This window comes from Zosterops lateralis, assembly GCF_965231275.1.
Source record: "Zosterops lateralis genome assembly, chromosome: 1".
NCBI classification, from domain to species: domain Eukaryota; kingdom Metazoa; phylum Chordata; class Aves; order Passeriformes; family Zosteropidae; genus Zosterops; species Zosterops lateralis.
The window spans coordinates 66348773-66420861 of NC_139762.1; the positions used below are offsets into that span (position 1 = coordinate 66348773).

General features: G+C 37.6%; 1 protein-coding gene across 2 annotated transcripts; it reads left to right on the forward strand.

Moving 5' to 3' along the window:
- The first annotated feature begins 26165 nt into the window (after window positions 1-26165).
- On the forward strand, window positions 26166-50827 carry SLC35B3 (solute carrier family 35 member B3). Of its 2 annotated transcripts, none has more exons than XM_083862968.1 (10): window positions 26166-26242; window positions 30435-30713; window positions 31980-32101; window positions 33930-34084; window positions 35532-35639; window positions 37627-37724; window positions 40418-40510; window positions 40918-41029; window positions 43957-44026; window positions 45095-50827. In XM_083862968.1, the coding sequence occupies exons 2-10, from the start codon at window positions 30513-30515 to the stop codon at window positions 45243-45245; spliced, it is 1110 nt and encodes a 369-aa protein (XP_083719094.1). In that variant the 5' UTR covers window positions 26166-26242; window positions 30435-30512; the 3' UTR covers window positions 45246-50827. The 2 variants fall into 2 exon arrangements, with proteins under 2 accessions (XP_083719094.1, XP_083719093.1); XM_083862967.1 differs by lacking the exon at window positions 26166-26242 and adding an exon at window positions 26306-26354.
- Window positions 50828-72089: the final 21262 nt, after the last annotated feature.

A 72089-nucleotide genomic window follows, 5' to 3' on the forward strand; every position in this document is an offset into this window, starting at 1 on the left:
TCAGGCAGCTGAAGGACGCCTGAGAATTACACCTGATGTTGTTCTGCCTGCCAATCTCATAACAACTGCAGGAACTGGACAGAGGTCCCCAGTGCCAAAACTCAAGCAAAGTAAATGAGATTCCGGTATATTTTTAAAATAATGTTTGTGTGCTGAGGAAAAACACAATTCTTGCCTCTTTCCAATCAATGAAGCCTGCAATTATCTATAGGGAGGTTTCTATGCAGTGAAGAGGAATTGTTTCCATCAGCAACATTCCCAGGCTTACAGCCCCTAATTGTATCAGTCACTCCTGAGTACTTTACATTCTCTGCAGTCTAGAAATCCTCTGGATGTGGAATAGTTGTGTAAAAAAACCCTGCACTAATACATTTCCAGGATTACTCAAATTCTTATATTTAACTTTTTTTTCTTTTCATTTTGCTATACTTCTCAAAGACACTACTATTGAAAATGATATTATTTTAATGGTGCATAAACAACATAGATGTATGCTCTTAACATGCAAAGCAATCAAGCTAACAAGTCTGCATTAAACAATTTTTTCCTCTTTTCCCCCCTAGTTCTAAATGCAGAACACAATATTCTTGCTGTGATTCTAAAGTGTTAATAAATCCTAAGGTAAAGAATTATCTTTATGATTCTAAATGAGTCCTGAGATGGTTCAGCAGTCTCAGATTTGTATTTAGTTGCAATGCAGGAATGAAAACAAAAGCAAAAAAAGTTTTTAAGTGCCATCACAGAAGTGGCTGATACAGTGAGATGGTTCCCTCTTCTGGCCAAAGCTGGATGAAAAACTCTGATTTTAGTTTTTTAATTGAAATCATATAAATTGTAGAATTTAAAATTTAAATATCAGTCTAATTTTAGTTTATAACAAATTAATCTAAATATTTTATAATATATTTTCAGAAATTAGTCCTGAGGTAAGACAAATTTTCAGAAAATACTGAAAATATTATATCTGCTGTCTGGGGCTTTATGTATAGATTACCTTACTGGTAACCCAATATTAGCACGGATCTCAGAATCATGCATCAAACTCATTAATCACATAAAAAATATGCATTCTTAAAAAGAAAACTGTAAAAAAAATCCAGCAAAATATTTAAGCTAAACTGAAAGCTAAACTAATAGTATACTAAAAAAAAAAAAAAAAAAAAAAATTAAAAAAAAAAAAAATCATTCCTCATTTGGCCCTGAATAACCTTTTAATAGATTCTTCTACTGAAATGCATAGGGAGCTGAAGATTGGCAGAGAACAGTACATTTTCTGCTCCATGTTACTTTGTAAACACCAGACTAAGCTCAACCATTTACCTACTTTGATCACCATCCACTTGTATCTGGGCACCATTTCTCCCATGTCCATCCCTCTTTTTTAACTGCACCCCAGAGAAATTCCATGAAATCCATTGTTTTTTTTCACAATCCTAATTACTATAATACACTCCTGACAAAAGCCAACACTAAGTTTTGGACCTGAAATGATGTGCTTTCCAAACTGATGCTTTTCTGGGACATTACATTGCCTCTCCTAGGAGACTTTCAGCTTCTCGTTCACTGTAAATCTTATCAGCCCTATCTGCTAAAATATAAACAACAGAGAAGTTTCACAGTGCAGCACTTGTCACGCAAGCCAAAGGAGTTACCAGGTTAATGATAATAAACAGGAGAGGATATGAAAAAATATTTATTTTCTTGCTTCTTTTATTATTCAGACACAGTTTATTACCTCTGGTTTGTATCTTACCTTTTTTTGTTCAGGGAAAACCTAGAAAGTTAATCATAGCTTAGTGTTAAAACAGCAAAAAAAACAACACAGGTAAAAGCAAACAATACACCAAATTTTGGCTCTACAGCATCATACAGAGAACCAGGAAGAAAGGACTTGGACAGAGAAAAGGAAGATTTTGAACAAGGTGCAATCTTGCATGCATATAACATGAAAAATTAAGTTGCCACTGAAAGAGTTCTGTAAAAAACTGGTTAAAAAAACCCAACCCGAGCCTCATTTAAAATGTAGAGTTGCATCTCCAGCAGCAAATAGAGCACAGCCAAGCCATAGGATTGAATACTAACCTATAGCCACCTATTAATACATAGCTGCTGTGTGTTCATGCCATGCCAAGAATCAATCTCCAAGACCATTCCCAGACTCCATCTGTGGTGCAACACTGCACAGGGCTTGTTCTCAAAGCACAACATGGATAAAGGCAGCCTGTTCCAGGAGAAGGCAGGGGAGGAACAGAGTAAGAATGAGATTAGCTCTAAGGACAGAAACTACTAATTTGCCTTTGTATTTCTCCCTTCTCTGCATCACTTTCCTCAGGTATATTTTATATACAACTCAGGAGTGTAACTTACATTTAATGGCTAACACATACAAAAAGACAACAAGGATAAATGAGTTACTACTACTTACTGCACTAAGCATTATTATTGTCACCATTCTTAATAATACATTCCCAGTAATAATGAGTATTTTCCAGCTAGACAGGCATCAGCCTGGTGAGGAAAGGTTGGTTACTCTATTACTCTTCGATGTTGTTGATCTTCCCTCTGCCAAGTACATTTTTTTCTATTTTTCCATGTTACCAGTTTTCCTCTTGAATCCCTGACAACATGTATCTAAACCCAGTTCATTTATCTTACCTCCATCTGCCATTTTACCTTCCCTGTCTGATCCAGTTTTGTTTAGGTACTTTCTCACAACTCGTATTTTCTCTGGGGTCTAAGTTGTTACATTTCCTTATCAATACTGAACCTTGGAGGAAGTTAATGCCTAAGAGGATGGTCTCACATTCAAGGTCAAGAGAAAGGGATTTATTACAATTTATTGTCAAATAAAAACAGTTTTATATCAGTAAATTATATAAAAGTCAGTTTAGTTAGAATGGTTCTGGAATATTAAAGTATTCTATATGTGTCCCTCCATATGAACAATAACTTATACATCACTTTTTTTTTTCTTTTCCTTGGAAGAAAATAAAGCCAGAAGGAAAATATATAAAAGCCGCTTTAAAAATATTGTCTAAAAATATTGTCTGTGAAGTTCAGGTCAATCACTAATTTTATAAAATCAAAATTAATTTTCATTGAAAAAGCCATGAAAGATTCAGAAATATTAGAAAGAAAAAATATTTTGCTGGTGAAATTTATGTTATGGGCCAAAATGATATTTTAAAGATCCTTATTTCTATGTTTCCTTTGCATTGAATTACAGTGAATTTTAATGGTAGAATAACCTGATATTAAAAGGTTTTCCTTCAATATATGCTTTGATTCTGCACCAAAAATTTCTTGTAATGGCAACCTCTTCAAAATACAACTTTTTAGAAAAACTCCATAAATAAAATGCTAGTTTACTTTGTCTTCAAGCTTGACTTCCTCACGTGTTATTGTTGTATAAGAGAATGACAGAAAGTTTTTATATAGCACAGAGAAACAGAATATTTTGAATATTTAAACAAGCTTTTGTAAATTTCTTTTGTCTCAGATGATTTGCTTACAGAATCTTAAATCCCCCAACAACACTCATATTAGCAATGCTAACATTAGTAGATGACACATAATCTTTGCCCACACACGAAGGCCAATTGAACAAAGAGGAATTAAAGAAATTTTTTGCCAGCTTCAGTGATGACAAGCATTAAATAAAGCATTTATTTAACAAAAAAAAAAAAAAGTCAAGAAAGTGATAAATAGCAAGACTAAGTATGAGCAAACTAAATATTTCTAAATCTCTAAATCTATAAGGAACATTATATAAAGTATCAGGTGTTTTATACCCATCTGTACCTGGTTTCTAGGATTTTCTCAGTAGAGGAAAAATAGTCAACCAGAATGTATTAAATTTGATATTGCTGTTTGCCCAAATAACCATAGCCTTTTATAACTATAACTGAAGGACAACAAATCCAAAAAATAAAGGTTCATATATGTGCCATCTGAAATTTTCATGTGCCCCCCTCAAGCAGTATTTCTATTTTTTTGTTTTTCAACAAAGTAACTGCCTCTTTTCAGTATGTGACAATTTTAGCATTGTTTGAAACCGACCTCAATAGGAGAAAGCTCAAAATGCATGTTAGTAGTTTCTCATCATTTTAAAGAAAAAAAAAATTATATATTGAAAGAGAAAATAAACACCCTAAAATCCAGAACTCCTAAAAATCAGACCTCCAGATAATATTATTAGCTTTTGCTCTGACTTTTAAATGACAGTTCTTCCTTCTGTCAAGTTCACGGATGTAAGAGTTTGGTATAATTTATTTTTTAAATCTTGATGGTATAAACATAGACCGTAACTTGATTCCATTATTTTATTTGTTTTCAAATCAGATTTAAATGAAATATTACATATGTTATCTTATTGCCTTTCAGTTTGGCTTTCTAAACATAATGCTATGTAAAGTACTCTTAATTTATTGAAACTATGGAGAAACATAACAAAAAAAGAAACTCAGAGTTGGGTAAGATAGAGATCACCTACCACACAGCTTAGTTTTTTTTCCAAAAGAGATCTAATATAACTCTACTTAACACAAACTTACAAGGCTTTTGTCCCAAATAAAGCCCAGGAAAAGCAGCTCAGATGCATACATCAAAGCTTTTTAAAATTTTAAAGAGGCAACCCTAAGGAAGGTGAAGATCTGTGGAGTAATTTAAGAGTTGGATTCAACAATCCTTGAGGGACCCTTCCAAATCAGAATTTTCAATGATTCTGGGATTCGTTGTCCAGTTTTAATTTTACTCCTTTAGAAGGTGGCTTAATCAAAGCCAACAGCCAATGACAGAGTTACCTTGAGTGTCATTCAGTTTTGTGGTCAGCTGGCCTTGATGCCAGATGCATCACTCCATGGGAGGAAAGTGCCGTGCTCAAGCTACAACAGCGTTGTGTCATGTTCCCACACACACAAGACTCCACAGAGACTGACAGATCTGTCTCTACAGACAGCTTCTCAGACAGGCCTGCATTTACAAGGGATGATGCCAAGCACTTTTATTTTGTATTTCTGAGGGTCTTTATGCTGGGAGGTGACTGTTGACATTTTGGCAGTTTGATGTGAAAAACATGGATATATTTTCCTGCAGTCCTGCATACGACATATGGGAACCAGAACTCACCTGTCACAAGTTGCCAACCATAATACATAGTTTATAAGAAAAAATAACCTCTGGGAATATCCAAATGATATTAATACAGTATGGCTAAGGAGACAGAGGCCATAGGCAGGCCTGGCATATAAGGGCAAAACTGCCTTTGACTTTGGATGGTGTAACACTTCCTTACACCACAGCTGTACATGGTCACAACTGACTCCCAATTTAAAGAATTATCATTCTCAATTAAAGAAATATCACAATCAGTGTTAATCACAGGCATAACAGTAAAGACAGACATATATGTAAACTTCATTTCTTTCAGGTTTATTATGAAATCATTAGAAGTAGAGTGAAGCAGAAATCACCTTTAAGCCATTGCATGGCTTTTTTCTGAGTATTCTCACTTGAAAACATATATGCTGTTTCAGTGCCTAAATGATGGGTTCACCCACCCACAACAATTCTTACTACACTGTAATTTCTCCAAGAGTAAATAAAAATAAAAATGTCCCATATAGAGACACATCTGGAAATAGAAATAATAAATTTTCTGCAAAAAATAGTTGGTAGAAAATTGTTCTTCACACCCAAGTCAAATAATACACAGCAACAGCTGAAAATAATAGAAGCTGTATAAACTTCTGAACTTATAAAGGATATTGTTATCTGACAACAAACAGCAATAAAAAAATTTCTGCATAAAACTAGAGAAGTATTTCCAGAAATACGTGCACCCATGAAATTGAAATAATTGGTTTCCTCCTACAAACCATCATGAAATAGTAGTGTATCAATCAACACTTCCAGTAGAAGACAATAAATTTGTACATGATTTTCACATCTAGCCCTCTAAGAGCAGTTCTCATTCCAACTCTTCTCTTCAGTCAAATCCTAGCACATTCATAACAGCCAACACACGTAACTTGTCCCACAAGCAATTCTTTGCTCTAGCTTGTTTTCATTCATTTTGTTCATCATTTGCATTGAAACAGCAGTCACTGTGTTATAATTCACACACAAACTCACCATAAAACCCAAATTTGTACACCTTTGAAAAGCTTGCAAAGCCCAGTCCCACAATATTTAGTATAATTACATATATGTGATACCAGACCTGATCTTGCATTCCAGAAATGGTTTCAACGAACCAAAATTCCCACTACACTGAGCAGAAGCAGCAACATCTCTCATGACACCCAAAGTCTTTCATATCCAATCAGTGCAGTCAATCTCAATACAACTTAATTTGTGACTGAAGAAGCAGAGTTACTGAGTGATGTGCATCTTGCAATGCTGTGTGCTGCAATCATTTTTATATCAAGCCTGTGTAATCACCAGACCACCTAGGGAATGCTATTGACTAAAGAAACAACTGACAGTTTAGAATTCAAAATGCACAATCTCACCAGATACCCTAAGACCATTGCTGCTATTTTTGATATCACTAGAAGTTGCTGTTCCTGAGGACACGCATCAAATAGGGAAAAAAAATAATTGTATATTTATTACATTATTATTATCATTATTATTATTGCTAACCAAATTTTGGGTTAACAGCCAAATTGTGGTGCAAAGCACAATTAATCCTGTGACCTTCCTACACAGCTGACTTCAGATCACTTAAAGCAACATGGCATAAAAAGCTCCATACTAAGTAGTTTATTTTTAACCCCTTGTTTTTACTATTAAGATACTTAATGTCATGAATTATGAAGGAGAATAAACATTCCTGAAAATTGAATGAAATTCACAATAGGTGAAATTTCACTAAAGAAAAAAATGCAACCAACAGGTTTAGACTTCCTTAGAATGTTGTATTATAGACAGAAATATAGAAACAAATAGCATTGATTTTCTTTAGTTTCAAAAGGTTGGCTTTCTGTAGGTTTTGAGTCTTTTTTGATTCATGTACGAATAAAACTAACAGAAAATTTATCATCCTCCATTTTTGTCTATTTGTGTGTATGTGTGATGATCTATGGTACTGCCCAGATGATTATACTTCACCATCTGGTTAACCTTATCAGGAAGACACTAGAAAACAAATCCTGTGCAGTACAATTTTATCTATACTTCAGTTATTCTGATCAGAAGCAGTTACCCAAAACTATGAAAAATTGTTATGGTGACTTGAAATGTGCTGCATAAACCACTTGTGATTGAATTGAACTAAGGGCTCCTGAACTATTCAAGGAAAAATATTATCCCCCAAAACTCCACTCATGATCATGGTTTTCATGAGTGAGAATATGCTATGTTCAATATCAGACAAATAGATAATACTGGTTGGTACCAAAGTACTGAGAAAGCAGAGCATCCAGAAGCAGGTGAAAGTTCTTCATAAGCAAAAAAACCCACAAACGTTCCTGTCTCAGTAACTTATTTCGAATTTAGGAAAGATAAGCAGCAATTAAATTTTGCATTTGATTCTTCAGGGCAAAATAATAGAAGCTGTATAAACATGTTTATCCTATAGATCAGCAGTTACATTAAAAGTCTTACACAGTGATAACATAGATAACATGTTATCCATATACACAAGAGAGAAAACCCTTGAATTTATACATAACAGCTAAGCAGAACTAAATATCTCATGTACCACATGACAGTCATGCTGATGATCATAAATAATCTCTTAATAAGAAAGTTACTTTCTAGAGGAATGTATTTCTGTATTAATTCTTGAAAATTGTGTTTGAGACAGTAGAGTCTTCTAAACAGGCCACTGAAAATTTAGAACAAATTTAGTCTGTGCTAGAAAGTGAAGTGCAAGTCGTCAGGCATACTGACTGGGTCTCCTAATTCCTTAGGGAAAAAGATTTGCCAGAGCAGACGTTTTTACTTGTAGACATCCTCAAAGAAAGCACAATGATCTGCTTTTTTCTAAATGGCAGCGAGGAAAATGTTACCTAATAATTTCTCCATTGTTGGCAAAGGCAGAAGCTTTTATGAAGTAAAGGCAAACATTCCAATTGAAGTTGATAAAAGAATACATCTCCAAGAGATCCAAAAACCTTGCTCAGCTTTTCTCTTACAGCTTTCTCTGGCAAAAAATACCAGTCTCACTGTCTACTGTAAGGTGTAAGGCAGCTTCCAGCTGTCATAGTCAAAGAAATGAGGAAGAGAAGACAGAGCATAAAGAGGTACATTATTTCTAGCTCACAAGAGTCATTCAATATTCCTCTGGTGATATTCCAAGTAGTTGTCCAGCCATAACTTTTTTATGCAGTAGGTTTTTTTGAAAAGAGCATTAAAATTTATCATTGTTTGAATCCTATTTAGTGCTACATACCATGCAAGGTCATAAATAAAGAGATTTGCTCTGCAAATGAATGCAAACTGTTCTACTTGGACATAACATTTCAGTAGTTAAGCAGAGCTGCTTTGATTAACCATTACAATGTGATAAACAAGAAAAATGAGTAAACCAGAAGGAGGTAGGGAGAAATTACCACAGGAAAGCAGCACAGAGTAAACAAAACTGCCTTATAGTTCATGCAGAGCCCTAGTACAGAGAGGATTAGATGTGTGAAAACCTTGGATCCCAGCGCTACAGCAGATACACAGTATATTGCATCTTACTGCTCAAGAAAGGCTGCAATGAATTACAGCACTCCACATAAATTCTCTAATTTATGCCAGAAGCTGTCATAATCCTTCCCTTGACAGAACCTTCTTTATTTCAACTCTCAGGAGAGATGCATCAAATAATCTGCCACACTGAGTCATGCATATTACAGGCATACACATCCTTTACAGCAGGACTTCAATATAGTGGGCAGCCCAGACTGATATTTTTAGAAAGAAAAAAGCCAGAATCCTCTGATAAACACCTCACTTGAAGGAATTGAAAAATTTTTGTTTGCAAAACAAAACGAACACTCTTGTGTTTCTTGTCAGCCAAATGAAAGGCCAGTAATACAAGTTAGGCTTTCCCTCAACATAAAATCTCAAAAATTACCTTAGAGGACCACTAAATCCTGCTAACACAGAATTTAGTGTTCTACATTCCAGAAGAATTCCATCCTAACCCCTGTTACAATCTCTCTCTTCCTCATACCTACAGAACGCCAAGAGCTTTGAAATGCATTAGAATGCAAATATCTTGGGTGGCTTTACTACACATTTATATTGTAGAGTAATCAATAAATTATTATTTCAATATTTATTGGAATCTCAGAATAAGAAAGAAGACAGATTACACAAATCCATCTTGGTTGATTAATGGGTACTCCAGCAAAAGGCATACACTGATGGAGTGGGTCAGTATGCAGACTATATTACTGAATATTTCAGCTCGGTTGTAAATATAGTATCTGTTTCTCTTAGGGACTGTCACACTGAGTGCAGTATAAAAGGCAATAAATTTCAACAGATTAATTAACTCTTTGGTTACTGGGGATGTGTGTCACCTATCCTGGCACCTAATAAAAAATCCTTTAATGCCAAGACATAAAGAAGGGCCTCTTTGAAAATGAGTTATTAACAGCATTTCGTGAATAGATGGAGAAATTGTAGCCCAGCCATTTAAGTGTCATAAAGTGCAGCAAAGGCTGCTGGAGGCCTCTGAGGGACGCCAGGCAATACCACAACAATCAAATCTGAGATGGAAGAGGGATTGAGCTGTCCACTCAGAATTTTTATATTGTCAAAGAGCAGTGAGGAAATAATGTGATCAAGAAGTGAATTAACCTTGTGTGTGAAAGAAAGGGGATGATCTGATGGAAAAGGCAGTAAAGTAAAAATCACTCCATAATGCCTACATTGCAGGCTGGTCATGAGGGGCCCCTAATGTCTGCAGGCTGTCAGGGAACAGATACAGCCCTCTAAGTACCATAAACCCATTACCTGCATTAGTCAGTAATTGGAATACATTTATTCATACTTTCAAAGTTCTTAGGGTCCTGGTGCTGGCTAACCACACGGCATTAATTTCTAAAATGTCTTCTGTTTCTACCCTTGTGATAGAACAGCGACAGTCTTCTGGGGCAATTAATACTCAAAAAGGCATGAAAGACTTATATACCATATTGCATTTATACATACATCTGTATCACACCATACAGTTTAATCTGGTTTCCTTGGTGTCAATTCCCTATGAAGCTATGCTGGCATTTCCAATAAATAACAAGCTACAGAAATTTGCACTGTTGGAATTGAGGCAACCATATGAGAGGACTCCACCAAGGAAGAAATAATCCATACCAAGTTTAATAACTTGCTTTGACCTAAATGCCTTTAGTAACATGACAGTCAAGCAAGAGGCTCTGAAAGTTGTACAGTATACTTCTGCTCTGTAGGAGCATGGAGAGTTTTTCTTTTTCTTATACAAGACAAAAATTTTCCTTGAGCCACTCATTATGGAAATGATGGACAGAGTCTGGAAGCAGATGAGGTCACTCAGCCCAAACTTCTTGCATATACAAAACTCACAATGAGATGTGACACCAATGAAGTCTAGTATAAGAAAAATCTTGGATGGACACACATATCTATAGTGACCCAAAACTCTGGATAAAGGACATGAAGACTCACCTGATATTTTGCATGTTTAAAAGCATCTTTCTATTCTTAAGACTGCCTTTCTCATAAAAGAATTGTTAACCATTAGCTCAAAGCAGAGTTAGGTCAAACAAGACCTAAGACCTCCTAGTTGCAGCATCTTTATATAAAGCAAGCACTAGAAAAACATCCTCTGGGGAAGGTCTCCCAAATTTTTATTCTGACTATTAGAAGTAGGTAGAATTACAAAATAAATATGCAATTGATGGAGGAGGTACAACAGACACGGAAAAAGGCTTCAAGCATCAGCACCCTGCTGTCTGGAAGTCTTTTGTACCTTTTCTATGTAGCCTCCTATTGGCAGCTCCATACAGCTCTGGCTCTTTCTCTCCTTCTCCCTTCCTTCTGCAGTTCCAGCTAGCTCCTTCCTGTTAGCATGGCCACCTAACCCTATCTATCCCTCACACAACCTCTTGTTCTTTCCTCCTCACAGCATGGCCAGGAGACTCCAACTGTCTCCCTACCAGCTAACCCACTCTTTTATCACACCCATAGCTGTGAGGCCAATGCTGTTCCAACTCTTTGGTAATGAACACAGCTGCAAATACTGGGGACAAGACTGCCTTCAGCACTATCTCCATCTGTCCTCCCACATGCAAGTTTAACAAATATTTTTAAATGTACTATGGTTTTCCAAGAATTCTTACTTTGTGAGGAAATTTTAGTAATCCTCCATTCCTGCATACTGTAGTTCATCTAGCAATCAAAATCAGCAAAGGCAAGAATGCAAAGTCTACTTGTTGCCACAGACAGAATTTGGCAAAAAGAGTATGTTTCCTATTCAGTCATTGCCATGAGAGGAAAGGCACAGGACTCGTGGAATTAGCCATCTCCCTGAATAGCTCATGTTCAGTCACTATCCTGGGGTGGTAATGCTGGTGGTTGTTCCCCACTGGAAAACCTCCCCAGCCCCTAGCACTTCTGACTCTCAGCATCTGAACACAGTTTTAGTTTATCAAGATAGTTTGTTAAGAACTAGTGTTGTGTTGTACTTATATTTCAGAGGGCCTAGAGTAAATACTAGTGCATGCTATCCTTTCCTTTATCAAACTGACATGAAGAAAACAATGATTGCAACTGAAATTTCTGCAACTATCACTTCTTAGACAAGCTTTTGTGAAACAGTGTGTTTTTATTTATGCAAAGGATTTTTTAACATTAGAAAGGGATATAAAATTTAAAAAAATAAACAAAGTCTTTTCCACTCATTGTAAATGCATTATCTTCCTCAAATTCTATTCAGCAGGTCAACAATAGCAGAACTTAAATGAGTTGGGGAAGCTTTGGTCATGCTTATAGAATAATTACATTATGAATATAACTATTGAGTTATTCTTCTCTGCTCCATCAAGATTGTCCGCACTCTTATGACAAACATACAGCAAAATACCTTGTTGTCTGTCAGTATTATATTCACCTATCACCAGAAACTATACAAAAACTGCCTCTAGGCACATTTCTCCAGGGCATGGAAAAGTACATCCTTAATCTTCCTTTCCCTTCTGCTCAAGCAGCCAAATATCCAAAGCAACTAAGTGAGCAAAAAATACTGGAGAATACTTTCATAGCTGCAATTAGGTTAGTCACTTCTGACTCTGAAGAACAATAAATAATGTACCCAAATCCATTACTCAAGAAAATATGGAATCAAGCTGTGCCTTACTGAGCAGATTAAAAAGCACGTTCACTTCAAAAACCAAACCAAACAAATCAAAACCCAAACATTTTTGCAAGAAAATAGATGAATGAAAAAGTCTTTCTCCAGGTCTGCAGAGCAGCAGGAAGCACCAAGCAAGGCTCAAGCACAGCAAAATCAAATCTAGCAGAAGTCCAGGCACAGACTGCCAAGTCTTGTGTGCAGCAGGGAAAACTATGTGTCCTTCTACCAGACTTTCAGTTCCGTAGTAGGTGAAAACACCTCATCACTTTTAGTAACCTCACACTGATAATCCAATTGCTTGAAATGAAAAATAGTTTTGCCAAAGAATATTAAATTCAGAAAACATTTGCTGAGCCTAATAGCATTGGAGCACATGGCCACAAATGTAGCAAGACCTAAGGTCAATGTTTCAGACTCCTCCAGATTGGTGGGAAACAGACACTTTACTCCTCAACATTACAGAAATTGAAATCTCCATTGAAAGCCTGTTTAGTAGTTCAGTTGCATTTTAATACCTTAGAATTCATTACTTAATCCACAGGCTTCATTTTCTGGTAATGAAATGAGCACAAATTATTAAGAGGAAAATTTACTTATACAATAGTACCATTCACATTCATGAATAGTATTCAGAGAAGCCTTACTGATCCTAACTCCAACTAAAATCAAGTTGAATTAAACTTTTCCCATGACCATGTTACATGCACAAGTATTTCTAAAAAAAAAAAAAAAAAAAAAAAAAAATACATCACAGAACAGAAGCATATGTACATGAGTAAATTAAAAAAAAAAAGTGACAAATGCACTGAGCCAGCAAAATTTTGAGAACACAGACAAATATGCCTGTCTTCAACAACAGATTAAAAAAATAATATTATAAGGATCAGCCTACATTTTAAATGGCAAAGTAAAGTCAAGCTGTCCTTAAAGCTGGAGCATTCTGGGACAATGATCACTGGGCTGTGAAAGGAATTAATGAGCTCTAACAGTGCAAGTACTACTGCCCACTGTGTTATAAATGCTTCACTCACTTCTTCAGCTTTCTCACCTATAAACAGGAGCTGGAATGAAAACAGCATGGTGTTGAAAGACTACTTGTGAGACCCTACATCAGCTTCAGAAATTATCAGACACTGTAATAGATTAAAGTATTACAGATAAGTAGTTGGACTAAAATGCCATCGATGCAGATGACTTTTCGCTTCAGAAAATGCACAAACAGTTTTCATTGTTTCATAAGAGAAAATGTTAAAAATGGATGGTGTGAGTCATGAAACATCAGTGTTCACCACTTAAGGTCATGCCTACCACTACACTCACTTTGAACTGAGCTGAGTAGATGTTCAGTTTTGTAATCAAGCAACTTAAACACCTATGTGGACACTCCAGCATATGAAATACTAAACATTAAGAGATTAAAGTATCCCATAGAAAATTACACAAAGGAACTTTGCTTCAATCTAAAAAAATATAGATATTTTTGTTTTGGAAGAGTCACTGAAAGATGTACAGACACCTCAGCCAAAAACAATGATCCTGGTTAGGGGGCCCTGGAAAATTGTCCTGGTGAGTGAACTATCAAAGAGTTCATAACAGGGAGGTTCCAAACTATCAGGTTGCAAACTAGCACAGTTCTAGTTACTTCTCATAAGAAATGGCCATTAAGATAGTTGAAGGTAGTATCTTATGAGCAATGAATGCCACAAAATGAATTTTTATACAACCAGGTCCTCTTCTAACACAACTATAGTATAACATTTTCAGAATGGCCAATTGAGATTATTGGTCACACAGACAAATAGAATAATTCTAACCAATTTTACTAGTCAAAGTATTTGCCACAGTCATTACCATTAAAAGAACACTGCTTTAAGTTAATGAACCTACAAGATTTATTTTTCTCTTTCTTTAAAAGAATTGATTCATCTTCAAAATTAAATGCAGTGGGTACACAGGACCTAAAAGCCACTAGTTTCTACCTAAACAAAAATTGTTTAACACTACCTTTGCTCCTTTACAGTGAGCCCTGCTGATTCTTGCTTGTAGAAGGATTTTATGCCACCAGCTTTTGTGCCCCAAGTAATTTTCATCTTTCTCACACACCATTAATAATGCTACTGCTCCAGGTATCACTAAACAATGCAATTAATGGAGCCCAAGAACACTGCAACCTAGCCATGTTGCAATGTGATTTGGGTCTATAAAGAACATGCTGAAGGCTTTGGCTGAATTGGCCAGATTACTCCAAATAATAATGCTGTGTAGGTTCAGGAAAAGAAAAAAAATGCAGAAATACCCTACCTTAAATATATCCAAGCAATCAGAATATAACAGTATAAAACTGAGAATAATATGCATGTTAAAATTCTGCTTCACTTATTTGTAAATATCAGTTTAAACTGCTTAGCAAAGGAAAAAAGCTTGCAAGATGGACCATAGGGGAAAAAAGGACTTTAGATTATTGGCCTAAGTTCAGCAGCAGAGTTAGCAATTTATGGACTTGATTATCCCTTCAAAATGAACAATAACCCAGTAACTACTGCAGTAGAGAGGTACTAAATTTTTATGATATGGGGTAATCAGGTTGGCTACCAAAGACATAGTAGACATGCTGCAAAGAAGAAACAATTCACATTAAAATAGTCAAGTAACAAATTCCCTTCTTGAAAAGGATATTTTTCTTTATATGATGTCTTTAGCAGTCTGTAAGCTGTTTCTTTAAATGAATGCTTATGACACACTTAATTTTCAGGCACACTTGGTTACAGAAAGAGGCACCACAGTGTACATCATGTTTAGAAATAAATAGAGCTGTCATACTTGGATTCATATTGACATTTACACCACACTCTTAATCTGTGTAGATTTGACAGATGGGAAAAAGTCAGCTACCCCACATATAAATGACACTTACATATTCATAATCAACACATTTTTGGTTGTTTACTCAGTAAAGCAAAACTAGTTTATTTTTACATCTCTATTATGGCAGTAAATAGTCTGACATTTCAGCATATTTAGAGATGGTATGCCATTTTTTTGCAATTACTATTTCCAGGAAAAAAAAAAAAAAAAGTGAAAAAATAGTGGTGCTTTAAAAAATGTAATCTTTTTCATAAAAGATGTAAAAAAAATTCTTTACTTCATGGCATAATGGGTACTCACAGACTGTGGAATTAGCAATTTCATGCAAAATCAGTAGACTTTTCCCTTCTATTTAATGCATGAATTGTTAATAAAAATGAAATAAAAATGAAGTACCTATGGTAACTCAATAAATACTCAAAGAAATGTAGTGCTTCATAACTACTTAATGCCTACAGGAGTAACTCAGTTGCTATAAAAATTATACAAATAAAATTATAAAAGTGAACTCAAAATTCAATAAAATTCAAAATTTAATAAAAATTATATGAAAATTACTTTGGACTCTACTATCGGTTTTTTCCCAATTTCTTGCTATTATCTAGAACTTAAAACACTTTTTACACTGTCCTCTCCTGAATGTTTGTGTAATGAATTGAGCACAGATTTGGGCGCAATTTCTGTGTAGTTAAATGCTGGATGCATCCATGAGGATTTTTTATGTACGCAATGAAATCACATAAGACACAGGACAACTCTTAGGGCATTGCATTTAACTTTCTAAACATCAATTTATCTTTGTCAGCTGCATTTATTATGCCACAAAATATTATTCTGTTCAAACATTTTAGATAGGCTTTGGATACACCGTATCTTACCGTATTCTGAAAAGTCAGTGCTTTAAAAAGCAATAACAAAATTTACCAATATACTCAATCCTAATAAAAATAAACCAACAAAACATCAATAATGCAGGTAAACCTCAATCTTTGAAAAGACAATGGAGTTCCAGTTATCCTTGCATTCTCTCCACACACAGCAAAAGATGCCCAAATAATAAGTGAGCATGCAGAGGGTCCACTACACCAAATGGAATATGACTCATATGATTTAGTATATATTTCTGGGTTTTTCCCTAAGTTATTCCATATTATAAACTCTTCTGGTTAGAAAGGTTTATTTGCTGTAAGTTTATGCCAATTTGACCACAACTTGAGCTCTGTATTGCTGTAAGAATCTAGATGTTATTGTAGTAATAAAAAAAGATTCAAGCATAATTAGGAGATATTACTACTAAGATACTTACTATGTATTTTTTTTTATTTATTATTTACATTTTGATGTAAATAAAATATTTAGAGATCTTCTAGGACATCTGTAACAGAAAAAAACATTCCCGATGACACTAAACTATACAAACCAACCCAAAATGGAACTTTTTAGCAAAGAATCTGCCAGAGGGTGAAGCTGGCATATGACACTTACAGAATTGTCTGGCTTTGACAGCTTTGATCACTTGGGTTTTGCAGAAATTGAACTACATTTCTCACCGAAAGGACCACAGGAAGCTGTACCTGGCACATGTCAGTTCGAAAGAGAACATATCCAATGACAAGATGACAACATCTTTGTCAGCTCTGTGACTCCTCTGGTAATTTCTCTGTAGTCTTTTCACACATGGAAGACACAATTTTATGTTGATTTGAGGCAGAGAGACATAGACTCAATTGCAAACAGTTTCATTGGTCATTCTTTGCTGTAGTGTGTCCTATGGATCCATTCTGAGGCAACTGGAGGTAGAGATTAGGATACCTTAACAGAATTTACCATTGAAATGGTTCAGCACACAGAGGAGAAGTTCCCAAGCCTTGTAAAACACCGGAAGAGTTAACACAAGAGGGAGATCTGCATTCACTTCTTACCCTAGACACTGGAGTCCGTTTAAATGTGAGCATCATATCTTGTAGCACACCAGTTCTGATGTCAATAAAGCAATGACAAAACTACTTCAGAGGAATGCTGCTTTAGTTTTGAAAGATACTACTAAGACACTATAAAATATCATTAAAACACCCATGAGTACAAAACAAGTGATGTGAAAATTCATTTCAATACTTTCCGATGCATAACACGTTAGGTACTTCAGATTACATTATGCTACAGAGGTTTTTCTCTTGCCTTCAGAAAATTTAAGAAGATGTATAAAATTCATTATTTATTACACCACATCTTTAGTAATAAATACAGTATATTTCTTTTAACTTCAATTGTGACTAATTCCCAGATGATTTTATTTTCTAGCACATCAGCAAAGTACACAGATTTCTTTGACACCAATTATTAACTTATAAACTAATTCAGAAGAAGAAACCAGTGTAGTATAAAAATTACTTCAATCCTCTTCTAAGAGGAATTAAGATAGAATGAAGAATGAACTTCAGAAACTCGGGAGTTTTGTTTCAAATTAATTTCAATTCAATATAAAATATTTTTATGCCTATCCAAAAGCATCATTCTCCAGCCAAATCTGTCCAAACTTATTCCCTCCCTAAAGTTACCAATCAGAACTATAAAATAGACTCCCATATTCTTCTTTTCTTCTTCTGAGAAATATCAACCTTTCCTTTCCAGTATCTACTTGACACCAAAAAACATGTTTGCTTTGTTTTCCAGGAACATACCCTGCTTGCCAAACACCAACTTCCAAATTTATGTACCTGGAAATATTGTATAATGCATATATATAATGAGAGAGGAAGTGGTTAAGTCCCTGTGTATCATACTTAAGGAGTTACAGCAGTATTATGATGTTCACACTTTCTGGAAAAGGGGGAATATAACCCCATTTTCAAAACAGGAGGAAGAAAGGAAGACCTATGGATGTACAGGCCAGTCTGCCTCACCTCTGTGCCCAAGATCATGGAGCAGATCCTCCTGTAAACTATGCTGAGCCATGTGGAAAATGTGGAAAATAAGGAAGAGATTCATGACAGCCGACATGGCTTAATACAGGCAAATCATGCCTGACAAATCTGGTGGCCTTCTATAATGGGGTTACATTGGTGGTGAATGAGGGAAGAGCAATTGAAGCCTGGGTTTGTGCAAAGCATTTCATGTTGTCCCACATGATGCCGTTGTCTCTAAAATGGAGAGAGATCAATTTGATGGGTGGACTGCTTAATGGATAAGGAATTGGAGGGATGGTTGCACTCAAACAATTGCAATCAATGGCTCAACACCCAAGTAGAGATCAGTGACAAGGGGGATTCCTCAAGGGTCAGTGTTGGGACTGTCACTGTTTAACATTTTCATCAGTGACATGGACAGCGGGATTGGGTGCTGCACCCTCAGCAAGTTGACCAGAAAGCCAATCATAACCTGGGCTATGTGAAAAGAAGTGCGACCATCAGATCAAGAGAGGTGATTCTGTCCCTCTGCTTCAGTCTTGTATAACCCCACAAGACTATCAGAGGGCTGGAGCACCTCCCCTATGAAGACAGGCTGAGAGAGCTGGGGTTGTTCAGCCTGGAGAAGAGAAGGCTCTGGAGAGCCCCTGGGGTAGCCTTCCAGTGCCTACAGGGGGCCTGCAGGAGAGCTGAAAAGGGACTTTACAACGGCATGTAGTGACAGGACAAGGGGGAATGGCTTTAAACTGAAGGAGGGTAGGTTTACATCAGATATTAGGAAGAAATTCTTTAGTGTGATTATGATGAGGCACTGGAACACATTGCCCAGAGAAGTTGTAGATACCCCATCCCTGGAAGCATTTCAAGGCCAAACAGGATAGGGCTTTGAGCAACATGGTCAAGTGGGGAAGGATATCCCTGACATGGCAGGGTGATTGGAACTAGATGATCTTTAAGGTCTCTTCCAACCCAAACCATTCTGTAGTAACTTCACTTATCAATTCCATGACCTTCACAGTACTGCCCAGTCCTACATTCATCCAGACTGATAATCCCTTAAAGCTCCCTAACTGAACATTACAGAGGCCAAAAACTTAACTGGCTTCAAACCAATAAACAAAGTGTAAGAGGAAATGTCTACTAGAGGCCATTAAATAATCTACACACAACCTCCACACAAGTTCTAACGCAGGCCAGGGGTCTATGCTAAGAAAGGGACTACTTAACATATCCTGAGCTCCCTAGACTCCATCACAGAGAATGACTAAACAGACCTTTGATTTGACCTAATATTTGTTCTTAAGTTACTTCTCACACCCAGATATCCCTCAACATTTATCAAAACACACATCACATATCTCCAGGACATACAAACATTTTCCTCTACTCAGCAAACCTTCCAAACCTTCCACCACAAGAAAAAACATCCATCACACCTTCACTTCTCAGAAGAAAGGCCTGAATTCAAACTTTGTGCAGCCACAACATACTCTATTACTTACAGTCTAGAAGGCCCTAAATTATTTCAAAAATAATGCAATAGGACAGTGAGAAATTTTTTTACATAAAACATTCTATCAATCAACCTGCCTCGCTTGTTCTTATTCTGCCCTTTTCCCCAGCGTAACACAATACCTGCAGGCACAAGTGAGACCACTTTTATTCCCATGCTCTGGAGTGTCATCAGTGTAATGCTGTCAATACCAAGTCATAAGCCCGTTCACAACTGTGTATGAATAAAAAGAAGTTATTCCAAAGAAGGCTGCTTGTGACCTAAACTGACCAGTTAAAATTACTTTAACCATTGCCAATCACAAAGTACAAAACTATTTGAATGCATTCTGGCTTAAGCACAATTTTTCTGATATCAATCAGTTATGACTGCAAAATTCCCTACATTGTTATTGCAAATAAGTTGTAGAATATACATCTGGACATCCAGTCTCTCTGAGCAAATTACTTACTGTTTGCATTTCTAAGCACTAGCATTTATATGCACCAGTGATGAGACAGAAATAATGAAGTTGTATCTAGACTGTTATCAACACTTGATAGATCATCTGTCTGGTCCTACACTCCATGTTTTAAGTGCAATTTAAAAATTTAAAAATCAGTATTACAGTACTTTGTAATGTCAGAAGGCAGAACCTTAATTTAACTTTATAATTCTAGGTACAATAGCTTTCCCTTGAATATGAAGTGATGTATCACACATTTCAAACTCCGTATTCTATAATCATAGAGCTTTTTGTTACTGTTAAAGTCACAATTTAGGTTCTGAGGCAGTGAAATGCAGTAGTACAAGGAATACATTAGAAACGGTTTTTAAAATTAGGCTGAGAAAAATCATTGCAGATGGAATTTAAGTAGAGAAAATGATAGGAAAGTATTCAGAAAACATTTATTACAGAAGCCTAAACATATATATTTTAATGACATATATATTAAAACATATGGATTTTTAATTGCATTGATATTGTGATACTTAAGTAACCATCCTCAGTTTTGATGGGTGCTTATTTCTAATTTTAAAAATATTCCTAGCAAAAACCCCATCAAGTCTTTCTTCTATGTGTGTCTTATTTATTTTGTTCACATTCCACTGTGTTTCAGAGTAACAGCAATCAAAACCTGTACAAAGCTGGCAGAAAAATTTTACTGTATTAAATTATCAGAAATATCATTATATCTGTCAACAGGAAAGCTAGTGTTTTCCCCCTTTCCCCCATGCTACAGAGGTAAATAGCTGCTTTTTTTCTGTCAGGCAAGCTTCTAAGTTTACTAACTCCCACTAACTCAATAGATGACCACTTACATCAGCCAAAACACATTTTCATCTAATCAAAATACTTATTTTTGTGTAATTCTTGTCTCAAAAGTAAGCCCTAAAACAAAATTCACAGAAAAATTGGTCACTTTGCATGTTATTCCCCACGATTTTTGATAAAGATGATAAATCAGTAAATGACATCAGCTTTAGCTGTATCAAGATTCACAAACTGCATCCTCCTTGGCTTATGCCCTGATTTAGTCAACACAGAAGATTCTAAAAATATTTATTCAAATAACACACATCTCTGAGAGGTGGGTTCAAGCATTTGAAAGTGGTATTAATTTGCCTTTCATGCTGAAATATAGCTAACACCCCTCATTGTTTTGCTTCATTAGCTTCATTTTATTTGTAACCCCAGTGAAAATGTTCATGGATACTTGTGTCACTCATGGTATACCTATACACATTACATGAGGAAACATACCCGTATTGGATAATTTTGCCACACACTGGATATATTTTTTATTCCTTTAAATTCTTAACAGCAACACACATTATGCCATGAAGATATTACTGTCCAAAGTCCATTGACAAAATGCAAGAGGTGCACCTATTATAAATATTCAATATTTGTGTTCCTTTCACAAATAAGAAATGCCTAACACCTTTGTTCTGATTAATTCCCAACCTGGTGCATGGGAAGTGGGTACAGGGGTACCATTTCACTGAAAAAAAAATTAGAATTGCTCATATTGAACAGGTGTGAAAACAATCTAGGCTAGACAACAAAGGAAACAAAGCCTATTACGGAGCTGACATTTCTAAATTAGACTGTAGTGAACAAAAGCTCTTGTTAATAAAACTACAGCCAACAGCATTATTGTGTACCTTCCAGAAGAAAAAAAAATTAGGATTAAGTTTGTGCACAGACTAAGCTTTCCTACTGGTACCTTGAGTAGGTCAAGAAGAAGAAATACAGACAGGGAGTGTGAGAACCTTGAGATCTTTAATACTTCCACTGCCTCTGCTTGTGATGTACAACATCTATTTCCTGGATAAACAGAGAAGTTAGGTCCCCAGAGCCTGAATCCAGTACCTTTCATAAGCCCTAACTTCATTTTTACAAACGATAAAAGAAAATGTAATTTGCTTTCCAGCTTTACCAGTAATCCATACGTGTTCATATTGCAGACTGCAAAAGCATCAGTGAGATCAATAATAAACATCCTACTCGTCGTTTACTCTTCTGCTTTATTTAAAGAGAACATTCTCCACCATACATGCCACTTTCCAGTTGGAATGATGGAATATAGATAATAGAAATAGAAAAATACATTGCAAACAGAAAAATGCATGCTCTTTAACAACAGGCAGGAGACTTCCCAAAATCAAGCAGCCTAATTTCTACATTTCTGAATTTAAAAAAGAATACAATCAGATACCAACAAGTCTCAGATATTAGGAAATATCAGTTCACATCTGCCAGTGTGTTTCTCCTCAACACTCTTCCTAACGAAGAGCCTCACACACCCAGGTTCCTTCCATCTAGTTACAGGTTATTTAGTCAATCCAATTTAGGGGTGCAGTTTGATTTTTCCTGTTTTCTGCCTGCTTCCACTGAGTCAGTAAGGCACACTCAGAGGAGCACAGAATGAGTTAGGTTAGAAGGGACCACTGGAGGTTATCTAGTCCAACCACTCTGTTCAACCAGGGTCCCCTTGGGCACATTACTCAGGATTGTGTCCAGATGGCTTTTGAATATCTCCAGCGAAGGAGAATCCCGAATATCTCCAGGAAGTGAGAATCCACAGTCTCTCTGGGCAATCTGATCCAGTGCTCAGCCACGCACAAAGAACTTCTTCCTCAGGTTCAGGTGGAATTTCCTGTGTAATCACTCCACCTACATCTGTAACAGTAAAGTTTATTACAGCTGACATACCTAGAGAATTTATTTACAGGAAACTAAAAAATCCCAGCTGATCATGTGCAAGCTTGAATATATTTACTTGAGCCACTGGGGTAGTTACTTCTGTCATGGACATGGTGAAAAGCACCATCCATATTGTTGTAAAAAAAGCACAATTGTTTGCTAAATGTGAAATCCCTCCACCAGGTAAAGGAAACTCAAACCAAGAAGACTGGAACTTTGCAGGGTGGCTGCAAGTATTTTTCTCAATAATTGTTAATCCTGTTTTTCAGAAATAGCTAGTTGCTAAAAGATTTTAGGAGGTTCAAATTTTTGTTTATTTATTTGTTCTTAAGTAATCATATAGTGCACATTTTCTTTGTGGTGTTTGTCATTTAATAAATACTCCTAAAATATTTAAATGTTGGAGCACTTGCTACTATCTATAATACACACTGACATACTACACTAACATCAGATAGGGTAAAAAAAACCCACCTTTTTAAACAGTATAAACATAAAAGCTTGAATTTCTGAAATATATATCTGGTGTCCTGTAGTGATTATGGATAATGTTAAATACCTCTGCACATAATTACAGAAGGCACAGCACTGTCATTTTATAGACTGATATGAATAATAACTGGATTTGATGTATTTTCAAGCTACATCTAATTTGCACATTTTGCCCAAAATGCCTTTAGCTACCTTTTTTCTTAGTTCTATACCTGATTCCTTTGGCCATTATGCTCTATGCATTCTGCTGTTATTGCTCTCATTTACCTTTTTGCTTGTCACTAAATACTTTTATTATTTCCTTCCTGCAGCCTCACGTGGAATGATCACAAGAATACCTCTCTCTAAACACATTTTTAGGGTTTTGGGGTTTTTTTGTGGTTTTTTTTTTTTTTTTTTTTTTTTTTTTTTTTTTTTTGGGGGGGGGGGTTGGGTTGGGTTTTTTTTTAATGAAAGCAGTAGCTTTGGGTGGCTGATTCATTGGTCACATCAAAACAGCAGAGCATCAACCAAACCTCGGAAAAAATTTTTTTTCAGGACTCCAAACGGTCTTGATGTCACTGTGGTGTGAAATACGATCACCTTCTCCGGGAGGCTTTTCCAGAGTATTAAGACAGTCCCAGTCGATGCGGACTTAGAACAGCGCCTGAGCAAAGCAAACCTGGGAGGCGAGGTGACACCTCCACACGTCCCTGTCACTCCTCCTGGCAGCTACAGGGAGCTCAGGCAGGCAAGGAGCTCCTCAGCCCCTCCAGGTGCTCCTGGAGGTTCCTTCCCCACGTCCCAGCTGCTCTCTGGCAGGACAGGGCACAGAGGAGTTACTGCCCTGACAGCAGGACCACTGGTACCCTTGGGTGCAGCGGGAAGATTGTGCAGCAGGTAGAAGTGAATCATGTTTAAAGAGTTTAGATTTTAGCTAAGATCTTTAAGGTAAGATATTTTTTTGCTATGAATTTAGCAATTCACATTGATCAGGATATAATTTAGATAAACAAATGATAGGTTAATGATTATTAGATGCTTAAGCTAGAGCTAATTGATGTATTGTTTGCCATTATGAACTTGTTTATAGAAGGAAGTGGAGTAAGTGAATCATTGTAAGAAGTAGAACAATGGCCAGCACCTGGACTTTATATCAATCAATCACGAAGCAGGAGACCTTGGATTGTTCCAGAGGGTCACAGAGACCTCATGAAGACTTTCCTGACTTCATCCTTAAGACCACTGACCCAATTCAAGAGAAGAAGTATGCACATGTGAAGGACTAATAGCCTCAATTTAATACAGAGCAGGGATAGGAGATGCTGGGGTTACACATACATATTGTATATAAGACTTTGGGAAATAAATAGAGGGCAAAGAACCTTGTCCGGCGCAGTCACGCCTTTCGGAGACAACTCCCATGCTGCCCGCCCATGTTAAAGGCGTACCACTTTCTAACTTTAACTAGTTGGAGTCTCTGTCTGCGATTATAATGGTTTTTAAGGATTCAGAAGGAGGTGATCCTCCCCCTCTGCTCGGCCCTGGAGAGGCACATCTGGAGTGCTGTGTCCAGTTCGGGGCTACTCAGTACAAGAGACACAGAGTTCCTGGAGAGGGTCCAGGGGAGGGACACAAAGGTGATTTGGGGTCTGCAGCATCTCTCTTATGAGGAGAGACTGAGGGACCTGGGGGTGTTTAATCTTGTTATAAATGTGTATTATAAAATTGGCTTTTCGCAAGATGTGTGCTATATGATTAATAATGTTTTGATAAGGATATAGGATATAAGTTTATTTCTGCTATTAGTAAAAGAAGATTAGGCATAGTGGTAGTAGTTGATATAAGTATGCTTAAACTGTCTGTTTGGTTGGGATAACATCCAGTGAACATGTAAAGAAGACTCTGCTACTGATACACCAACTATCACATCTACCACCTGAAGAAAGTATAGACCAAGGCCCAAGCTGGAGGTGAAAATGAAGACACAGCCACGAAACACGCATGCTCTAAAAAGGCGGACCCAAGGGGGGACCATGCAGAACAGTTCCTGGAATATGGAAACTAGTTTATGGAATTATATGAATATTCATAAACTGTTGTGATAGGAAGGGTATTTAAAGAATGTCTCTGAGATAGCAAAGTGTGGACTTGACTGAATGCCAAGTCACCCAGCCGGCCGTACTTGGCTTTTTTTATCTCCTAATTGTCTTAATTTTTTTATTAAACGTATTTCTTAAAATTTACCAAAAAGTGAACCTCGTTTTTCACAGTCTGGAGAGGACTAAGAGGGGATCTCATCAATGCATGTCAGTATCTCAAAGGCAGGTGCCAAGAGGACGGTGCCAGACTCTTTTCAGTGGCGCCCGGAGCAATGGCCATGAACTGAAACAGAAGCTCCACCTAAACACCAGGAAGAACTTTTTTACATTGAGGATGGCAGAGCACTGGAACAGCCTGCCCAGGGAGGTCGTGGAGTGTCTTTCTCTCTGGAGATATTCCAAACCCTCCTGGACGTGTTGCTGTGTCACCTGCTCTAGGTCACCGTGCCTTGTCAAGGGGGTTAGACTGGATCTCCAGAGGTCCCTTGCAACCCTGACGATTCTGTGATTCTGTGATCTCCCCGGTCTCCCCCAGAGACACGCGGGTAGCCCCTCGGCAGCCCCTCTGGCAGCCGGGAAACAGGACCGCGACCGGCCCCCGGCCCTCAGCCCCGGTGGGCGGCCCCTGGCAACGAGGGTCCCGCCCGTCCCGCCGTCCCCGCCCGCCTCAGGCCGGGTAGCGGAACGCCGAGCGAGTGAGCGGCGCTGTGTCGATGCGCTCGCTGCTCCCGCCGACCCCTGGCGCCTCGCGGCCGGCACTTCCGGCGCGCGGTCCCGCGGCAGGCGGCGGTCCCGGCGGGCGGGCGGGACGCGCTGGCGGGGGGCGGCCGGCCGGAGCCGCCGTGCCCCTCCTCGCCCGCCGGACAGGTACGGGGGCGGGGCCGCTCCCCACTCCTGCAGGGGCGGGGGCCGAGCGGGAAGGAGGAGGGGTCGCTTCCTGCGTAGCGTCGCCCGGCAGCGGGGGGCCATGGGCACGACGGTGAGGGGCGCGAGCGGAGCGGGAGGAGGCTGACACAGGGTGTCGGGAGGGCTTCGGCCGGCCCGAGGAGGCGGCGTCCCGCGGGGCCCGTGGGCAGCGAGGCGTTCCCTGTCCCGGGGAAGGCGGGGAGTGGCGGCCTGTGGCGGCCGGAGAGCCCGAGCCAGCCCTGCCCGGGACAGCTGCCAGGCGCCCGGCAAGGGACACACCTGGTGCGGAGTGGGCAGGAAGGAAGCCTCAGGGATAATGCTGGACCCTGTCCCCTTCCCTCTTTCGCCTCCGGAGCAGGAGGCGGGCAGCGTCAAGCAAAGTGTCTGCTGAGGTTTCCCTCAGATGGACTTTGGCGTCCCAGTCACCTGGCGCATCCCTGGTGTGCTGCCAGCCGCTCTCCTGCCACGGAACATTTCTGGCAGAGTCTCCGGAGGATCATGGTCGAGGCCAACGTGGAGCTTCCCTTGTAGCTGTCAGGCGAGCAGTTTTTCTGAGCGCACTAAGACGCTGGTTTCTGCCAAAATTACGGGTTTAACAGATGTACTTCAGTGTTAAAAAACTTTGGCCAACCAAGGCTCGAGCTCCTTCATTATGTTTTTTTCCGTGCTTAGTACAAGTCGTTAACTTTTTGGAGGCAAATTTTGCTTTTGTACTCTTTCGTTTGTTTCTGCTTCATGTAATAATTGCTATTTTGTGTGCTAGGTACTGATCTGTATGAGACTTTTTTTAAAGGGGAAGAAACAGGAAGTCTTTGGTCTAAAGAATCTGTTGTTCACACTTTTACACACAGGAGGAGAAAGAAGAGAGGGAAATTGGTATTTTACACAAATCAGGACAGCTCTTAACTCTTCATAAAACAGATTTTTTTCTGTACCTTTGTTCAAGACATGAATTAGGTGCTTGAAGGATATTGATGATAGGAGTAGAAATAACTGTTTTCATACTCAGAAAAAATAGCAGTTTGAGAAGAAGTCACAGTGAATTTCAGAAAAGCTCTGTCACTGTTGCTAATGAAATTACTTGGTGGAGGCTGTTTCAAATGCATACATACGTTTACAGTTTCTTCAGCTGTTACATAATTTTCCTTGAAGGATGTAGAGAAAAACAATGTATCATAGTTTTATGGATGGTCATGGGCATGTCTGGAGTGATCAGTGTTTCTTACCACTTTTGTTACCACTCGGTAATCTGCAAAAAATTAAGTGGAGAGACTGTAAAATCTGATGGTGTTCCTGAGGAAATATTTTTACTAAAGATAGCTGAAAATCAAAGACTGTTAATTGTGTGGTTTAATGCCAATAAGCAACTCAGCACTAAGCAGCCACTTGCTCACTTTCTTCACTACCCTCAGAGGGATGGGGTGAGAGGAAAGGAAGAGTAAAAAAAAAAATAATTATGGGTTAAGATAAATATTTTTTAAGAAGTGGAGAAAAAAATGGAAAATGAGAAACAAACCAGAACAGGTCATGTAAAGATGATCACTCTTCTCACAGGTAGATCAATGTCCAGCCAGTTCCTGAGCAAAAGCTGGCTGACCTCCCTGAACCGCCTCCTCTCATTTTTTGTTGCTGTCCATGACACTTTATGGAATATCTCTGGTTAGTTCAGGTCATCTGACAGGTTGTGCTCCCTCCTGGCCTGCTGCCCACGTCCCAGGCTGTTCACTGCAGGGATGGGCAGAAAGAGAAAGAGGAAAGGCCTTGATGCTGTGCAGGCTCTCTCAACAACCACTAAAACTCAGTTTTTGGACTCCTGAGGCACCAATGACAGTACATGTTCATGTCTTCTTCTGAGCCTGTGTCATATTCTGTCTTGTCTTAGCTGAAAACTGAGGCTCAGGTTGCTCCTGCAGCACTTGTTCCACTGAGAAACTGTGGCATTAACTAATGCTGGGTTCCTGTCAAGAGGGAAGATATCCTGTTCACTGGACAGGAAAGATCTGAGCCCACATCAACAAAAATACAAGTTCAGCTGAGATGCCAGCAAGGGATACATGCCAAACTATACTGATTTCCTTCATGGGGATTTGATCTTTGGGCTTCAACTTGGAAGTCCTGACTTTGCATGCAGTTCTTTGGGGGAGAGTAGTAATTTGTATCCTGGATCAAGTAGGATCACAAAGCATCTTTTGCCGGCAGCTCACTGGTGGGATGCTATAAACATGGGATTAAAAAGGACTGCTCCTATCATGCCCAATCTCAACAGCTGTACGCAGTGGCTTTTATAAGCCTCATCTTAAAAACAAAACAAACAAACAAACAAACAACAACAACAAAAAAAAACACCCAACCAGTTCAGTGTTTCCTTCTTTCCTTCTTTCAGTTTTAGGCTGTTCTAGAATACAGATAGTAGAGAGATGGAAAGGGTAAATTTGTTCATGATCACTTCATACCCATTTGGTCTCATTCTTCTGTCCTTAGAACTATTTTTTCTCCTTAGTGGTACTCCATACTTGTATTGAAAGCAGGTCTATTTTCTTTTCATTGGGGTTTTGTTGGGTTAGACAAGTTACGCTTTCATCTTATTTCAGTTCCTAAGGTGGGCAGCCTGTTCCTCCATCCCAATAACCCTTATTTGCCACTGTTCTTTCAGTCTTTCTCTGAGGGTGATCAGAACTCTACTATATTGTATGTGAAGGCTCACTCATGCCTCATTGTCTGACATTAGTGCTTTTCTGATTTTGCTAAAAATAGTCTAAATTTTTTGTTTGTTTGTTTTGTGGTCACTTCTTGTTGGGATTAGCTAAAAATCCACAGGGGTAAACTTTCTACCTCTTACTTTTGATCTTCAGCTGAAGAGCTATGAATTTAAGCACAAATAATTATAATGGTCCCTAAACTTGTGTTATACTCCCCAAGATGTTCTTTCAGAACTTCTAGCAGGAGTCTTGTTCCAACCTGATAGTAGATTGTATGAAAAAAGGAAACATAAGCACATTGCAAGCTTCATACTAATGCTTCATTTTTCAGCTAAGCTTAACATTTCTAGTATTGTATAATACATTGTATTTACCAGTGTTCTTGCAGACAACATTTATGGCTTGATCTAGGACATTTTCAATTTTAAAACAATGGGGAAAGCATTTTTTTATATATCCATGATGAGGAGAATTATTCTTGAGCTGGAAAAACAAATCATTAAACAGTTGGGACAGACACAGTTTGATTACTGACTGCTCACTGAACTTGGATGTTGACCTACACTTAAATTTTTGGGACAATTGGCTGACCAGTGTGTTTTATCTTTTTTTAAAAAAGGTCAAACATCATATTTACTGTGTGCTGAGCTGGAGAACAGAATTAATTGCATCTCAATCTACTAAGCTGCTATATTGCTTTTCTGGGCTTCAGTCATCCAGTTTTGTTTTCTGTTACATGTTGAAATAGCTGCATGAGATAAATATTAAAGGCATTGCCATATCATAGACCTCAACAGATAAACAGTCTGATTTTTGAGACTGGCATCTCAATCTGCTTGTTTCAATCTTCATGTTCTTTTCTGAAAAACAGTGCAAGAAACAGTGACTAAACGTGAGGATGAGGGGATAATTTCTCCCACTTCCATCCTTGTATCTGGTCATAGGCACAAATCTGTTGTTTTTAGCAAGGCTTCCCATGTTGTGGACTAGTCTGATGTGTTTTGCTGAGAAGATGAAGGGAAGCAGGCAGAACCACAGTGCTTCAGTACCAGCTCTTTCATTGTGAGTTGGTTATGGAGATCACTTCTGTCCCAGGCAGTCTCTCCTGTGAGTACATGATGGGACCAGTTAGAGCTGTTGAGAAACTCAAGCTGGTTTTCTGTTGCTTGTGTTTTGGGGTTGATTGGTTGGTTTGTTTACTATGTTGAGTGTAGGAATGAAGCAAAACTGCTTTCATTCATAAAGTGTTGATGGGCTCTGATGTTAACTTTGGTGTTAACAAAGTTAACTGATGTTAACTTTGGACATCAGAAAAGAGAAGTAAAATTTGTGAATAAAAACAATTCAATAAAACTCCAAAACTTTTACATTTTCCCTATAAATGTCAGATTCATTTACTGTTGTTGTTGGAAGGCTGTATATTATGTCCCATCTGACTTTAGCATTTCTTTCAGCTTTCAGACAGAAGACACACAGAAGGAGAAAAGCAGGCAGAAGACAACAATAGCACCGAATGCAGCGAACCAGGAGCCATGGATCTGAAATTCACTTCATCGAGAAAATACATTTCCATCAGTGTACCTTCCAAATCTCAAGCTATGTCTCCCCATATCAAATCAGTAGATGATGTTGTAGTTCTTGGCATGAACCTCAGCAAATTTAGCAAACCTGCTCAATTTTTCATCTGTGTTTCTGGAGTTTTTATGTTTTATCTAATCTATGGGTATTTACAGGTAAATATTATGAACTTTTATCTTAGCCAATTCTTCCTACCCTGTTTGTTTTTCAATAGCAGAATAATAATATAGCGTGTATCTTAGTATGTATAGATGTTTAAATTAGATATTTATTACAAAGTCAGCCTTTCAGTATTCAAGAACAGCAAGTAATATGTAATCTAAGTTTCCATTATGGTTCATGTGCCTGTAAAGTTTAGATCACTTAGACTTTCATAACTTGATCTTTTACTTCTGTGTGCAAGATACACCAAAGTCTTCATTGATGCTGAAGCCTTTAGATTTCCCTAAGTTCCATGAGTACTGTACAGTTATGGTCAACTTTTTTTTCCCTCTGCCCTCAGGACAGAGCTGAAACATCCTGTGGTAGTTAATTAAACAGAAGCATAATGTTTATGCCATCCTAGTTAAACATTTACCATTCTGCTGAGCTTCTCTCTTATCTTGAGCAGCTACATTTCTGTTCCCTTTTTAAAATTATTTTTAAGTTTATTGAGTATTCTCAATAAAGCAATGATTAAACATCTTGATAGTTACAAGTAATGTTTTTAATGCAGTTTTCAAAAGCAGCTGGGAAGTTTGTTAACATAAAGTTACTTCAAAAGTGTTAAGAGAACATGATCAGTAATTAAAAGCAGAATCTCAAAAAAGCAAATATTAGGTAGCCTTTTGTTTCTATAACTGATACACCTACATAAGTCTTTATGCAGTGTCTGTATTTTTTCCATAACAAATTGCTGTGGTTTAAAATATTCCTACAGCATGCAAATTTATGGACTCACAAGTGCTGTTTAATGTAGGCACTCAAAATATTAATTGTGTGTTCCTAAGAGCTGAAAATTATCAGTAAGGATGTTTGTTAGAGAAAATTTGTATTAAATTTATCCTGAGATATTTATAAAATCTGAATAAAAGCAGTATACTGAAGTAAATGAAGTGAAAAGCAGTGGAAAAGCAGGCAGGAAGCCATCTGTAATATGAGATAATTATTAATGGATCGAGTGTATTCGTCTAATGAATTGATCCATTAATTTTAGTGTGTTTACAGCAGCAATAAATTTTCTTCTTTCATTTTGGAGAACCTAAATTGTCTTTTCTTTTTCAATACTTTGCAAGTTTCATATAGCAGGTAAATATAGCTAGTAACCAGCATCTGCAAAGGCTAGATTTGCATGTACATGGATGAAAAAGGTCTGTTGATTTTTTTGTCCATTTAATATTTCGGTGTATGTACATGACTTTGGTGGGTTTTTGTTTTTATAGGAATTGATATTTTCAGTGGAAGGTTTTAAACCTTTTGGTTGGTACCTCACTTTAGTGCAATTTGGATTTTATTCCATTTTTGGACTAATAGAATTGCAGTTGATTCAGGACAAAAGAAGAAGGTATGTGTTTTTCCAAGCATTTTACCCACTGTCCATGAAATTAGAAGTATTTGATACTTATGGTAAATTTAACTTCTGGGTTTTGAATGTGAGTACTGTGAGGCATTGCTAACAATTCTGTAGATAAAAAAAAAGTGAATTTGCTGATGATGTTAGAGAATATTTTAGAAGCAAAATTGGATTATTTGAATATTTGGATTTCGGACCTGTAAGTAGTTTTGTTGACTCTGTTGTCACTGTCCCACTTATAGAACATATTGAATCCTTAAGGTGGCTGATAGAGACTGACTCACGTATGTGTTGCTTGGGATTTTCACATCTAGAACAGAGCCAATGCACTTCACAGCACTTGAAGCCATCTGTCAGTGAATATGTTTTCCTCTAACATGCTGTGCACCTTGGAGAGTGTCAGGTCTGCTCTCTGCTTGCCGCGTGGCTGAGTGGGTTTGCTTCAAAGGATGTGCTGAAGTGTTGTGGTTTTCATTTAAGACAGCACTCATAACAATGCCACAGAACTCTTCTGTTTTCACTGCAGTTGACCAAGGAGATTTTTGATATCTTGAATCCCATGGAAATGGGATATTTTCTGACTCAGTGTAGCCATTCTGCAGCCTCCCATCTATAGCTTCTTCAAAGTGTTTATTGAGGCACTCTGGAGACTTGCATTCAGGCTGTCAGGTGTACATGAGTTTTAAAGTTGCCTTATATCCTAGTTAAACATAACTCGTTTTCCTTGCCTGCAGTCAGCCTTGGGTGATTTTGCAGATACTGGCTTTAGATGATGAAATTCTTCTTTAGACAAACATCATAACTTTGATAACTTATTCCTTTTATTTTAAACACTGAGTTTATATTTCAAATTACCTGACTTTTTGATGCATCAGGTAATACTGCACAGTTACTTTCTGGCTTACTAGTATTTATGGGGTTTTATTACCAGTTGGTAATGCATACAGAGCATGACTTTTCAAGTAAGTTGTGTTGGAAATGTAGATCTGAAATATATTTAACATTTCATTTTATATAACCTTGGTATTTTCTTGTAGATATGCAGACATCTATATTTCTTAAATTTTAAGTTTTTCTTGCATGCCTCAGAGTATGTGTGCATCACATAATGAGTTACAGATAAAACAGGATTGCAGAAAGACAGCTCCTTATGTTCTTACCGTGGTTCTGGGTATGAAAAATAGCTGAACATATGCAGAGCAATAACTGTAAGAAAGTCACAAAGTGAGCACAGAAGTAACGGTTGGATCATCTGCTGTCAGGTGGTAATTTCATCAAACTGTGAACAAAACATCTGAAAATGTTCAACAAGCCTCTCTGTTCATGGTATCTGAATCACTGCTCTCTTAGTTTCATTGAGTTTCGTAAAACAGTGGTACTTTTCTCAACTTTCTTTGTTTTAAAAATGTCAAGGTTCACGTGAAAACTTCACCAAAGAAGTTGTCACAGTGACCTGTGACAGAACTAAGATCCGGGTTATCTTGGCATAGCAATCTTCCGCATTTCCTTTGACAGATAACCTGAAACCTTTGTCTTGGTTCTTGTGTAAATAACATACTTCTCAGAAGGAGATTAAAGAATTACTGCTTGAATACTTTATGAGCCATAAAGTTTTTATCGTCTTGTATTCGCGCTTTTTATTTGCAGTAATTGAAAGAAATGAAATATGAAATCAGACATTTATGTGCATTTTTAAATCTCTATGAAGTGAAATTCAGTGAGAAAGATGTTGTAAAGTATTTCTTTACCTGAATTTTCCAAGCTACATCTCCTCTAGATGAGTCTGTAACACCAAGATTTGTATGTTTATGTTTTCTAGAATTCCTGGCAAAACCTACATGATAATAGCATTTTTAACAGTGGGAACTATGGGTTTGTCAAATACCTCTTTAGGATATCTGAATTACCCTACTCAAGTCATCTTCAAGTGCTGTAAGCTGATTCCAGTTATGATAGGTGGGGTGTTTATACAAGGTAAGTGTTAGTCTTGCTATTTGATGATTTTTTTCAGTTGTTTCTTTGGGAGGCAGTCATAGATGGAATTCTGTAGGTTTTTTATTTCCACTGGTAGAATTTTTCCTGTAGGAGGAAAAATGAGACTTCTCTGAAGCATCTTCTGAGAAAATGTACAAATATAGTTAGATCAACAGAAAATACGGGCAAAAACATTCTACAGGTCACTTGCAAAACTTCATTTTTACACAAGCTTTCTTAATTTTTAAAAAGTTTGTTTTCTAAACTAAATCACTTCATAAATGAAACAGTTTCAATATTGAAATGGAAAACTTGAAATGGAAAAACAAATCCAATCCTGAGTTGTAAGGAAAATCCCTACTCTTATTTGAAAATATGAATTCCTAAATTTTGATTGAATGTTTAATCAGAATACACCTGATTTTGCATGTCTTTGGCTAGTCCTAAAGTCATAGTGCATATTTCAAGAAGAGAAAATGGAATATGGACAAAAACAGATAAAGTGAATAAATACACTTCAGTGTTTTTGGGTTTAGAGGACTTAAGTATGTTATAAAAGTTTGTGTTCAGTACACAAAAATTTTTAGTCAGTAAAGGTCCACATGGACAAGTAATATGGAATGATATGGTATTTCTGTAGGTAATTCTGGCTTTTGGGTTGAAAACAGTTGAATTTTCAGAAACTTCAACTTTACAAATGTACATGCCTACACAGTATTTACCTTTTAATAGGAGTAATTTTTTATCTTTTTAATGCACAGTGACTGATATTTCCCTAAAGCTTTGTGAAACTTTTTATTGTGTTGCAGTCTCAGAAGCTATTTTTCTAATATTATTGTTTAAAAAATTCTGTTCAACAAAGTTCCCTTGGAAGCTTTCATGTTCAAAGTTCAGCTTCTGAGCTAAGAATATCTTATTTCAAACAAACCTGTCAAACAAGATACACTAACTTCTGCTTTTTCGTATCCTTACTGTCTTTTTCCATTCCCCTCCAGAATCTGTCTCCCCCAAACTATAAGACAGTGTAGGGTTCTCAGAGTACCAAAGTTGTCTGTTACTGTTTGGAATTGACTTCTTTCTGATGAGTAAAGGCAGCCAAAATGTCTTGTATGAGTGAAAAGTATTGAGAAACATCTAAGCTGTCCTGAAGTTGCTAAGAGAATGCTTTGTCAGGGAGGATGTGCTTTGTGTCAGTGCTGTAACTGTCGACTCAAACCAAATCTGGTCACAGGAATCAGGTATTTCCCATTCGGGTCCTCCCCGTAGTAGGAATTTCATTTGTAGAAGAAACTAAGTCGGGTTGTGAAAGACCAGAGCATTGAGTCTTCTGTTGAAGTAGAAGAATGATATTGGAACTAAGTTTCCTTTGTCTTCTAGTCTGTTAAACAGGATAAACATGAAATTCTGAGAGTGCTAACAGTCCATTCTTGCTGTTTGTATTTTGTAGGAAAACGTTACAATATTGTAGACGTGTCTGCTGCCCTATGTATGAGCCTGGGATTAATATGGTTTACTTTAGCTGACAGCACAGTTGCACCAAACTTCAACTTGACAGGTAAAGACATATTATATTTTAGACTTTAGGAAAATGTTTGATTTTTCCTACAATAACCATTCCATAGAAATGTGGCAGAAGAGACTTTATTCAGAATGGAAGGTCTTAGGTTCCTAAAATTTTTGGAAACTGCACCCTTGTGGTTGAAATGTCTCAAATACTTATATATTAAAATAAATATGATAAAATTCAGTTGGAACATTTTAAAACTTAAAAGGTTTAGTTGTGTTTTCTAGTTAAATTTTTAAGTAAATTTTTAAGTTAAACTTTTTCTATTTCAGAACCATTTACTTTATATTAACTGATGATTTTAGTCAGATTTGCTGTAGTTTTTAGGTGGAATTCACGTTTTAACCTTTTAATACTGTGTAAAATCAGAAGAAAAGCAAGGATTTTAACCTGCTCAGATTTAAAAACTTAGTTGAATTTCTTTCTCAAATGACAAAGAATAAGTGAGTTCCTGAGTTCATTCCAATGATTTGTGTAGAACTGTTTCCATGCAGATTTCTTTCAGGACTAATTTGGGCCCAGTTTTTCCAATTGTTTTTGGTCATGCTTTACATCCAATACAACCCTGCTGATCTCATCCATGACTTTGCAGTTTCTGCTCAGCACTGCCACAATGTGTGGAACAATTCTCCTCACACTCCAAACTGTGTAATGGGTGTAAGATTAACATGTTTCTTGTCCCCACATTTCTCCTCTCCATGTGCACTGGTGCTTCAGGTTCCAGGTAACCTTTTCATCTCAGTCCAGGACTGAACCATACATTTGTCCAGTGGTGTGCCTGGGCCATTAAGCACAGCTGGAACATGAATCATGATGGAGAACGCCCATGGAGACATGCATCCATCACTTCACAGAGTGAAATTGCTGAGCTGGAGCTGTTATTATATCTTTGGACCAGAGCTGAATCCATGCAGATGAGATATCTATATTTTTAGCATTACCAATATTATTCATGTTATCATGGGTTTTTTTTCCGTTGAGTTATACCTTTTCCAGTGTCTAATAATTTTGAATGATGAAGAGACCTGGAAAGTCTAGCTATGCAAAGAAAATGGTTCCCAAACTGAAAACACTGGTTTAGCAAATCTTGCCAAGAAAATACCACCTTAAACTTCATGGGCGTTAAAAATATTAAATGTTCCATCTCTGACTGTAAGAACGTAGGATTAAGAAAATAAAACACTGCTTGTTTCTAGTCTTCTAGTTTCTTCCCTGACATGATTTTTTAAGGAACCGAGACCAGAGCAGGTTTTGATTTGCATTTTGATAATTAGTATCTTCTGTAATGTTGTATACTTAGGAAAAGTGGTATTTCAACCTGTGTTTATCATTAAATACAACAGTCATGAAAGTTTGTAGATTGGGAAATGAACTGTGACTGACATGACTGGAGTTATCAGGTTTTTGTTATCGGAAAGCTGATTGCAGTAGTGACTGTGTAGTGACTTTGTTGTGAGCATCAATGGCAACCTAAAACCATGGAGTTTGTACCTGAACAGTATGACCTGAACAGTGTTTTTTTTAAATTAATGTTTCAGTAATGAAAGATTTCTACTGTCAATTCACTTGCATTTGTTTTACCGTTACATCTAACATTTCTATTTGCCTTTGTCAGGAAAAAAATAATGTGGGATTAGCTAATCAAAAAGAGTATTTTCTCTGGTTATTTATCTTCATTAACTAACTGCAACTGCTGTTGCTCTTATTACTACAAAAACTACTTCTGGCTTCTTTATAGCAATGTCCAGATGTTGCCATCAAGCTTAGAGACACACACAGTGCTCAGGGGTTAGTTGGCGGAAGAAGAGGGGAGGTAGGCACTGCTTTATGCCATGCTTATATGTCATGATGTATTTTTGCTGACATGTAGAATATATTATAGGGGAGGAGTGGTTATTATTTTTCTATTCCTTGGAATTTCTGTCACCATTTTGCTGGTGAATATTCTGAAGCAGTTTTTGTTTGTTTGTTTTAATAGGTGTGATCCTAATATCCCTCGCCCTCTGCGCAGATGCAGTTATAGGAAATGTACAGGAAAAAGCTATGAAGTTGCACAATGGTTCTAATTCAGAAATGGTAAATACCACATTTGCAATTTTAAAAGAACGTATTTTATCATAGGCAAGGCCTACATTGACAAAGCATGGGACTTAATGTGTTTCGCTTATGAAAGGAAAAGCTCTTTGTGTACTGTTTTGGGGGTTTCCTGTTTGTCTGAGGACTTCTGCTGATTTTTCTGTTTCATTTTTTAACCTTTCAAGGGTGCTGCTTTCTGTGTGCAACTTCAAATGTATATTGCAGCTACAAGAACACTCATTTCTGTCAACAATTCCTTTGTCTACCCTGCAGGCCTGAGATCAGTGTGATGTTTTTTGTATGATCATGTGCTTAATCTCTGAAAAATACACACTGTTCTTCTGGTATGGTTGTCCATGTGTTACGTGGAACATGTTGCTTTTCTTACTTGCTATACTTTATGCTCTGGAGTGTGCTAGCACTTGGATGGCAGGTTTTTAAAAATCTTTTGAAATCTGTAAAATTCTGGGTGAATATTTTTGTTCCTGATTCAGTGAAATGCATCATTTTGAAAATATCTTGCTCAGTATTTTTTATATACTTACTTGGAATGTGGATTATCTGTTCATATGGGCTGAGGTTATTTTTCTTTTTAGACAAAACCTGAATTTGGTGTATTTTTCTTTGAAGTTGAGTAAATACAAGTAAAATTTTTACTGTACAAGGTATGATAGGAATATGCCACAGGTAAAAAATTACTGAAATTTATTTTCTATATTTGGCATGTATTTGACATTTAACTAGAAAAATCTAGTTTCTCATGAGAATAGCTTCATAAATGGAAAAAAAGTTAGAAGGAGTCTTCATTTAAGGCTAGAAGTAATTTAGGATGGCTCAAGAAGATTGAGCTACCAGTTTCTGGAAGTTATATTAGGTATATATTCTGGAAGAATATATACCTAAAAGTGTCACTGTATTCTTGTTTTTATTCTTTTATGTTTTCTTAGTGCTCACTGTTGACTGCTGCTGAGGGCAGAGATTTAGCTACATGAGCTGGTGCAGTCTTCTATGACTGTCATTTCCAAAATTCAAACCAAAGTGCAAATTTGTTGCTGTTTTCTTGCCCACTTTGTGTGTAACAGTTGTTGCTGCCTTACCTACAAAACTCCTGCTCTCTCCAGGACTTTGCTTTTTATTCTGCATTAGTCTGACAAATGTTGATTCTCATACTGTATACTCATACTACTTGTAGAGTGTAGTGGTTTAGAATATAAAGGTTTTGTTTGTTTATGGCAGAGAATTCAGTGCAGAAGTACAAGCAGAATTTTGGAAATAATTTTCTATACTTGAGACTGTGGGTGAAAATTGAATCTGAATTGGAGATTGTTTAATGGACAGTGAGCTGGAAACAAAATTGAATAATAAAGGAACCTGTTGTCCACAGAATCTCTATTACTCTGTCAGATTTGGAAATTGCCCTGGATTTAAGCAATTGTGTAAAGGGGAAACATGTCTTGTGGCTGAAATAGTAACAGCTGTTCTGGAAGGTTATACCTGATTTTTGCCTTATGTGTCATTCAGTGGAAGTGATGTGTATTACACATCTGAACAAGGAAATGGGAATGTGGTGCTTATTCCCGGTTGTGAAAAGTGAAGTCTTGGATACTTAGGGAGACAAGCTGGATGCAGAGGCAAGTGAAGAAGTAGGGACTGACTTCTGTGTGTATAAACAGTGTCAAGTAAAAGCTCTGAGGGTCAAGTCATTGGTTTTTAAGGGTTTGAAAGCAAGTCTGCTCTTTAAATGTGTAGTCATCCTTCTTTATTCTAGAGCAGCAGTAAATGTTCTGTTGTCTCATGGAATTTCTATCAATTTTTAATAGGTTTTTCCCAATAACTGAGATATTATAACAACACATGGAGTTTTGAAAGCATAGTAGATCAGCATGTTCTAAGCAGCATTGTGTAGAACAGTTCTGTTGACTCATTCCCTGTTTCACAAGAAAAGGCTACTAAATGTTGTCCAAGCAGCTGAATGCCTCCAGATGGATGGATGGATGGATGGATGGACAGTTCCAGTTTCTACTTCTGTTGGCTCAACATGACAAAGGATAGATGAAGATTGTTTTGTTGCTCAGTGCAGCTATTGAGTAAGGGTACAGACAAAATAAAGAGCTTACCTGTTTCCTGAGTGTTCTGAGCACTGAGCTGGCCATATTTGAGACTCCTGTATGCCACAGCCATCCTGCATGTGTGCCATGTATGTGAACTGCAGTGACACAGGTGAAACTTACGGGACACTTCTGGCAGTCCACGGTAATTGTGTGCTACCCTTTGCACGTTTAATGTAATACAGATCTTTACTGTGCTGGATAAGTAGCAGAAAATGAAGGATGTGTTACGTGTTCTTCAGACTATTAAATTGCATAGTTGTGGGAAGTCTTGTTTAGGTTGTGAAATCCTGAACTTGAAGATTTACTGCAGTTGACACTGACCTCAGGATATTATTAACTGGCTGGTTTTCCAAACTCCTTTTGTGTTGTTGTGCGTAGGAAGAATATTTCTAACACTTATTGTTGGCTTTTCACTGTACATCAACTATTCTGTAAATGCTAGTAAAAATATCATCAAACGCTGCAAATGCCTCTCTGAGAAGCTGAGCTGAGCATATTCATAGGGCCAAGCATCTGAAAACATTTAATTCTGTCCTTTTGTATAGCATCACCTACTAATTCTTTTCTTTTGCACTATTCTAGGTTTTGTATTCCTATTCAATAGGTTTTGTGTATATTTTATTTGGATTAACATGCACTAGTGGATTAAGCCCTGCAGTCACATTTTGCTCAAAGGTAGGTGTAAAGATTTCCCTTTTTCTATGAAGAACCTCATTGGAAAACCTCGCTCTGTATGATTTAGAAAATCTCATCACTTCTCTCTCTAAAGTTCTATTTTCATCATGTAAACAGGTTAACTTGTATAATTCATACAGTAAGCAACTTTTTCCAGTCTTTTATGTATAAGATAGGGTAATATTTAAAAAAAAAAACAAAATCACAGGACCAGACTTATGAGCTTATAATTTCATTATTATTTTTCCATTATTTAACTAAAATTAAATAAGGATTTTTGCATGAATGCATTGTTGAACAGCTTATTATTGCTCAAGCAGTTGATTAAAGTCTGTAGTTTTATGTCATTTTGCAATACCTCAGGGTTTGTTTTACATTTTCCTAACCGGCTTTTTTTATTGTTGCAGCATCCAGTTCAGACTTATGGTTATGCATTCCTTTTCTCCCTGACTGGGTATTTTGGCATATCCTTTGTTCTAGCTTTGATTAAAATCTTTGGTGCCCTTCTTGCTGTAACAGGTATGAACAAATGGTATTTTTACTGCCTTTGTATAAAAACAAAGTAATCCTAGTCTATTGTTCAGGACAGAGCTTTTGAGAATTGTTCTTACTCTGGCTTTTTTTTCTGTTCTTTGTGCTGACTGCTTTATGTAGCATGGATCTTCACATGGTTAAATGTATTTGAGAATTTTCTGATTCTCTTTGTGCCACAGTTTGAACCGTGAAGAGCCAGTTAAGTAAACTTGTGCATCTAGTCCAGGCTATGTTTTAGCGCAGAAACAAGCACTGTTCTAAATGGAGGAGTTGAAATTGAATCACAGACTCATTTGGGTTGGAAGAAACTTCAAAGACCATCTAGTTCCAGCTCCCCTGCTATTAACAGGGACGTTTTTCATGAGACCAGTTTGCTGAAAAGCCCCATCCACCCTGGCCTTGAACACTTCCAGGGATAAGGCCAGCACAGCTTCTCTGGGCAATCTGCATCTCAGCACTGACAGTATGAGTTTCTTCCTAATATCTAATCTAAAGCAACCCTCATTCAGTTTAAAGCCATCCCCCCCTTGTCCTTGTCACTAGATGCCCTTGTACAACTCCCTCTCCAGCTCTCATGCAGGCCCACTTTAGGTACTAAGAGGTGCTATAGGGTCTCCCCAGAGCCTTCTCTTCCCCAGGCTGAACAACCCCAAGTTTCTCAGCCTGTCTTCACAGGAAAATACAGAAAGGAAAAGACTTGCATCATTTAAAACACAGAAGGAAAAGAGTAAGGATGTTCTAGAAAGGCATAGTAGGCAGTGACATTGTTTCTAAGCACATGAAACCACAAACATGAATCACAAAGGCCTGGTGAGGGAAAGGTGTAGCAAGATGTCATGTAGCTACTTTCCTTTCTTCTTCCCCTAAAAGACACCCTGGTTTCTGTCAGGTGATGTTCTACTTCATCCACAGTAGTGGAGGGGAAAATACATCATTGTTGTCTGACCTGAGAGTTGCATGCTTTGATTTCCTATCAGTTATTTCCCGTGCAGCATATCTGTTTCATACTTGCTTTCAGCCAAGTTCAGAAGCTCTCCTGACTGGAAATTGACCCAGAGGAGAGTGTTGTTTCATGGATTAAAATGCCTCTTAAAAAAAAAAAAAAGTCTCACTGTACTAAAAAAAGTTTTAAAATGCTGTAGAATAGTAAACCTTTCCCTGGATTTCTTATGCCTGACCTTGACAATTCTAACACTTCAGCCCTTTCTGTCTTGCCTGTAGCAATATGAAAATGTTTATTGTGCCTTGGAAGAACACCACATTCATTACTGTCCCTCCCACCTCCCCCATCCACCCTCCCCCTTCTTGAGGGGAGTGGGGTGAAAGAGTTTAATGAAAATTGTATTTCTATTAGCAGAATGAGAAATTATCAGACTTAATTGGGAAAAAGAAGAAAAGGCACTTAATTTAGAAGGAAATGGTTACATAAATATTTTAATTAATAACTGATTTGAAAGAGCAGAAATAATTGTAATTAGAAAAACTGAAGTAATTTAACCATTTTTTAAATTATTCATTTGTAAACTGTTTTCTAATTAAAACTCAATTTTCTTTTCCATTCTCCTTTAATTTTTCATGTAGTAGAAAATCATTTTATTTAATGTGCATAAATTTCTTAAAATGTAAAAAAATATTACTAAAAAGTTGAAGTTGGGGCAAATGAAGCAGTAGTGAAGGCTGTTTCTTCTACTATAAAACACCTTTAAGTGAATATTTGTTTGTGGGGTAGAGTTGGGAGGAATGAAACTTGTTTTTTTAGCCAAAGCACTGTGAAAGTACATCAGTAGTCATTGGTTCCTTTTGCCAGTGTGTTGCAGTAAGACTGATTTGGATATAGTTACACAAATACAACTTTCCAGTTTGGTATAGTAAAAGGAACTTCATGGTAAGCAAAATATTTTCTGATAATAAAAAAATATATTCTTTAGGTGGAAACCTACTGCACCTTGTACTGGGCTCTTTCTCAAGGGAGAACCCTGTGCCATCATATAGAATAACACCTTCCAGGCCCTTAGCCTCCATAGCTAAGCTTGTGTGTCTGACTGCATTCTTACTTGGTTCTTAAACATTTTCTGCAACTTTCACTCATTTATTGATTTTGTTTCAGTGATAAACTACATAGATTTCTTGGTACACAGTTTGCTAGTAATGCTTTATCCTTGTTCATTGCAGATAGCATTGAAATTGTTGAAATAATTGTTGGAGATACAGTTAATTTCAGAACAACCAAAGAGTTTATCTCTATTTTGGAAACAGGATTGTGTTCTCTACTCTTTTTACCTTGATTCTTTTTAGTGAACAAATCCGATGTAGAAGAATGTCTCTTAGTGATTTTGAGGAAAACTTCTTAATGCAATCATTGAAGTTAGATATCCTTGGTCTCTTAGGCTTCTAAGTAAAATTGTAATTCCCTGCACTGTTAGGGAAATTTTTAGTAATTTCAAAAGAATGATGAGAGGATAATCCCATTCTACTCAAAAATAGAGCCCAAAACACTATGGAGTTGTAATAACATGAGGAAGAAATGGCAAGATACTTGACCTTTGGTCTTTGGTCTACATCCAGGCTTTAACAGATGAGTTTATATCATCAGTTACTTGCATGTTGCTCTCAGAGACTGTGGATTGATTAGCATAAAGTTATTAAATAGTAAGTCTTATTCTGAAAATGTCCTTGCTGCAGGTAGTGTGCCTGGAGATGGTACTACTGACACAATGTACTTGTTTTCAAAAATCAGATGGTTCCAGTGCTGTTTTGTGCTGCGCTGGTGTTTCTGCATTCTGTGTTTGCACCAAGGGTGTGATCATGATTTTAGTGAGACAATTATTTTATGAGGTTACCTGCTAAGCCTTTGTTATGTTCTTTTGTTGTAACTGAATTCTAAATAGATTAATACTTGTTTTCCTCTGCAGTAACAACAGGAAGAAAAGCAATGACCATTGTGCTTTCTTTTTTGTTCTTTGCAAAGCCATTCACATTACAGTAAGTATTTATAGCTCTTAGTGGTTTATGAAGAATTTTATAAAAAATTATGTTCTTCCTCATGGAAATATAACACTAATTAATCATATTCAGGGTTTAATGCTTGTTTTTTTCATATCTTCTACAAATGTGGGCAATCTACTGTAAATATTGACTGGCTTGTTAATGCTAATCATGAGAGAATCACCAGAGAAAAGAGTTTACATTTTTCTAAAGGTCTAGAAAGCAACAAAGAAAATTTATGGAAAACCTTACATGATATCTAGTGCTTATGTATATAATAAATTGTTTGGGTACTCTTTGTGTGGTGGAAATTTTGGCAAAAGGCAGGAATGTTCTCCGTTATGGTATTGTTCCTGCTTTTATAAGCTCAGATCTGAATTCTTAGCTAGCCCTTTTAAATAACTGTATTATCTTATATTAAATCGCCAAATGTTTGAGCTTGGGCTTAGTCCCTTTTTTTAAATTCTGAGAGAGAGCTTACATTGAAAAATGCAACTAAGTTGCCACTTTGATTTTAATTGCTTCAGGTTTGAAACAACATAAAATTCTATTTCATTTCTATATACAAATTAATTTAAGAAAAAAGCTTTCAGGCTAATCCCAAATGGAATTTGCCTGAGCTGGAAATATTGAGGCTTAAAAAAATCGAGAGCTGAAACAAAAAAGTGCCTACATTGGGAAGTATGGATATAAGCCACCGAGTGAGAAAATGTTTTGGATCGGTAAAGAACAGTATAGCTCTCATAACCATAGGAAGGAAAAACATACTAAAACCCCTCAGGATTATTTTACTCATGTGAGAAAGAACAGATACTGTTTTAATTATTATTTAACTTATAAATGCACTTTGATAAGCTCTCCAGCCTGGACAGGCAGAAAGAAAGGTGGAAGGACAATAATAATAAAGATTTGGGGAAATTCTATCTCAAAACCCACTGATTTCTGGGGGATTTTTCTTCAACTCTTCTTAATGTAAGGATTGTTTAACCCACAAATACTGGTATGTAATTGCTACAGATAAAGTGGTTATAGTTACTTTTTTCTCCTCCTCTGCCTCCCCTCTAGGTACGTGTGGTCTGGATTACTGGTTGTCCTTGGTATATTTCTTAATGTTTACAGTAAGAATATGGACAAAATCAAACTGCCTTCAGTGCTTGGTCTTTGGAAAAAAAGTGTGGAAGAAAGAAAATCAAGGACGTTGTCACAAACGGTATAGACGGTGGTTGATGCTCGTGTAGAGTCTGACTCACTGTTTTATTGGAACAGTCTTCAACTGATTCACTTTCCAAAGGGAATATCATTAAAACCAAAGGAGCTGAAGGCATATTGTCAGCTTGCAGATTGCTATAAATGCACACTTTTGTGAGCCCTTTCTTCAGAGCACTCGAATCATCACAAATGGTGTTGTAGGCCATTATCAGACGGTTTTATCGATGATGAAGGACAGCAGCTCCTGGCAAACTGCTGAGAAGCTGCACCCAAGTGGGACACAGTAGAACACTAGTTTGGGCATTTTAATAATATTGGCCATGTGGCTGATCTGAGATTAGTGGTTCTTTGTTAATTGTCTAGGTGGGGTAATTTAAATGTAATACTGTATTAATCGCCAACTGATTGACCAAATTGTGAATTTAAAGGTGGAAGGTTTAGAATACAGTATGTGTTCACTCTTTTACATTTTAAATAAAAATGTTGGGGTTTTTTTAAGTTATTGTTTAAATCATCACAGAACTTGATATTTATTGTAATAATTGAAATTTGTATGGAAATGTTAGTGTTACTCTTTTTGAGTATTGCTTGTAAGTAACAAAACTGAGATTGAGCTTGTGCAGTCAACAGTCATACTTTTGCTAGGGGAAAATGGGCTTTTAGGCCTGAATGGAGTGAGATTAAAACAGTGGTGTAAGAAACTTACTTGCTTAATCTGTGGTGAAGTACAGAATTTTTAGTGGCCTATGACTGTCTCTATCATAGTGATATAAAGAGACATGGAAGTTCTCCTTAATTTCATATCATCAAATCAAAATTCTTCAATTTCAATATTGAAGTAAATAATAACAGCATCAGCTAATGTGATTGGAATATGTATTGTGTCAGTCCGTGTGGTCTTCTGATGAAGTTAAGAGGATTAGGGTACAGATTATGATTTTCTTTCTTCAGTGACAGGAAGAGACAATGTGCTACCAGTCTGTCTTTTTCATCACGAATTTAGGAAGGCTAAGTCCATTTATCTCTCTTTCTTTCATAGTTAACTTGCTTTTGAATCGCTTGCCATCTCTTTCATTTTATATATTTAACAACAGCACTTTAAAAATACTAATCACCTTACAAATGATTGTTCTTACGTGGTCATGGTTTTTTTTGTTGTTATGTCCCTTAAATACATCTTGGTGTGTGTTCTTTCAACTTAGACAAAAATTAATAGGATAATAGAAATATATAGTAGGAAAGAACATGCAAAGAATTTAAATATCTCACAGGATGGCCTTCTGTCAAACATACTAGTTGATGAAAGTATTCAAGATGTACAAAATGTTTTTCAGACACTTAGGAAGAATTGCTGTTCAAAGGAGCTTGTGATCAAAGCACAGACACAAAATGTGCCTTAAATTTTTCTTATTGATTTGGTAGCTTGCATCTGCCATATTAAGTATGTTATGGAGTAGAGCACAAGATAACAGCTGTCTGAGCACCATGGGATGCACAGAAGAGCTGTGCTGACATAACTGTGCTGTTCCCAGTGCTGACACTTCTCTGGGGTGTCAGCAAAGCTTCTCAACACACACAAACCCACTGTTGCCAAGTTGGGAGAATTTATTGCGTGGCACAGTTTTGGCTTTTAAATTCCCAGCTGCTCCATGACCGGTTATGTCCTGGATGAGGAAGAAAGGTGAGAATTTGATGAACAGATAGACCTAGAGAGAGACAGATGGCCTGCCGTGGTTGTCCGTTTTCATGTTGCAGCCAAAGTTTTATGGTAAGGTATGATAAAGCATTCCAGTTTCAGATTTGGTGTAAGAATGCATTTGACCAAGTCAAGGGGATTGATACATTTCTTTCCCTGTAATATTTATTAACTCTTACATTCCCTTGCATTCTTTTCACTAAATTAAGTTGGTCTTTCCAGCAAGGTTAAGAAATTTTGTAGTCCTGGTTCTGCCATCTGTAAACTCTGCCTGTTGCTAAACTTTATTAACCTTCAGGAAAACAAATTATGTGAAAGCTACAATATATGTAGAAAGTCATAGTAAATGTTATCATTTGGCTTCTGTTTTATTTAAATAGATGAGAAGTCACTCACAAAGTTCCTGACTAGAAATCAAATGCAATATGTATGTTTCAGAACTGTTTATATCATCCAGTTTTGTCTATTGTCTCTCTTTGGAGAGAATAGTAATCACAATAATTCATCTTTTAATTTATTTTCTATTGTATACAGGACTGAGTTAATGAGCTATCATTAGGCGAAGTTTTGATTTATTTTTTTAATAATTTTCTTAACTGTAGAAGTGTATGTTTTGTTTTACTGGTGTGCTTTAAAATTATTTTTATATGCAAATGGATATTGTAGGTTTACTGTTAATAGCATAGATTTAAGAGACAGCTCTTTATTTTCATAGGTGTGAGTCTAGTACTTGCCAATCAACAATATATAAGTGTGTTAAAGAAAATGCACACAAGTGAGAGTAGTTCATAATTTGCCACACATAGTCTGTGTAGTTTCATGCCTTCATTAAGAAAACCTTAATTTCAGTGAACTGCTCTTTGTGGTGTGGGTTTTTAAAAATAAGTTTCATAGTGCATGCAAGTTAGGAAACCTTACAAACCTGCAGGTGTTCTTACTACAAAATTTTGGGGTTCAGTCTTCTGTACTGTATATATATGTTGGTTTTGTGTTGTCTATGAAATATGAATAAGGGCTTGTCCACAAAGTAACTATAAATTATTTAATTTTTGTGTAAGAGCACTTATATTGGTATGTTGGTTAACCCCTCCCAACGCTGAAGGCTGGTCATACTCACTATTGCATTTTATACTTACTGTCTCCTGGGCTCTATATTAGGCATGGTGAAACTATAGAAAGAAACATTCAATTCTCTCACTGGAAAATTTGTTAAATATAATGTGAATTAGTTGCTTCTTATTTTTGTGCTACACAACTTTTTCCTCTCTATATAAAAAAAAAAAAAATCTATGATGTAGAAATTAGTTATGACAGCGTTGAAATTCTCAGTAAAATTTAAGTCTGACAGGATCTCCATTGATGTCAGCAATCTACCTCTGTGATACCTGCTTTTTCCTCCTTTGGAAAGCTGAGGAGCTCTGTTTTCCTAAATCAGCATGCGCTTGCAGTTGCTTTCATATTACATTTTTGTATTTGTCTGGCACACTTTGGTAATTAAGTAATTGACTGTGTAGTTGATCTCTTCAGTAGTTCAGTACATCAGTATCATCAGAACTGCTAATTACACAGGTACCTGTGTGAATACAAGTGTGGAAGAACTAACGCCCTGCCCTCCAAACCTACAGTGTTTCCTTATCCCGCATTAAATTGTTTTTCTTAATCTTAATTTACCATTCCTGTGCTTTGAACTTACCAAACATTTTAAGCTGAGGCTTGGGCTTTATGTCATTTTTGCTTGTCTTCCTTACTTCCTTGTCTTTCTTCCTTTTGGATGTGAACTCCTTTTTCAACATGCTCTGTTTATGCATTGTGGATTGTTTCAGGTTTGTATTCCTGCATTTAAGGGCTTACATCACACTGTTATAGGTTGGTCACGTTCCAGATTTTCTGTTTCATATCATTTATAACCATCTGGATGATTATTTTAAATCCTTTTTCTCCATTAAAAAATCTTTCATACTTTTCATTATTTTTGGAAAGGTCTTGATGAATGCACGTACGAGTTAACTCCTTGACCTCATTCCATCTTCCAAGAAAATCTCTCTTCTCCCTTGCCTGCCTGTGAGAACTAGTGGAAGAGGAAATAAATTATTTGAAGTGCTCTTTTTTTTCTTTAATAAGTGCCTTCTCACTAACCTGGTGTGTCTTAATTGTTTCGTTTCTTTCTGTCTCCCATGCTCCCAGGCACAAACAAGCCCCTCTCTTATGTTTGACTGCTGCTTGTTCAATCATGGAAACTTTTTAAGTTGTTTACTGTTCTGAAAAGAGGTATAAAATTGTATGTATACTCTGGAGGGCAGGAAATAATAAGTAAACTTCACAAGTTAAGGAAGTAATTAAATGGATTAATACTTTTTTTCTGGAGGGATTTTATTTATGGTTTAGTTAATAGCTCAGAATTAGTTAGTGGAAGGGGTTTTCTTTTACGTTTTACCTGTTTGAAAGTCTTTATATTAATTTTAATATTTAATATAAAATTCCTGACTGTTCAGACAGTTTATAGAGATTAATTTCAGTCTGGCAGAAAAGCCCTATCTCCGTTTCAGAGATGTAGCATAAATAATATCTTGTCCAAAGTTGCCTTGGTAAGTCTGTGATGAGCAAGGGGTAGATGTTAATACCCTCACTTACTGTGTCCCAAGTCCAGCAGATCCCATCTATACTATAAATAAAATGGTACCAATGTAAGCCCAGCTTTCTTTACCCCCAGCATTAGAGATGTTAAATTGTTTCTGTTCCTTGTTCTGCACAAGTATAATTTAAAGGGAAGAAAAGACAGCCATAAAGTAGCTTTTCTGCATTTTATTTGAAGCTTTTTTGCATTGTTATTTTCTTGTTAATTTGTTCTGTTTTCTGTGAGCACTGCTGTGGAAGCAAGCCAGACACAGTAGCAGTTTTAGGAAAGTGTAATATCTTTAACTTTAAGGTGACTGGTTCACCTTGCTACTAGTAAAAAGCTGCTGCCATGGGAAAACTGTGAGGAATTGTCATCACATGAGGAAATAAGCATAATGATGCCTGTATCACACTGCCATTTGCTTGTAGAGGAGCAGAGACTATTGCAATAAAGAACATTCATGCACAAATAGTCAGCTTAGAATACATGGCTGACTTAACACTTCTCTACACCTGGATTTGGCTGTTGTGCTGGTTTTTTGAGGTGTGCTAGTAACATATTGCTCTTCTCTACTTCTGGTTATTTTGATGTTTTCTTTGTTAGATTTCTCTGGTTTATGCTTCCTCTTTTTTTTTTCCCTTTTTTTCTCTTTTTTTTATTACTTATGTTTTAAGTGTAAAGTTTTACTTTGTAATTTTCATTACACCTGTAGTGCTGTGTCCAGTTCTGGGCTCTATTGCACAAGAGAGAAATGAGGCTAAAGGATGGAGTCCAGAAAAGTGATTAGAAAATGATGGACTCGACCATCAGGAAAGGCCAAGAGAGCTGGAATTTTTCATCTTGGAGAAGAGAAGGCTGGGGGGAATTCCATCGATGTGTATAAACACTGAAGGGAGAGCACAAAGATGAGGGAGCCAGGCTCTTGTCAGCAGAACCCAGTGACAGCACTGGGGCAGTGGGCACATACTGGAACACAGGAGGTTCCCTCTGAGTGGAGGAAATCCTTTCTTGCTGTCAAGATGATTGAGCACTGGCATGGATTGCTCAGACAGGTTGATAAGTCCTTCATCATTGGATATATTCAAAAACTGTCTGGATATGGTCCTGGGCAGGGGGCTGTGGGGGGGTTTTGGATTGAGCCAGGGAGGTTAGACCATATGACCTCCAAAGGTGCCTTCCAATGTCGGTCACTCTGTGATCTTAAACCTTGCTGTCTTTGTCTATCTTCCACTTTTTCTTGTGTTTACAAATTGTTAATAAATGCACTTAAAATTAGTATGTCTGAGTTGGCTGCAGTAACTGCTGGAACTGGCAAAACAATGATGAAAACACCTGATGGTGTGATTCTGGTGGAACAGTGACTACCTTCGACCCCAGTCCTGTGGGCAGAGAGATGTCCTCATTTGGTAACTGCTGCTCCATGCAAAACAAGAGTGAGCAAATGCAAGACACTTGCAGAAGAAATTGGTACTATCAATACAGAATGAGTTCAAAGTTGCTTTTTATTTTCTACATTTAGATCTTGCAAAGCTGTTGGCTGCTCTAGTGCAGCATCTGATTCACAGATACACTGGAGGTGTTGCTACACTGCTTGCTGCCTTCTTGTCAGCATTTTGCATGATCATGGACAGCTGTGGTAGATGCCCTCTCACTTGTTGAGAACCTGAGTATAAACTCCACTTAAATACAGTTCTGTAGTAACAAGCATTAATGTGAGCAGATCTATGCAAGAGTCCAGTAGGTACCAGGGTCTGCAAAACACATGGACAAACTATCAGGGGCTATTGTGATGGGGTAATGGTTTCAAACTAAAAGAGGGTAGATATAGATTGAATATAAAGAAGAAACTATTTACAATGAGAGTGGCAAACCAGTGAAACAGTTGCCCAGAGATATGATAGGTTCCCCATTCCTGGAAACATTCGGGGTTTTGTTGGACAGGACTCTGAGCCACCTGATCTAATTGAAGGTGTTCCTGCTCATTGTGGAGGGTTAGACCAGGTGATCTTTAAAGGTCCCTTCTAAACCAAACTATTCTACATTCTCAAAGACGATTTGAGGCCCCTGGAAGGCTTTAATGCATAAAGAAGAGTTCATATAGGCTTCAGGCAGTGACAAGCAGAATTTAAGCTCTTTAGGCTTTAACATGTCTTTAATCTTTTGTTGATTTAGCCTTAAGTTAGGATTATTTATTCTATGTACTATCCAAATTTTGGTACTGGAAAATCTTTTTAGTGAGAAATACACTAAAAGTTGCCCTTAATAATCAGTTCAAGCTAACAGCTGGTAGTGCTGTATACCCAGTTTACACTGTCCTGTGCAGTGCAGCTAATAGACAAAAGCTGAGTGAGTGCTTGGCCTCTTCACATGAGGACTGTATTCTTGCTGTTAGAAAATATATAAAGGAAATTCTGTGTAACTTTGTAGATAAGAACTGATTTAAAGGTAGCTAATCTTACGAGTCACACCTGATTTCCCTGGACTCCTTGTCCTTAATAAATGACTCATGCCTAGCTGTACAAACTTGGCTTGCAGACTTCGTCTTTCCTGGGATTAAAGCAGCCTGAGATTAAGCTACCATGCTTGCCAGGTGTGAGACCACTTATTGCTGGAAGCTTTTGGATCCCCAGGCACATAGGTAAAAGCTGTTGGAATTGACCATCTTAGACTTTGTTAATTTTGCATTGAAACACAGCTTCAATAGAATCTATTCTTTGATAGATAAGAGCTCTGGGTTTTTTTCCAAGAAATTGAAGCATAAGCTGTATACAAATGATACATAGTTTGGCATCTAAGTAAAAATGTCACTTATGAAGAGAGCTAGCTTTCTTCCTACTGAGAGCTAAATCTGTATGGAGAACAGGTGTAGCTGTGTATCAGAAAGGTGCAATGTGATATCTTTTGCCAGATTATATTTCTGCACTCTGCACTGTGGTAGGATAAAGAAAGGAGTGAAAATCAAGAAGTATTGAAGAGCAATAACATTAATTCTTGGCCTTCCTGCTTTTACATTGCATAATATTGAATACAAAAAATACAAAGCAAGTTTCAGTAATCAAACTAAGGCTCAGGATGGATTTTTCAAAGGAATTGAAGACAAATACTGTTAAGCCTTTACTACTTTTCTGAAAATACCAAATTCAATCTCCACAAAAGAACATCAGAATGCCCCTCTCTGTGCAAAGCTTCTCTTCCTGTCTGTGGAGATCCACTGCAAAGACAGATTAATCTTAAGCGTGTATCTTGCTTGATGTAGGTGTGCTGAGACTTTGTGGTTGGAAAAAGGATGGCTTCTGTCAGTCATCTTCACTGCAGATCCTTCAAAATTGAAAATGACTGAATCACATTTGGTAGGTACACATATGGCTGAAGGGAGCTGTATATGATTTAGTGTACAATTTCTCCTATATGCAAGATTTCTTCTTCTGGAGCTGTGGTTAACTGTTCTCTTTCTGCTAATGACATAGAGTGTTAAAATGCATTTTTTTGAAAATGCAGATACTTGTGTTTTGCACAGTTTAGGGAGTTCAGATGGATTCTTTTTAATTTATTTTCCCAATTTGAATTTTATGATGCAGGAGATTATTTATAAGCAGTTTTCAATATTAGACTTTTATCCTCTAGTTTATTTATTGAGAATCACAGTAAAAACTATCTGCATCTCTTCTTGTCCATGTTCATTTCTATTATTGCAATCTCTCTTCAAGAGAATTGGTAACCTGCATTATTTTCTCAGCATCATGTGGTAAATAATGGTACATGTCTGAAACTCATCACAGCAGCAAATAGGAGGTGCATAGTGCATCATCCTTTCCAAACTGCCACAGCAGGAAGGCCTGGCAGTATATCTATTACCTCTGTTATTTCTTGCAAAAAGCCTAATTTTTCTTCCCTTTGATGTTGTAAGGCAGCAACAGAAGAGCTGAGGTAGCTACATGGGCATGTGAGCCTTTGGGAGAATGCTATTTTATTTTAGTCAGAGGTGCAACCCACACTGGATTGCTTGTGGCTTTATCTCCATGTTTGCTCCTCTGCCCTTACCCTTTTCATTTTCTCATAACTGGAGAATACATTTAAAAACCTGGCATCCTAGTTACTAATTTTGTAATGTGCAAGGGATTTTTTTATCGTTTTGTATTCCTTTCACCATGACAACTATGACCTTATCAAATGTTCATTTTGTTCTCCTTTTGAGCAAAAGATACATGGATTATTTCTTTATGCAAACATCTTGAATTATTAAAAATAAGGACCAGATCCCCAAAAATATGTAAATGCTTTGCTCCTTTAAATGAGTGATAGACAGCAAAGAGTTTGTATCCACAAATTCCTGTGATATGAGACTCAGAAAAATTCCACACAGTAGGAGCTGCCCATGTGGGCACTCTCCTCATTGGAAAAACCCATCATAAATTATCTCATATGTATTGAGCACATAGGATATTACTGTGGAATAGTTGACAGTATAACATCACATTTTTCCATACCTTGCAGCAGCTTTCATGTGACCCGTACTCAGTTACATTTTGTAAAAAGCTGGAGAAATCTGGGAGTGAGCAGAGGGATGCAGCCAATACTTCCTTGATGAATACATGTGTAGCCTTATAACCTCAGCAGCGTCTTTAGCAGAAAAAGTGGTGAAAAATCACAGCAAAGCCCCCCTGCTTGTGGTCTATTAATGTCCAACTATCAAAACAGCAGTACCAGTAGCCTGTGAATTGCCCACTGCTGTTGGGATGAACATTTCCTCTCTCTGCTAAACCAGTTAATATTAAGTCTGAATTTATACCTGTTACATTATCCTACTGATAAATAAAACCAACACATTTTTCTATCAGGTGAAATTTCATTTCTGTTAAACTGTGAGCTACATCCTGACTCTCTTAACTAATATATAGTCAATTGTGGATTTGTTTTGACAGTGACATAACTGACACTTATGAGTCTAACTTAATTTCATCTCTTTGCTTCTTGAATTCTGGTATCCAAAAGCAAACCAAGTGATTTTCTTGTATTTGTTGCTTGGAAGTCTGTGTCTGGCACTACTGCATATTATTTTTTTAAACAATGTGTTAATACATTTCTATTCAGACACAACTCCCTCTTTCCCCACAGCTGTGAAAATATTCTTAATTTGCAAGAAGTGCATTAACTACAAATTTGTCCAAATTCTATTGAATGTTGTGCACTGGACAGTGAACCATAAAGCCTGTTGACACGTATGAGCAGCATGGACTGCAAATCTATTGTTTTTTCACTGCAAGAGGACTGTAACTGCTACTTACATTTCAGAAGAGAACAGGATCTCATATCTTCGAAACAAAGGAGCTAGTTCTTCTATTCTACCAAAAAAGAACATTTTCCTGAAGAAAAAGAAAGTATTTGAGACCTTGCCTTGTAAATGGAGGAAGGCACATTTGTATGAGCTCATTTGTTTAATATGCGTGACATTAGTCGCTTTTTGCAGAATAATGAACGACAATTAATGATTTTTAAAGAAACCGTGAATACAAGTTGAGACTTGGAGAAATTCTTGAAGAAAAGCAAAAATGTATAGATTACCACAAAATGAGATCAACCAGCTCCTCCCTGGGGCTGAGTTTCAGCAATTTAAACTCCTTCAAACTCAACAGCCAAACTGGAGTAATCATGTGTAGGATTTGGCTTGGGCTGAGGACAAATTGAGTCCATAGGGAAAGTGTAAGGAATATTTTGGTGGTAGAAGGGGTAGGAAAAAGAAAAGGCAAGGAAGAACAGTGCAGACTTATTGGAAATAATGTTTGATCAAAGACAAGATGTTACATTTCTAGTTAAGTGCTGGAAAAGGGCTTTATCCAGTGATCAAGTTACCACACTAGTCATCTTGGCTCCTGGAGTGTCTTTCAGTCCCTTTTTCTTGAGAAGGCTGTAGTGATACAAGTTCATAGAGAAGGTTTAAATGAGAGGATGAAATGATGGGCACTTTCCCACTACATTGTGGAATGTAATTTACTTGGGCAGTTTTGTAGCTAGGAAAGAAGTGGAATAAAAGAATTAGGTCTTCTATGTAGGTTTTATATTAAAGGTGCATTGTATCTTACTAGTTTTACAGGACAAAAGAGAATCAGCACAAATTATTCTTTCCAATTTTATTCTTTATATTTAACTAGCATTGTAGTTGGAGCATCAACACCTGGGAATCTGATCTTCACATTTCTGTTATTCCTCCAAAATAAAGCTGGGATGGCAGTTTAGCAGGGGGTCCACAGTGCATTCTCAATGTGCAGAAATACTGGGGTTTTGTTTTATCCATCCTTTCAAGACCTTGCCACTCTGAAAGCCCTCTAAAACAGCAAGTAAATGGGAGAAAAATTGTCAAAATGAATACTTGTTTTTCTTTGATTTTGCTCTAGCTTTATATATATATATATATATGTATATATATATATATATATATATATTTTTTTTTTTTTTTTTTTTTTTTTTTTTTGAGTAGAGGTCTGCATGAGTGCACAGGTTATTTTATTTTTAAATGGTGCCTTCATTAGGAATATTGAGTGCTAGTACATAGTAGAGTTTCTTAATTGGCATTAATGTAACAGATTTTTAATCATTTATCCTAAGGAGTCTTGAGCTAAATTAAAATTAAGTTCACATTTTGATAATGTAAATGCACAGAATATAGCTTTTGGGGGAAGGTTACAACTATCCCCAAACAGAACAGCCCAGTTTGTCACTTTACCCACCTACCCACCCTCCTATCCCAAACACCCCACACCTTTTCCCTGCTTTGCAGCCAACATGCAAAGGATAAAACACTGAAGGAAAAATGTACAACGTTGTTTTAAAAGTCCTTAATTTGAAGAGCTAAAATGCCTGTCTTTCACTGAATAGTTAGAGCTTCACATCTCTGCAGGCTGAGGTGAGGCTTGAGGGCTTCAGTTATATTCTCTTTTTTGTTCTCCATATTTTCATAAGTGTAACTTTAACTGAATTTTCTGGATTTACAGTACTTGTCTTAGGGAGATTATTTGAACCACGTAGCTTTGCCTGTTTGTTTTGGGATAATACATACCCAGCTCTGCCTTGCAGGCAGCCCTGTGGTGCAAAGTCACCTTTGCACCGCCTTTGGAGACAAACCAAACCAACAGGCAGTCAGCCATCAGTGAAAAATGACAAATGTTTCTCCCCATTTCAGAGGAAAAGAAGAGAGAGTGACTCTAATGTGGACCTGCTGGATCCCAGCCCAGCACCTTTGTACCATTGTCTCTGTATTCCTCTTCTTTTATAGGTTGCACTTACAGTCAGTGGCCTTATGCTGCTGTTTTAGGAAACTGTACGGCCTGGCTTTATTCCCATCAACTGACAGGGATATGAGAATTTCATTAGCTTGATAACTGCTCTCATTCTGACTGATATAACATGAAAAAATGTAGTTTGAAAATACCTTCCAGGGCTGTTGTGGTGGCCCAGATAGGGCTGTGTCAGAGACCCCAATTCATTTCACAGCCTTCCAGTCCTCTAGATGCCACGTTTACTAACTAGACTCCCACAGGTTTCTCCACAGCAGGCAGAAGGGCAGATGAGCAAGCAGCACAGTCAGTACTTCAGCAAGTGTTTGGATAGTGGATGGAGTTTCATCAGGAATTACTTCTGATGCAGTAACTTCCTAAGGCTACCTTAATTAGCACATAGGCTTGCAGCCTTTACTATGCCCAGGATGCTTTCTCAGCAGCAGGGTAGAAATAGGTCTCCCTCTCACCTTACTACAAAGGAAGCTGTGAGTCTCTTGGGCAATGTGACCTCAGAGCAAAGAACTCCCACTGTCATCTGTGAGTTTTGGATTAAAAGGTTCATGTACTCAACTTTATTTAGGGGAAATTATATTTGAATCTCGAAAGCATGAGTGTTCAGCAAGTAGAATTCAAAATACCCTGACTAGCTACCATCAAGCACCCAACTCTTCCTGGATAAACATCAAGCTACAAATACGTCACAAAAAATGGAAAATAATGTTGAATTATAAATATATTTGAGAAAATTGTACTGCACTGACTGACAATCCATTTTAAAAGAGGAGTTGAAATTGATCAAATGAATTGTTTGTTACTAATTATTTGCCTAGTGCTAGCTGTGATGTGAGACCTTGAGGGTGGGAATAAATTATCTTAATGAGGGATTAGGTTAAGGCATGTTATAAATTCTCATTTCAAGAGCTAACCCCACTATTAATATGTTTGTCTATAACTGTGAATCTTCTTTAATAGCTGCCTGTCTTTTTTTGCACTGCATAAAATGTTCCTCTGTTTTTAAATCCATGTTCTGAAGAGAAAGCATTGGCCTTCCTGATTTCATCTTCATTAGAAATAACTCAGAAACATCAACAAGGAAAGGACAGTAATGTAGACTGTAAGTTATATTTCATTATGGAGAAAGAAATGTTCACATCCCAAGAGTGAAGTACCAGATACCTTTACCGTGAGCTGAACACATCTCTGCTCTCTGAAGTCCTGTTGTGTAGAGCATGAAACCTTAGAGAGAGCTTTCCAAGTGAAACGAGGGTGGAGAAATGGGGATAAACTGTTTATACAACATTGAAGGGAAAAGAGGAACAAGAAGGCATGTGTTGTTTCCTGGTAGCAGAGGCAATAGTTGCCTCTTGTGATCCAAATGCTGTACAGGCTCATCATGGTTTGCCTCAGAAAATCTAAGTAGCAAGGATTTGAAGTCCTATCTTCCTCCATTAAGCCCCTGTAGTCACATTATTATCATACTTAATTATTATAACTGCTATTAATAATTCATAGCAAATTCTGAGGTAAATCATGGGCAGATTGAAATAGGGACCATTTCTCTTTATGTACTTGGGCAGTGTTTCATGAGTCTAGATGTTAACACAATCTAACAACCACGTAATAATAAAACATTATGTTTTTCTTCTCCCTGTGCCTTTCCCATTTTCCTTAGTTGTCCTCCAAATGCTTTTAAAAGAAAGAGCATGTTAATATCTGTATTCCTATAGGCAGGTCAGCACCCACAGTCACTCATCAGGTCAGTGTGGCAATGCACACTCACGCACCTCCCTGTGCCTTGTGGGCAGCTGTCCTGTGCCTGCTTGTTTCCTTAGACATTGCTTTGTCACAAGGCCATCCATGCTGGCTGTTTTCTAAGGCGGGAGTGGAGAAGCAGGAGGATGTGTTAGAAAGTCATGGCCTTCCGTGAACTTGGTTTGCTTCAAAGTTAATTTCATTGGATTTCCTCTGTATTTTTAAGGCATGATATAATGCCTCATTTTGCCAAGAGCTTTAGAGGACTTTTTAAAAAGATACTTTATTTCCCTTCTTTTTGACTTTTTAAATATACACTGCTGATTTTGACTCGTTACCTGTCTCCCCCTTTCTGCAGCACTTGGTGTATAGTTGCTTCAGCCCTGGGAAGACACAGGAGATGATACACTATCCATACCCATTGTCAGAGCTTTTGGGGGATGCTGTTCATCTCACTGGAGACAGAGTTGGGCCCCCTCTACTTTCAGAGAGACTTTTTTCCAAGCATTGCCAAGCTCCTTGCTATTGAAATTCAGAACAGTAGTAAACTTCCCAGTATTCATTATTCTGTTCAGTCTCAATTCAGAAGCAGGACTTGTGTGTTTGGTTTGTGCAGGAAATATTCATCACATTCTTGGGTCAGCTACTTTGTCAGCTCCACAAACACAAGCACAAGCACACACACATGGACACACAGAGAGGGAAGAAAAAATGAGCTTCATATGCTTCATTCATGTCAGAACTCAACAACTTTAAGAGTGCAAATATTCTGCAGTCACTCATGAAAAGAAATTTTTAATAATAAATATCTAACAATTAATGGGCTGGTAGCTGCAGTTGTCTTCAGGGCATAATATCTAATTTCCTTGCAATGTTTCATATCCTTACTTTTCATGCTGCAACAGTCTATCATTAAAACCAAACGCAGGTTTCTATCACTTTTATTTATTTTTCAAATCAACTTATAAATCAGTGCCAGACCTTGTTACAGATGAGTTCCAATAAATTATCAGCTGTGGACAAATTCTGAATGTTAAACATTCTCTGTTTTTCCTTTTTTTTTCCATCCCCACATACTCTGTTCCTGTGTCACCCTTGGAGACTGGAGCTCATGCAGGAACTTTTGGAGGGGTTTTGCCTTCTTAAATAAGATGGGAACCTTGCTACATAATTATATGCTTTTTAAATAATGTAAAAATGTAAAAATGTTTGTTTCTCAATTTAAAAATACCTAGGAAAACAGTTTCACACAACCCACAACAAAATTTACATCTCTGGACTTTAGTAAAATAGACATCATTTCTTCTACTTGCAGCTGACAGGTAATTCCCAGAGCAACTTGTAACCCTAATCTAACTCACATTAATTCTTTTACCAAAATGCTCTGTCGTTGCCCTTCAGAAGAAGGTCATAAATGCTATCATGTGCTGATGCTAACTTTTCCTTCGCTGATTTGTCACTTCTAAATTGGATTGTTGCAATTAGCAGTATATTGCTGGTTTTGATATGACTCTAACAGTTAAGTAAATTTTATTGCTAGTTTTACCAGTAGGCTGAGATACATCAAATGGCCTAAAGTGGAATAGCCTTGCATGGCTGATGGGAAAGCTCTGAATATAGTAATTAGCAAAATAACCTTTTAAAATGTTCTAGGTTCAATTAGCCTGAATGAACTCTGTAAGATGTGAACATACATGAAAGTAAAGATGCACCCAAAAAAATTCATTTACAGAAAGCCCTCTCCAAAATGTTGTGCTCTCTCACAGTTTTCCTGTTTTGAGTCTCCTCCATTCTGCTTGGTTTTTCTTTTTTCTTTTCTTTTTTTGTTTTTAATCATTATGCTTCTATTTTCTTTCACATCTCTTGAGTTTTCAAAAATTTCCCTTTATTAGACATCATGGATTTCAGTTCCCACAGACAGAGTATGATTTAGTTGATTTTACCTCCTTGAATTCAAGTAAACTTCAACCTATTCCAACCTTAAAGGGAATCAAGTGGAAATTACCCAGTGTTCCTTTATATATATATATAGATATAGATATGCGTGTGTATATATATATATATTTTTTTTTTTATATATATATATTTTTTTTTAATAAACCCCCCTGTTATTAGACTACTGTTAGTTTATCAAGTGTTATTTCTAGTCATTGCCTAACATTTATCTTGCTGGGTAAATTAGGTCATTTGATATATTGTTGAGTGACAAGCAACATTAATCCTTAGCATAAAATAGGAAATCCTTGAAGAAGAATAGGAAGAATTTCTACACAATGTGGCTAGGCCATGGCATAGATGAGAGCCAGAAGTGGAGATTATGCACTAGTTTTAGACACTTTCTACCTGAATTAAAAAAAAAAAAAAAATCTTGTAATTATACAGTGCCAACTTTTGGCTTCATCTGAATGCAGCAGGAAAATCCTTGGTGTGTGTTTGAGGTCTCTTCTGATTCCTGCCTAATGAATCATTTTTAGTCTTTTTTATGCATCTCTTCCCAGGTACCTGCCATTATTTCAGTAAAGCAATTACTTTTTTCCCCTAAATTCTTCATTTAAATACATGTCCTTGTAATCGGCCAGATGAAACTGCCTTATTCTTATGGCAAAGTAATTATATGTATGACTTGTTTCTCCTTGTCCCTCAGATTAAATGCTCTTCAGGGCAAAGATGCTGTTGGTTTCATGGTCTGCTCTGCATCTACTGTCACTACAACAGCAAGTGCACCAATGAGCACAGGTACAGAGCTGAGCCACATAATCTCCCTCTGATTAAAGATGTAAATTTATCTGCTCTACAGAAGCACTTTGTTCTGCTTATCAGTCCCCATGAATGACCAACAAGGAAAATCGAGGATATCTTGAGTTGCAAAGCATGCAAATCTGGGCACAGAGCTAAACTTGAACTTTGCTTCTCTGCCCTACTAAATTTCAGTCGCCCATTTACACTGTTTGTGTGATACAAAAAAACTGCCTAAAGCAAGTATTGAGCTGGGAATGTGCAATTCACAGCTTTCCTGAGAAGGCATATTTTTACATCTGGACCCAGTGAGGAAGAGCAATTGATTCAATCTTTCCCCTTAATTCTATCTACATGACAAAGAAATTCAGGTAAGAAGAGACAACCTTTTTCATTCTCTATACTGAGTCTTTTGAGTTTATTTCAAAATTATTTAATATTGCTAATAGGAGTGCATTATATATCCATTTAAATCCTACAGTGGATAAGAAACAGGAGAGATATAACCACACAAAATGGGGATGGATTTGTGCTTATAGAAGGATTTGGGTCCCTGGGTCAGTATGAGGAAAAGTTCCCAGTTCTTCTACAGACTTTTGACACTCCTGCATCACTCAGGTGCTGCACAGGACTTAGAGCTCTCATCAGTGGTTCTGCCTGTCAGCCAAATGTCTTTGCAGCATAACCTGGTCCTATGAGATGTTTCTATTATTCTAACACAGACATGTTGCACCTTAGCTGCTTCACAAACAAACAGATCAATTGTACATCAAGAAAATACCCAGTTTCCATTACCTGTGATGCTGAATTGCCACCAGTTTGAATCCCAGATGCTTTGAACAAGAAGTTTCAATTCATTCTGAGATGCCTAGACTTAAACTGAGATCTAGCTGTATATGCTGTGTCACTGAAAAGCAGGGCACTCTTATATATGTGTTTATACAGAAGCTGATTTCAGGAACCCAGACTGAAAATTAAAAACTGATATGGGTATTTAATTTCTGAGAAATTTCTTTCTCCATCTTCTAAATTCCCTGTGTTTATTGCACTGTATAGATGAAGCTGCCTTTTAGTCTGACTTCAGGGGAGTGTGAATTGGGACTACAGCTCCTATCCACAGCTCTCCCATTGACTTCCCATGGAGTTTTGGGCAAATCTCACTCTTTTCCCACCTACATTCTCTCAGATCCCACAACAGATTGTTCGTAATGCAAAGTACCAGAATTGCTGTCAGGCCTAAATAATATTCAGGGTGCTTGGAGTTGTTTGAATGAAAGGTGCTGTGGAAGGGGAAAGGTACCGACTGTATTATTATTGTTGTTGTTATTTCACAGGAGCCCTGTCCATTGTTCTCAGGAGCAGCCTGTGCCTGGTGGAAGAAGACTGCCTTCCAATCTTTCTAGACACGAGCTCTATTAACATACAAACGAACAGGTCACACTATTCTTGGAGCAGAACTCTTTAGCATGTTAATGACAGATTCACACTGGTGGCCCCTTAGTGCTCTGGAGAAATACAGGTTTTGCTTAGTGCTTATTAAAAAAAGGCCATCATAAAATATGTCACTTGGGACCAATGAATATTGTCGCAAGAGATGAAAAGGAAGAGGAAAACTACAAAGATTTATCTTTTCCTGGGTGCCAAGTGTGGCTTCCACTTGTACTGGAATTTCCCTGTTACTGTAGCATTTATTCACAGCTACTTGGCAGAGGTATACATGAGGCTAAATTTTCAAGTGAAGGCTCAAAAAAGGGGGCTTAACTTCTGTTTCTGGGTACCTGAACTGACCTTTATCTGTGGCTTAGAAAAGGGACCATAGTCAAAAAGAACTAATGGGGTGGTGGCCTCTAGATGCCATGGGATGGATCCACAGCCATGATATCCTGCCCTAAGACCAACAGTGGACTGCTACAACTGATGCCATCTGAGGACTGGTCTCACAGCTCTGGCTATGTAGTTTGGTCCTTCTGTGCAAGATGAGCATTTCTGAACATCTGATCCTGCATATAAACAGATGAGATCTTTTTACATTTATGGCCACAGTAATATGCAGTACTTCACAGTTTCAGGTATATTTTAGATGTGACAAGGCATAGGAAAAACTCCTGTTCCTTATTTCTTACAAAGCACAACTTATAGAATACTTTTTTAGATCAGAGATTCTACAAGTCACTTACATGAGTTGTGGATGAGGGAAAAAAAGATTTGCTTGAAGGGCTTTATCCATAGCCTAAAGAAGTAAGCAGAAACCACTCTCCTCGATTCTCTTGGGCTTTGTACCAAGCCCTCAGTTAGAAATTACATTTTATTGTTGAAAACAAAGTTGTTTGGTGGCAAGATATGTATGCATGCCTTTAAAAACAGTCTTCTGTTAAAACATACTAGATTAATATTCCTCTGTCATTTTTAGTTGAGAAGCAAACATCTTCAACAGGGTGCAGGAGTGCACAGCAGCATTACCCATATCCAGTGCTTGTTTCTTGCTACATTGTCCATTATAGCAAAGGTGAGTTGTTCCATAAGGGGAAAACACTTTAGGGCTTCCAGCAGCCAAGCACAGAGATCAAGCAGAGCTCTGCACCAGCCAGAGGCTGTCCACATGCTGCTCCAGCCAGAAATGCTCTGTACACACACTGAAAATCATGGCAGGGATTTCAAGATGTCATGCTGACACCGATGTTGCCATTTTAAATTCAATCAATTAATATTCTAAAGAGGCAAAAAACATTGCGGTGGTAGGTATACCGCTGCTGCCCTCATGCAGCTAAACATTATAACAAGTGCTGGTACTAAGTGGTTTTCTGAGTCCCATAAAGGTTAGATCATATCTTTGAGGATTTCATGCATTTCTTCTTTCTTTTTTTTTCTGATTAGTTCATTTTTATTATTATTAGCTATAGTGAGGGAGTTTACCCAGAAGTGAATGAGAAAATGAAACTGGAAAGCAGTTAATTGGTACTTTAATTGAGCAGATACAGGCTTTGAAATTCCAGCAGCAAGCTGAAGTTACAATATTTACAGGGAAAAGAGCAACAGAGATATTTCTTCACAGGCTTTTAATTGGAATCCTAATGAAATCACCTTGTGAAGGTGTGGGATGCCTGAAGCATGTACGTGATGGTGAAGGAGGTGACTCTGTGCATTAGCATTCACAAAGTGTACAGCCTGTGACATGGTTTAGGCACGGTCTACTCAGAGCTTCCCAGCTGTGGGGAAAGCAAGCTGCCACTCCAAGAGCAGGAAGCTGAGCTTTCCAGTACATCTTTCTAGGCTTCCTTGGCAGTGGGTGAGAAAAAGATTCCTCCAAGAGGCAGCAGTGGCTAGAGGTAACGACCCCTGTGAGGTGGGATGGGACTCTTTGGCTTTCATTCATGTGTTTATCCATAGAAAAACCAAAGCCCCAAGTAGAAGTGTATGGCTGAATTTCACATGGAAAGAAAAGCTGACACAGATCATGACCTGCACCAGGAGCTCAGTACACAGGAGAGTTTTCCTGGGCTCTACAACCATAACCTAGACCAGATCAGCTTCTCCTCCAAATCACATTCCTGTCACTCTACATCAATCAAAGGGAAATCAGGGCCTGAACAGATAAGATAAACACAGTGTGGCTTTGGTACTCCTGCAAGTGTAGAAAAATAACCACCATGTTACATTTCCTAAGGATAGATAAGTCTAGTGTATGTCCATATCCTTAGTCCACTGCAACTTTGGAAATGGCAGAAAAAGATTAGGCTTTTTATTTTTCTGCCAGTGGTTTTATGCAGAAGGATCTGTCCTGACTCATATGAAATAGCTATTTCCATAACTGTGAATGTACCAATAAGAGTACTGGTCTATTTACAAGAGTAAACCAGCATGAGACTAATTTCTTAATGTTTGAAAAATTTGGCCTGGAATAAAGAATATTTGTGTCGCATGTGAGTCTGCCTCTGAGGGAACAGTGGTATTTTGGTCAGCATTCTCAGTTTTTTTGCACCTACAATGAGCATGATGTTTTCAAAGATGTTGCCTGCCTAGCAGGCTTCATTAGGACTTAGTAGAACTGGCTTTGAGGAACATTTTGAGACATCAAATGAGAGACATTAAATAAGGCTCACCTGAAAACTCCTTTTTTATCTGATTTTAACTCTCTCCTAGTGCATTGCTGGATCACAGAAATCCTCCATTCCTATTACAGAGGTAGCAAAGAAGGAGGAAGAAACTTACTTATCAGCCCAACTGAAGATGAACATGATCTCACCCATTCACATCAAACAGAATCAGAGTTGAGACAACAGTGTCAGTAAATCCCATTTAATGATCTCTCACAAATGCCCCTTTATTAATGTAGCACTTTGAAATATAATTCACTACACAGCAAAGGCTCAATAAGTCACCCAGGCAGCAAAAATCTCTAAGAGAACCTCATGTTTTACCAAAATCACTAAAACAGTCCAAGGTTGCTAAGAACAAAGACAGTAGCTAGCTGAAAGATCACTTTATCCTCTGGTGTCTGGTGAAAGGCCTCTATTAAACACTACATTGGCAGGGGAATCCAAGATGTGACACTACCCTGATATCTACTTCACTGCTAGACTAATAACGTGAAATCTTAAGCTGGCCGAGAATTTTGTTTCATATAAAGGGTTAAATTCACTTTCAGAAGAGACCACCAGTTTTTAAATGAGCATCTCAAGTCCTGTTTCTCATCCCTCATATCTTCTTTCCTATGCAAAATATCTTTTTTAAAATGCAACTTCCAACTAAAGATGCATGTGGGTTTTAACTTGCGTGACAAACGAGCCAGCACACATTTAAGTTGAATTAATGCCATCAATTGCATTGTGTCCATCCCTGCTCTCCCTGAACTCAGTAGGAGGCTGGTGAGAGCAGAGTACTGAGTTGTTTGGCATTAGCAAGGATTGTAAAGGCTTTTGGAATTTATGGGAGCACAAAAGGCCACACCTATGTAAGATTTCATCCCAGTGTGAAGAGTAGGAGAATGGAAACAGAGTAGGAATATAAGCTAATAAGTGACATTTTGTGGCAAATTTTACTCAAGAGATCATTCTCTTCCGTTCTGGTCTTAACACATAGAAAAACTAGACTAGACTACACTAGAATAGAAATTTCATATGGAAGGGCCCCACAACAATCATTAATCCAACTGCCTGCTATAAAACCACTCCATCCTTCTCTCTCTTCCTCCATATATATATGTGGGTCATTTACATGGTGTCTGCATTCTCCAAATAAACAAAAAATGTGCAAAATTTGAGACTGTAGAATTTATTTATGAATTTAATGATACTAACTTTCAGACAGAGATGGATTATCCATTTCATCAGCTAAGTAACCTTTTGACGCACCTTTGATCTACTCATTTGCAGATATTCTTCCACATTAAACTTACAGCCTTTCTTTCATTTGGATAAATTCAATTGTGCAACTTCAGGGCATTTATTCATGAGTATTTTAGAAAATCTTTCTGAGTCAGTAAAGAAAACACAAAACCTTGTCTCTGAGAATAAAGTAGTATGTGTCTGGTTAGAATATTCTGGATGTTCCACAACCAATATGATACTGTATTTAGGGCGAGGGGGAAGATTAATTTTTGCTTGTTGGGACAGATCCAAAACACACCAATGTAAGAGGTCTGTTAACTTCACTGAGCTCTGGATGAAGCTCCCAGTCTAGGAAGAAGGATGCTGCTGTGCACTCCAACAGCAGCAGTAGCCCTGACAGTTATCTTCACCCCTAAACATATCCAAAAAGCAATTTAACGCACCAGCAGCAGTTGCCTATTAATCGGGCTAGAAAAAAAGGTAGCCTGGGAGGGTGGGTTTAAAAAGAGGAATGTGGCACTATTATGTATTGCTTGCAAAGTAAACAAGCAACATCAGTATAGTCATTTCCTAATTACGAGCTGTTTCATAAACTGTAAATGCTAACATGGGAGAGGTAAATCATAGCAATTTAATTAATAAAACACTTTAGACAATTAAATCCATATGTGCATGTCCTGGGGCACAACATCAATAATAGAAGCTTGCAGGCATATTTTGGAAATTTTATGCAATCATTTGCAGATCTTGTAGTCAATAATTGGTACAAACTGTTTTAACTCTTCCTTGCCCAGTCTGGAAAACCGAAAGGAATGGCTAATTACTATTATTATTATTGATTTCATTACTGTTATTTCATTGTCCTTTTCTCCATTCTATGTGTATATTTTAAAATTATTTCTGTGCAGGCTACAAAATGAATCTGAATTCTTTCTTACATGTGTGTTAGCTTTCTACACAGTATAATGAATTAACTTCATCCTGGGAAAGTAATAGTCTTGTTTTTCCAGTCCACAGACCTAAACTAAAATTTGCACATACTCTACAGCTTTGAGAAGTCTGAAGTCTGAGTACAATTTCTGAACAATGGGACTTGAACTCTGGAGTTCGAGGATCTATCTGTGAGTAAAGTTATCTTTACAGCTTTTGGAGACTCTAAGCACAGAGCTGAAAGGTGATTTACAACTCAAAGACGTTTAGAGAGGCTACCTCCTGTGTGCAGTAAGTCAGACTCGTGCACAGGCTGTTATCCTTATACTTCACAAACCAGGCTGACAGCAATCCAGAAAACAAACTAAACTCCTTTGTACCAAGAAAGTGCTGGGGTCTTCCAAGGCTCATTAAGCCTGGAGAAGGAAATAGCATGGATCCCATTCTCACACTGGCTCCCAGCTAATTTCCAGTGTCCATGTAAAGCTTTGTTCTTACCATTTCAGGCAATAATGAATCCAGCCCTGGCAACATCAAAGCATGGTATGATCTTTGAATCACTATAACTGCATGTCCTCTGGGACAATGCAAATCACAAAGACTTTTAAAGCAATTAATGGATTCAGCCCCATTTACATCAAAGATCCAGTTCTGATTTATGCACTGCCATGATAGCAGTGCCTCCTGGGGACAAGACAGTTCTCAGAGTCCCAGAAGCATCATATAAATGCTGGGGACATCTTCAGTTGAGGGGATCTCACAGTGCGACATAGTCTTCCAGTAGAGATCAAACAGATGTTAAATCTTCAGGGAAAACAGCCAAGCCTTCTGAGAAACTCCACTTTGAGCCATACATGTAGTTTAAGCCCCTGGAGCTTAACTGTCTGCTCACTGTAAACCTTAAATGTCCAACCACTTCCCAAAAAGAGACAAAGAAGATATTTAATTCCAAAAAGGGAAGATTTGCCAAAGACTTAATGAAATCCACCAGGAGTTTCACCGTCTCTATTGCTGTAATATAAAAACAACAGATGATGATTTTAAATTGTTGAACAGATAAGCAGAGAGATGAATTAGTTGGTAAAGTGTCTTTGCTCTTTACTTATAAAGATAGTATAGGGAAAAAATCCATTCTCTGAGAGCACACTACCAATTGCAGTGAATTCCATTGTCCCTTGAATTTTTGTTGTCTCAAGTTGTGTTAAGTATTGCTATAACCTTTCTCTCAGCAGAAAATCGAGAGATTAAACATATGTCCCTCTTTCTGATCTTTGCAGATGATGTTTCCACTGCCTGTTTTTTATATGCAGGATCAGACTTTCATACACTTCAATCTGCAGAGCATTTGAGGTTTTCTGAGAGAGTAAAGTAAGTATGAATCACTGGTGCTGTTACTGATAATGATGCAAAAATGTTCGTCTGTTTGTAGGGAGAGAAAAAATCAGGAAGCTTCTGGAAATGTGGATTAAAGAGCCTGAGATGTTTAAAAATTTCAGTGTTCAATTGCAAATCATTGTAAATTGAAGCTTAGTTTTTTCAAATTCCTTTTTAATTATTATTGTTCAGTTATATAGTAATTCAACAGAGCATACTACAGCAGTTCTATTTTAAACTGTGAGGGCACTTGTGGAATGAAATTCTGACATAAGGGATGTTGGTTGTAACTCTGTGGGCCATTATCAAGTAAATTGCCAATATATAATAATGACTATTTGCTTTTTGGTTTTATTTATAATTGTTTTTTCTACCCTGTAGAACACAGTAAAACTCTTCTGGCTCATGCATGTTTTCACAGCGTGGAACGATATCAAAATGAATAATGTTGAGGTGGTTACTGGCAAAGCATTATGGAGAGTAGGTTTGTTTGACATCATTTATATGTAAATCCTGCTCCAGTTCATTGAGATGTTAGGCAATATCAGAACCATGCTGCACTGCCTTGCTACCCTGTCACAGGAGTTTCTTCTGTTACACTGCTTTGATTCCTGACACAGGCTGGCCTTCTTCCTCAGATGAGAAGTGAGCAAATGCCCCCACCACACCTCAAGTCCCATCACTCAGCTAGGCTGGTCCATGTTGCCTCTGATAACACTGCTGCTGACTCCTGCTGCCCCAGCTCTGTCTTGGCACCTGAGAAAAAATTTCCCATCAGTTTTTTGGTGACTCAGCACTCCCTTACTGCAGAAAATCTTGACTGGAAGGGGAGAACAGGCATGCAGTGTTCTGAACTGGCACCCCTGTTGGCTGTCTCCTTTCTCTAGTTTGGAGCTGTGAGGGAGCTGAGACATCACCCTGTGTAGCACTGTCCCCAGGGAGGTTCTAGGGACAGGGCTCCATCCTCGGCCCTGTACTCTTTGAGATCTTCATAATTAACTTAGATGCAGGACTCAAAGAAATACTAACTTTGCAGATAACACTAAATTGGAGGAGCTGTCAACTTCCTTGAGGGCAGAGAGGTCCTGCAAAGACACCTCGGCAAAGTAGAGGACTGGGCAATCACCAGCTGTATGAAATTCCACGAGGGAAGGTGACAGACTCTGCACCTGGGATGGGGCAACCCTGGTTGTAGGGGCAGAGTGGGGAATGAGAGGCTGGACAGCAGCCCCATGGAAAGGGACCTGCGGGTCAGTGGCAAGTTGAACATGAGCCAACAGTGCCCTGGCAGTCAGGAGGGCCAAGTGTGTCCTGTGGACATCAGGCACAGCATGGCCAGGAGGGCAAGGGAGGGGATTGTCCCACTCTGCTCTGCACTGGGACAGCCTCACCTCGAGTGCTGGGGGCAGTTTTGGGTGCCACAATATGAAAGGATACAAAGCTATTGAGAGGGTCCAAAGAACATCTACAAAGATGGTGAAGGACCTGGAGCAGGAGAAACTGAGGTCATTTCAATTGACTTCAATTTTTATTGAGTCTGAGGTGCAGCAGCAAACCATCTCATGTGATTTAAATACATGATAAGCAGACTGTGTAAAACACAGGCCTTACTGTGAGATGTGGCCTACAGAATGCTGCCACCACCAAGGTGTTACCTTTTGCTATGTGCCTAAAAAAAGGAGTGAAACTCCCAAACAGGGATGATGTTGGTCTTTTTATACTGCATGAGCCTGCTTTCATCTTATCTAGAAGAGATATTCATAAAACAGTAGTTGCTACTGGCAGCCAGATATGCTCACCCGTAAAGAGCATTGTGACCTAGGGTGAATCTGGGAGGAAGCACTGTGCATGTTAGACAGCCTTCCTGGGCAGCTGAAGGGAGGCCATTGCAAGGGAGGTGGCCAGAGATTACCTCAGGGATGGAATATTGTCGTTCCAGACTGGATTCCCTCCTGTCATCACCAGATTGAGGTAGAATCTTAGAGATATTCCAGATAATAAATATTTCTGTGGCCTCTGTCAGGGAAAGGGGGCACCTGTTGGTGGGATATCATCATCTTTATCATCATCATTATCATCCAAAAATATCGTTGTTATTATAGTAATAATTGTAACAATGACAATAGCAACCAAAAAAAAAAAGAAAAAAAGAAGTCCTCACTGATGCTTTTAAACGAAGTTTTCAGGCCAGATTGACATTTAGAGAACACTGGAAGTGTTTAGCACATATGTTCAATTTTGATGGACACATTTGTTTCTTAAAAGGAAGGAATCACACTGTCATTACTAGAGAAGGAAAGTGGTGCGAATCCCAACAGCTCCCTGATATATCCAAAAGTGATTGCAGTCAAAAACAAAACATGGTCTATTTCTCACTGTAATAATGAGAGAGGTTTATTAAAAATATTATTTCAGTCAGTGAGAGCCTTGTCACTGTCAAAATTTAATGCTTTTTCTCTCTTCACTTCATTTGGTAATAATAAAAATATATTTTCAGGACATTGTGTGACATCATGGGCTTTTTTGGTAATAATAGCTACATGGGTTTAGATATCTCCCCAGTAAATTATAAATTAATTTTCAGCTATTTAAAGGTCACTCTGAATAATATATATGCTGCTTAATAATCAGTTAAAATAAAGGCACCTTTCAGGAGTGTAGGCTAATAGCAATACTGCCTTTACACAGGGCTTTGCTGTTTCCATTTGTTGTATGATCAGTGAAGCAAGAGAGAAGTTCCCCTCATATGCCCGAGCCAGATCTTCAGTCTCTCTTTCTTCTTCTTTTTAATGGGAGGAACAAAAACCTTTTCGCAATCAGCAGTAATCTCTCCAAAGGTCTTTTAATTTAAAAAGTCATAAGTGTTAATTAGCTATTATTAAGTGCCCCCTGTATAAATTAACGTGATTGATGAAAAAATTAAGGGTAATGAAAAATGTAGCAATGCATGTATTTTTAAGAGACTATATTAAAGATGAAAGTCCCCAAAGACGGAAACTAAGGCCTGCTGCACCCGTGCCCTGCCTTTATTAGTATTAGTAATAAAAAATATATAGATATATATCTCAGGAATGCACATGGTTATGTTGGACATACCAGTTTTAATATACTTCTCACTTCATTGAGCTTTGAATACCTCTTTGTC

Excerpts from the sequence above, each read along its gene's own strand:
- SLC35B3 (XM_083862967.1), top strand. Across the intron at positions 32,102-33,929 it reads ATTCAGGACAAAAGAAGAAG|AATTCCTGGCAAAACCTACA; the intron begins GTATGTGTTTTT and ends TATGTTTTCTAG. Across the intron at positions 34,085-35,531 it reads AGGTGGGGTGTTTATACAAG|GAAAACGTTACAATATTGTA; the intron begins GTAAGTGTTAGT and ends TGTATTTTGTAG.